At 38.5% G+C, this 72,089-nt stretch overlaps 1 protein-coding gene across 2 annotated transcripts; it reads left to right on the forward strand.

Moving 5' to 3' along the window:
• The first annotated feature begins 29,566 nt into the window (after positions 1 to 29,566).
• On the forward strand, positions 29,567 to 34,230 carry LOC104117170 (uncharacterized). 2 transcript variants are annotated; one of them, XM_009628181.3, is made up of 4 exons: positions 29,571 to 29,802; positions 31,064 to 32,399; positions 32,489 to 33,818; positions 33,908 to 34,230. In XM_009628181.3, exons 3-4 carry the CDS (start codon positions 33,504 to 33,506, stop codon positions 34,010 to 34,012), a joined length of 420 nt encoding a protein of 139 aa, XP_009626476.1. In that variant the 5' UTR covers positions 29,571 to 29,802; positions 31,064 to 32,399; positions 32,489 to 33,503; the 3' UTR covers positions 34,013 to 34,230. The 2 variants fall into 2 exon arrangements, 1 of the variants encoding a protein (XP_009626476.1); XR_011409913.1 differs by having other exon boundaries at positions 29,567 to 29,802; positions 31,064 to 31,167; positions 32,489 to 34,230.
• The last annotated feature ends 37,859 nt before the right edge of the window (positions 34,231 to 72,089 follow it).

The raw sequence follows: 72,089 nt of genomic DNA on the forward strand, positions 1-72,089 counted from the left end.
TAGATCCTCACCACATCATAAGTACCCAAAAACAAACAGATCATATCCATTACCGTACTTATCCAAACTTCTACCAAGCTGTACTATTTCTCTGAGTTCCTTCTGAATTACCCTCAAGGTGACACTTCTTATTACATAACACTACGATCCTTAACCAAAACTCACCCCGCAAGATAATAAAATAAAACCGCACCACCCTAAGGCCCATAAGCCATTGTATTCCCTCTTAGGTACCCCAAAAGTACCACAACCGAGATACACATTTTGAAGAGACCTTCTGTGAATCTAAAGTCGTTCCCTTTTACCCTTATGATACTGAAATGTAGAATCTATCATGATACAAAAATACCGCAAGTCTTGACACCATTCAATGTAAATATCAGATTCTAGCCATATGCACATCTTGAAAAAAATTCCCAATTGCCACATATAAATCTTGGACCCATTAGAACCCTTTCGAGAGTCATCTACTCTGCTCAAATCTAACTTGTACCGCCCAAACAGGCCGAACGGCCTGTGCCCCATTAGCACAATAACACCCACAGAAGTAATCCATACCTCTAAACAACCGAGTAAATTCCTACTCCATGCACGCTGCATCTCTCACAAATAACCACTCAATCATTCCATGAATCACATATACCCATAGAGCGTAATACAACCCGTATCCTAAAATTCCCTCACTCTAGTCATCCTCGATCTTAACCTCTGCAAGCCATAACTGATTCATGAGTATACCTCAAACCGAAACTAATACAACACATAACCATCAATCAGCTCGTCGATAACAGACTCCCCCACTTGGTTCAAAGTCATGGAATAAAACATCTGATAACTCGCAACACCCATACTATATTACTACCATAATACCGCAGGGAGATTCAACTAAATCCTTCATAATTTCACATAACACAAACCCTATAGTACCTCCAATCATCTACTAAGCTGGCATACATCCATGTGATAGTCAGGTCAACTATTACAACTGATCCAAACTCAAATCGCACAAATATAACCCACTGGTAGAAAGGAAAGCCTCAACACAACATTATAAAAATCACACATCCATAGATTACCTCGCAGGTTATAACCCACCTACTTAGCCTCAAACTGACATCTCTCTATACCTTTTCATAACTACAACTACTATGCAATCACTCAATTTTCCCAAGTCCGAACTCATTAATAAGACATGAGAATCGAATTTTGTTCCATAATTAAGCAACATGAAAGATCCTTCTATACACTCAGAGCTCGAGACTATACATCACATCAAGATATAAATCAAGCACCCAATAGTCCTTTGTACATCTCAACCAAACTCTTCTCGTCACATTCAATTCATCTGAATACATCCCGCAATCACATCATACTCATCATATAGCCATCCAACCACTCATCGAGCCATAAATTCCACTAATTGGGACACTACCAGACTTATAAGTCCAAAAGCACGTGCTCACACAATTGAAATCCCCGTGCTCAAGCTACAGTCAAAACCCAACCACAAGTCCTCCAAACTGGCCTATCATCAGCACACAGAAATCACATCTTAGACCTCATCTAAGGATTCAAAAGTCGTCGATGTACAGCTAATAGCGAGCGCTCTTATGCACACATGGATGCGTGGAAGGGATTCAAAGAGTTACGCTTCAAACTGAATCAATACCACACGATAAGGAAAGAAAGATGGGAAGTTTGTCCTAAATGCACTGTAGCCTCTCGAAGATAGGCATGAACGTCATCATACTGATTCGCAAGACTCTACTAGACACTTTCTCATGACTCGTAGAAGCTATGAACCTAGAGCTCTGATACCACCTGTCACGACGCAAAATCCAACTAGTTATGATGGCAACTAACAAAACCCTTCAGGTAAGCCAATTAACAACTATCCAATTTAATGAGATTTATTAAGAAAAAAATAATAATGCAACTGCTTTTATAAAAGAATTTTCCAATAACTGGTAGTACAAATCATGAGCTTCGAAGATTTAGAATTTACAAAGCTGGTATGAAATAAAGTACATTATCTGTCTGAAATATACATGAACGGATTAAAATTCTAAAGCTACCAAGATCGAGAGGCAGCTATGACTAGAACACATGTACATCTTCAAATCCAGCTCCCATCGTGCACAACAACATCAACATCAACATCCAACATCTGTACGCAAGGTGCAGAAGTGTAGTATGAGTACAACCGATCCCATATACTCAATAAGTAACAAACCTAACTTAGGTTGAAAGTAGTGACGAGCTGGGACAAGAGTTAGAGTCCAACTCCAATAACCAATAACATCTCATAACAACACAATTTAAAGCAGCACAAGTAATAACTCAATAAATAAATGCTCACCTTATATACAATTCCGGAAAATAAATATTTTCTTTTCAAGTATAACAGTAAAACACAAATCTTTTGCCGAAATCACCGAAAATATGAGTAAGTCTGAAATCTGTGATTTTTCTCAAAAACTTTAACGACACATAAGAAATTCCATTATCATATGGCATGAGGAAAAATACTTCTCTATGCCTACATATCAAGTATGCATGTCTAATGCAATGCAGCACATTGATGAACTCATGTGCTAACACTCTCAGAGTATTCAATGTCATTATCTCGCATTTCCACTCATCACGCTCAATATTCAGCACGCTTAGTCACTCGTCACTATACAGGGCATATCCAGCCCAAATATAAATGACAACTCGCGCATAGTCACTCAGTACTATATGTGGCCAATCCAGCCTAGGGAAAATCCATCCCAAGTATATATATATATATGATAACTGATAAGAAGTCACTCAGTACTGTTGTCACGACCCAAACCGATGGGCCACGACGGGCACCCGGTACCTTACTCAACCGAGTACCAACATAACGTATCTCTCGTATCATACTATTATAGGTAAATGAGTCGGAGAGGCTGTCATGAGATAAGTAGAATAAAACGTGAAATACCAACTTGGGCCTATAAGACCAAAATGATCACTCGTACACTAAACATAGGCCGACAAGGCCATACAATCCTTTACGTACATGGCATATGTCTATAAGCTTCTAAGAGTAGATAAATACCATAAAGGTCGGAATAGAGCCCCGCCATATTAAACAATACATGTCTGAATCATACTGACCAAATAAGCAACTCCGGAGCAAATAGAGTGCACCAACATCTTCCGTTGAGCTGATAGCCTACTTGGGTAACTCACAACCTGTCTATTGGGACCTGCGGGCATGAAACGCAGCGTCCCCAGGCAAAAGGGAGGTCAGTACAAATAAAGTACCGAGTATATAAGGCATGACAGTAGTATATAAAAGACTTGAAAGAAACATAGAGTAAAGAACTCAACCTGAAAATTTGAATAGCTCTGTGAATCATGAAAATTTATAATGTCATGCATGTGCATATAAATGCCATACCATGCATAGGTATACGCATACATAACATCATCAAGCCTCTGAGGGCATCCCATCATATCATCTCAGCCACTGTCGGTAAAATCATCAACGTATACCAATTGATCAGGTGGTGGTGCGTATATAACGTCGTAACATTTTCCCATATCCCATATACATATGATATATGCGTATATAACGCCTTCTGGTCATGGGTCAATGTACATGTATAAATGCATGAAATACATAAAAAATACGTTAATAAGATTTCTCGAATATCATAAAATTGATATGCCTTTCGGACAAACTTTATCAAATACGTATTTTTCTGAGACCCATGAATAGAGGATATAATAATGATTCACATGGGGAATCAAGAATATAGACACCCCTAGTATTTCTATGAATAGAGTCATTTATGAAAGTTACGTATTTTGCTCGTTTCTTTTGTATCATTTGGATCATGCCAAAAGAAAAGAAGGGATAGCCTTAACATACCAGTATGATCTCTTACTTATTACTCAACCAAGCTCAACACAACCTCTTTTATCTACAATAAGTGAAATGATATTGCTGTTAACATATAATGTCATACCATCGTATTTGGCTAGTCATATGGTTTAAGAAAAATCGGACAGCAACTCCCCTATTTTTAATACATCCCAAAGACCACTAAGGGCCATCAACAGCCCAAGAACAACTATAACCAACAATAGCAATAACAATAATATAATCCAATATGAGTTTCTCCGATTATCTTAACCAAATTGAGCGGCAAGCTCGTTTTTACTCACAACAAGATATAAATTGAATAGAAATCATATTCCATAAATTAGTTTATAACATTCAGAACATCATACTTATATGTAATATATTATTTCTAGTTAAAAACATCCACAAAATGCCTTCCAAAACAGCCCGATACGTCTAGTACCTTAATTTTTATCGTCAATCACTTGTTTTTTCATCTTTTTTTCTTAAATAATCGTAATTAACACCTAGAAAAGCTTAACAACAGCAGACACAACATTATCAAATTATTTCTTACAATTTCCAGCCACCACAAACCATCTATTTAGCCACAAAACAGTCCAACCAAAGACAACTACATCCCATGTTCTTTCAAGTGCTATCTTATGGTTTCTCACTCAAACAACACAACCAACACAAGATTAACCTTAGGCACAATCAAGAAGATGTTATACATACCTTGGACAGCATATAAAACTCGAAACCATGTCTCAACGTAGCTCACAATAGCCCTCAATCACACCACAACATCATAGAACCATTCTCTTGTAGTCCTTAACACCTTTGATGATGATTTGAGTTGATTTCCCTTGAGTTTTGTTCTTGAGAACTTGGGATATGTTAGGGAGGGTTTTGGAGAGTTGTTAGATGAAAATTGGGTGAAAATTGACCCGCAATGAGTCTGAAACACCTTTAAAAAAACGTAAGGTTGGAGGTCATCTCAATTGGATCCCAACTGAACTGCTTGTGCAGTCTCACAAAAATGTGGATATCTCTCTACTTCGATGTCGTATCAATGAACGGTTTAATGCATTGGACACTAGACTCATAGACCTACAATTTCATATATAATATATCCCAAAATACCTCATATAGAACACGAAATGTATTTCTCAAAAATCTCAGTTACAAGGAAAATCCTTGGTTGGTTTTTCCGAACGTAAATCCGATTTTTTCCCCAAACTTTATATATTATATCCAAACGTCATATAGAGTCATAACATGACTTTAAACTAATTTAAATAATAATTAACAAGTCTCATATTCATTAAGTCACCTTGGGACGCACAAGGTGTAACAATCTTCCCCCCTTAGAAACATTCATCCTCGAATATTAAACTCCCAGAAATCTATAGAAATTTTTGCGGAGTCTCCTCTGTAACGGTACTACTACCAAATTGTCACACAGAAAACCAAACAATACAAAGCCACACTGGGCCACAATCATCAATAACACAAATGGCCTCACACGACCAATAACAATAACTAACATAAGAATCAAGTACCATATACATACATAAAGGCTGTGATGTTTCATTCTGATTCTCCTCCGGAAGTGGAAACAAGTGAGAATACCTAGTCTTCATTTCTTATTCAACTTCCCGAGTCATCTCCTCCACATTATTGTTAATCCAAAGTACTTTAACCGAAGCTACATCCTTAGTTTTTAATCTCTGAACTTGTCTATCTAGTATAACAATATGAGCTTACACATATGATAGCAGCTCTGTAATCTTAACATCGTCAACTAGAATTATTTTAAAGGGATCTCCAATACACCTACGGAGCATAGACACATGAAATACTAAATGTACATATTCCAATTTGGAAGGCAAGTCTAATTCATATGCTACTTGGCCTACTCTGCATATAATCTTATAAGGTCCAATGTACCGAGGGCTAAGCTTTCCTTTCTTACCGAATCTCATTGCGCCTTTCATCGGTGATACCTTTAGGAATACCCAGTCATCTACTTGAAACTCCAAGTCTCGTCGTCGATTATTTGTATAGGACTTATGACGACTCTGTGCTGCTAATAGCCTTTCCCTTATAAGCTTAATCTTCTCAACTTCCTGTTGTACCAACTCTGGTCCTACTAACTTAGTTTCCCCAATCTTGAACCATCCTATAAGAGACCTACACTTTCATCCGTAAAGAGCTTCATATGGAGCCATTTGAATGCTGGAATGATAACTATTATTATATGTGAACTCAATAAGTGGAAGATGATCATCCCAGCTACTCCTGAAGTCCATCACACAAGACCATAGCATATCCTCCAGTGCCTGCATAGTACGTTCTGCCTGATCGTCTGTCTGGGGATGAAATGATGTACTAAGACTTACCCGAGTCCCCAATCCTTTTTGGAAGGACCTCCATAAATTAGCTATAAACTGAGCACCTATATCTGAGATAATAGATATAGGGACACTATGAAGTCGTACTATCTCCCTAATGTAAAGCCTTGCATAATCCTCTGCAGAATAAGTAGTCACGACAGACAGAAAATGGGCTAATTTTGTAAGTCTATCGACAATAACCCATATAGTATCAAACTTATGTTGGGTATGAGGTAAGCCTATGATGAAATCCATATTAATCACTTCCCATTTCCAAGTTGGAATCTCTATAGCCTGTAATAATCCATCGGGTTTATGATACTCAATCTTAACCTGCTGACAATTAGGGCATTGAGCAACAAACTCTGCTATATTCTTCTTCATTCCGTCCCACCATTATATTCCCCTAATATCATGATACATCTTCGTCTCTCCTGCATGAATAGAATAACGAGAATAGTGAACTTCTCCTATAACCTACTGACGCAACCCTACCATATTAGAACACATAATTGACCTCGATATATAAGGACTCCATCTCCTGTAATCTCAAATGGTGTATTCTCCTTTTGAGGGGATGTATCTTTTTAATGAGCTAGCACAAGATGCTCATATTGGTATTCCTTCACTTCAGTTACTAAAGAGGATGCTGCCTTGTCCTGAATAGTAACTCCGGTATCACCTGAGTCCAGTAATCGAACTGCAAAACTAGCTAGCTGATGAATCTCATGGGCTATCTCACACTTCTCTGGCTGTAAATATGATAGGCTACCCATATATCTATGGCTGTGGGTATCGACTACTACATTCGCCTTCCCCGGATGGTAAAAATAACAACGCCATAGTCTTTCAGTAGCTCCAACCATCTCCTTTGGCATAAATTCAATTCCTTTTGATTGAAGATATATTGAAGGCTCTTATGATCCGTATAGATATCAACATGAATGCCATACAAATAGTGCCTCCACATCTTTAGTGCATGAATAACCGCGACTAACTCTAAATCGTGGGTCGGGTAATTCTTCTCGTGCTTTCTTAGTTATCTTTAAACATAAGCAATTACTTTTCGTTGTCGTTCTGCCACTTGTTGCATGAATGGCTTATCTCATTGCCCACAAATACTGGAATTTTCTGTAACTCATATGATCTCAAATATCATCTTTTGATTTTTTTTCTTCCCGTTCATTAGTCACGATATGTGCCACTTTCTTATAGAGTGCATACAATGTTGTTGTGAGACTGTTATTACAAGACCAATTCTCTTATGTCACTATGCTTAAGTTGAAGCTTTCTTCCTTATTCCCTCAGCTAGTATTTCTTTGTAGTACTTAAGAAAGACCCTTTGACTTTTGTAAAGCTGCGAGCTTATTACATCGTATACCCGAAAAAATTTTTGACGTTCTTACTCGCCTATAATTATCCTTAATTACTTACCTCCGTGCCCTTGTGCTCGTAAGGTTGATTCTGAACTGACATTTTTGACTGTCTTCTCAGTGGCACCTTTTTTTCTATTTTTTTCATAACACTTATACGATACCTTTAACAACCCCAACTCCTATCTGAATATTTCTCAGGGATTACGATGTCATCATATTTGCGAGACTAAATTCCCTATGTTGGGTTTCGCTATGTTTATCTTGCACAACCTGCTGATTTGTCGGTTCCCTCTTGTTTAGCCATGGCTAGGCTCTACCTGAATCAACTACTAACTACACGGTAGTCCATTATCATATCTATATTCTGCGTAATCTCTCGTGGGTTATATCCTTTGTCTTAACTTACCCCTCACACTGGCTCCGTATGTATCTGGTGTTCATTTGCACTTACTTGTCAATAACATCTAGTGATGGAACCCTTTCTGCCTCTCCCCGTCGTCATGCTTACATAATGTTCTGGAGTCGTATCATATCCGTAGGATCTGAATAAATGCAATCTCATTCCTTTCTCATTTCTACCACATTCTTCCTTTGCTATTCCATAGTAACCTTAACCACATAACTCCGACTTAATACCATATCACAGCATCTTCCCCCCTTTAGGGGAGTACTAACATTTATTGCTATGAAGATTTACCTATAAATGGTTCACCTCTTCATATTTGGCGTCTTTTCATATCTTCATGGACTCTTACTTGCCTTGCGGTAACCCTTCTATACCAGGGATAATTTAATTTCTTACACACAAAGGTGACACCTAGTATAACTGGCACACTTAGTCTCTTAAGCTTAAATCTGCTCACAACGCTTGTTTTAGGGAAACGTCTTCCTGAATGACCTTTAAAAGTTATTCTTCTGTTGTCCATTCAATTATTGCCCGGAACACGATCTCTGAAATTCTCACGATGTCAACTATTATCAAATCCTTCGGTCTCAAATTCATGTTCAGTTTATCTTATTCACTAGCCTATACTAATTTCTATTACTCCGGGGGTCTAACTTTTCCTTCTGGTAATCACGTATGAGTCACCAACTCATTTCTCGAAATGGGGACATGACCTTATGGCTTATACTCTTTTATTGTCTCAAGGCATGTAACTTCTTGTCTTTTCCTTCACTTGACTATAGAATCTGTAGTCCTGTCATATTTTGATTTACCGTTATCATCCATTTATCACATTTTACTCATAATGCTTCATTTACTTTCTTCTTATTCTCCAGCTAATATTTCTGTCTATCACATTATTATGAAAACTTCTTCAAAACATTCTTTCACTTTTAGCCCCCTCTTGATTCAACTCACTGGCTCTTCGGGTCGCCTAACACTATCTCTTTACTAGGGACGAGAGCCATACAAAGATAAATATTTATCCCTTCTAGGATTCCAATGCCAATCTTCTAAAATTTCTAAACATTCTAGTATTCATATATGATTGTACTATTCTAGAGTGCACCATCTGGGTGTCTCACAAGGAGAACCATTTCCACGTTTGCAATATCCCTCGAAAATGTGAGCTAATGATAACAATCCATCCACAAATTTGGGTTACTCTAACCCCAGCTGGATGCTGATATCACATCCTTCTCTTAAATTATATCTCTTAGCTCCCATAGGACATAATTGAGATAGGTGTGACCAATTGTATATATCTTTGTTACTGTTGAAAGTAACTCAGAATGTTTATATTTCTCTGCCTGAATTGTAAATACAGATAATCTTCACTAATTGGGTACCTCGTACCCTTCTTCACCTTGCTTCTTTTTGCTTGTTGAAACTTGTATCTACCTTCTGATTCTCTCGTTGCTTTTTACCATAGGGGTAGATAGATATTCATACCTTACGGCTCTTTATCAAGAAGCTCACACGTCGAAGTATACACATAATCTATTGAAGGCCTTACATTTACTCATCATAAGCATGATGCAAAATCGAGTTCCTCTAACTCAAATCTTCCACAGCCACATTCAATCTCTTACCAACTATCTTTCTAGATGTAGATGTCATTGTATAGCGAATAAAATAAAATTTAGGAGTTTGAATTTCTTACAACTGAGCTCTACCACATGAACTAGACTAAGAAGAAAGAGTGACAGTCCTAAATGCCTTGTAGGCTCCTGCTTATAAGTGTGATGCACAACACACCTATAAACAAGACTCTACTAGACACGGCTTGTAGACTCCCTAGGACAGAACTGCTCTGATACCACTTATGTCATGACCCAAACCGATGGGGTACGACAGGCACCCGGTACTTTACTCAACTAAGTACCAACGTAACGTATCTCTCATATCATAATATCATAGGTAAATGAACTGGAGAGGTTGTCGTGAGATAAGTAGAATAAAACATAAAATACCAACTTGGGCCTATAAGACCAAAATAATCACTCGTATACTAAATATAGGCCGACAAGGCCATACAATCCTTTACGTACATGGCATATGTCTACAAGCCTCTAAGAGTAGATAAATACCATAAAGGTCGGGATAGGGCCCCGCCATATTAAACCATACACATTTGAATCATACTGACCAAATAAGCAACTCCGGAGCAAATAGAGCGCACCAACATCTTCCGCTGAGCTGATAGCCTACTTGGGTAACTCTCAACCTGTCTATCGGGAGCTGCGGGCATGAAACGCAGCGTCCCCAGGCAAAAGGGATGCCAGTACAAATAAAGTACCGAGTATGTAAGGCATGACAGTAGTATATAAAAGACTTGAAAGAAAAATGGAGTAAAGAACTCAACCTGAAATTCTGAATAGCTCTGTGAATCATGAAAATTTATAATGTCATGCATGTGCGTATAAATGCCATACCATGCATAGGTATATGCGTACATAACATCATCAAGCCTCTGAGGGCATCCCATCATATCATCTCAGCCACTGTGGGCAAAATCATCAACGTATACCAGCTGATCAGGTGGTGGTGCGTATATAACACTGTAACCTTTTCTCATATCCCATATACATATGATATACGCGTATATAACGCCTTTTGGTCATGGGTCAATGTACATGTATAAATGTACGAAATGTATAAGAAATACGTTAATAAGATTTCTCGAACATCATAAAATCAATATGCCTTTCGGACAAACTTTATCAAATACGTATTTTTCTGAGACCCATGAATAGAGTATATAATAATGATTCACATGGGGAATCAAGAATATAGACACCCCTAGTATTTCTATGAATAGAGTCATTTATGAAAGTTACGTATTTTGCTCATTTCGTTTGTATCATTTGGATCATACCAAAAGGAAAGAAGGGATAGCCTTAACATACCAGTATGATCTCTTCCTTATTACTCAACCAAGCTCAACACAACTTCTTTCATCTACAACAAGTGAAATGATATTGCCGTTAACATATAATTTCATACCATCGTATTTGGCTAGTCGTATGGCTTAAGAAAAATCGTACAGCAACTCCCCTATTTTTAATACATCCCAAAGACCACTAAGGGTCATCAACATCTCAACAACAACTATAACCAACAATAGCAACAACAATAATATAATCCAATATGAGTTTCTCCGATTATCTTAACAACCAAATAGAGTGGCAAGCTCGTTTTTACTCACAACAAGATATAAATTGAATCCAAATCTTATTACATAAATTAGTTTATAACCTTCATAACATCATACTTATATGTACTATATTATTTCTAGTTCAAAACATTCACAAAATGCCTTCCAAAACAGACCCATACGTCTAGTACCTTAATTTTTTATCGTCAATCACTTGTTTTTTCATCTTTTCTTCTTCAATAAACTTAATTAACACCTAGAAAAGCTTAACAACAGTATCCACAACATTATCAAATTATTTCTTACAATTTCCATCCACCACAAACCATTTATTTAGCCACAAAATAGTCCAACCAAAGACAACTACATCCCATGTTCTTTCAAGTTCTATCTTATGGTTTCTCACTCAAACAACACAACCAACACAAGATTAACCTTAGGAACAATCAAGAAGATGTTATACATACCTTGGAAATCATATACAACTCGAAATCCTATCTCAACTTACCTCACAATAGCCCTCAATCACACCACAACATCATAGAAGCATTCTCTTGTAGTCCTTAACATCTTTGATGATGATATGAGTTGATTTCCCTTGAGTTTGGTTCTTGAGAACTTGGGATATGTTAGGGAGGGTTTTGGAGAGCTGTTAGATAAATATTGGGTGAAAATTGACCCGCAATGAGTCTGAAACACCTTTAAAAAAACATAAGGTCGGAGGTCGTCTCAAGTGGGTCCCAACCGAACTGCTTGTGCAGTCTCACGAAAATATAGATATCTCTCTACTTCGACGTCGTATCAACAAACGATTTAATGCGTTGGAAACTAGACTCGTAGACCTTCAATTTCGTATATAATATGTCCCAAAAAGACCTCATATAGCATACAAAAGTTATTTCAGAAAATTCTCTGTTATAAGGCAAATCCTTAGTCAGTTTTTCCGCAACTTAAATCCGATTTTTTCCCAAACTTTATATATTATATCCAAACGTCATATATAGTCATATCATGACTTTAAACTAATTTAAATCATGATTAACAGGTCTCATATTCATTACGTCTCCTTGGGACGCACAATGTGTAACAATCTTCCTCCCTTAGAAACATCCGTCCTCAAATGTTAAACTCAGAGAAATCTATATAAATTTTGGCGGAGTCTCCTCTGTAACGGTACTACTACCAACTTGTCACACAGCAAACCCAACAATACAAAGCCACACTGGGCCACAATTATCAATAACACCAATGACCTTACACGACCAATAACAATAACTAACATAAGAATCAAGTACCATATACGTACCTAAAGGCTGTGATGTCTCAGTCTAATCCTCCTCCGGAAGTGGAAACAAGTAAGGATACCTAGTCTTCATTTCTTATCCAGCTGCCCGAGTCATCTCCTCCACATTATTATTAATCTAAAGTACTTTAACCGAAGCTATATCCTTAGTTCTTAATCTTTGAACTTGTCTATCTAGTATAGCAATGTGAGTTTACTCATATGATAGCTGCTCTGTAACCTTAACATCGTCAACTGGAATGAATTTAAAGGGATCTCCAATACACCTACGGAGTATAGACACATGAAATACAGGATGTACAGATTCCAATTTGGAAGGCAAGTCTAATTCATATGCTACGTGGCCTACTCTGCATATAATCTTATAAGGTCCAATGTACCGAGGGCTAAGCTTTCCTTTCTTACCGAATCTCATAATGCCTTTCATCGGTGATACCTTTAGGAATACCCAGTCATCTACTTGAAACTCCAAGGCTCGTCGTCGATTTTTTGCATAGGGCTTATGACGACTCTGTGCTGCTAATAGCCTTTCCCTTATAAGTTTAATCTTCTCAGTTGCCTGTTATACCAACTCTGGTCCTACTAACTTAGTTTCCCCAATCTTGAACCATCCTATAAGAGACCTACACTTTCGTCCGTAAAGAGCTTCATATGGAGCCATTTGAATGCTGGAATGATAACTATTATTATATGTGAACTAAATAAGTGAAAGATGATCATCCCAGCTACTCCTGAAGTCCATCACACAAGCCCATAGCATATCCTCCAATGTCTGAATAGTACGTTCCGCCTGATCGTCTGTCTGGGGATGAAATGATGTACTAAGACTTACCTGAGTCCCCAATCCTTTTTGGAAGGACCTCCATTAATTAGCTGTAAACTGAGCACCTCTATCTGAGATAATAGATATAGGGACACTATGAAGTTATACTATCTCCCTAATGTAAAGCCTTGCATAGTCCTCTGCTGAATAAGTAGTCTTGACAGATAGAAAATGGGCTGATTTTGTAAGTCTATCGACAATAACCCATATAGCATCGAACTTAGGTTGGGTACAAGGTAAGCCTATGATGAAATCTATATTAATCACTTCTCATTTCCAAGTCAGAATCTCTATAGCCTGTAATTATCCTTCGGGTTTCTGATGCTCGATCTTAACCTGCTGACAATTAGGGCATTGAGAAATAAACTCTGCTATATTCTTCTTCATTCTGTCCCACCGTTATATTCCCCTGATATCACGATACATCTTTGTCTCTCCTGCATGAATAGAATAACGAGAATAGTGAACTTCTCCCATAACCTACTAACGCAACCCTGCCACATTAGAACACATAATCGACCTCGATATATGAGGACTCCATCTCCTGTAATCTCAAATGGTGTATTCTCCTTTAGAGGGGATGTATCTTTGTAATGAGCTAGCATATGATCCTTATACTGGCGTTCCTTCACTTCAGTTACTAAAGAGGATGCTGCCTTGTCCTGAATAGTAACTACGGTATCACCTGAGTCCAGTAATCGAACTCCAAGACTAGCTAGTTGATGAATCTCATGGGCTATCCCATACTTCTCTGGCTATAAATATGACAGGCTACCCATATATCTACGGCTGTGGGCATCGACTACTACATTCGCCTTCCCCGAATGGTAAAAATATCAACGCCATAGTCTTTCAGTAGCTCCAACCATCTCTTTTGGCGTAAATTCAATTCCTTTTGATTGAAGATATATTGAAGGCTCTTATGATCCGTATATATATCAACATGAATGCCATACAAATAGTGCCTCCACATCTTTAGAGCATGAATCACCGCGGCTAACTCTAAATCGTTGGTCGGGTAATTCTTCTCGTGCTTTCTTAGTTATCTTTAAACATAAGCAATTACTTTTTGTGGTCGTTCTGTCACTTGTTGCATGAATACATGGCTTATCTCATTGCCCACAAATACTGGAATTTCCTATAGCTCATATGATCTCAAATATCATCTTTTGATTTTTTTTTCTTCCCGTTCATTAGTCATGATATGTGCCACTTTCTTATGGAGTGCATACAATGTTGTTGTGAGACTGTTGTTACAAGACCAATTCTTCCTTATGTCACTATGCTTAAGTTGAAGCCTTCTTCCTTATTCACTCAGCTAGTCTTTCTTTGTAGTACTTAAGAAAGACCCTTTGACTTTGGTAAAGCTTCAATCTTATTATATTGTATACCCGAAAGTATTTTTGACGTTCTTACTCGCCTATTATTATCCTTAATTACTTACCTCCGCGCCCTTGTGCTCGTAAGGTTGATTCTGAACTGACATTTTTGACTGTCTTCTCAGTGGCACCATTTTTTCTATTTTTTCGTAACACTTATACGGTACCTTTAACAATCCCAACTCCTATCTGAATATTTCTCAAGGATTACGATGTCATCATATTTGCGAGAGTGAATTCCCTATGTTGGGTTTCGCTATGTTTATCTTGCACAACCTGCTGATTTGTCGGTACCCTCTTATTTAACCATGGCTATGCTCTTCCTGAATCAACTACTAACTACATGTTAGTCCATTATCATATCTATATTCTGCGTAATCTCTCGTGGGTTATATCCTTTGTCTTAACTTACCCCTCACACTGGCTCCGTATGTATCCAGTGTTCATTTGCACTTACTTGTCAATAACATCTAGTGATGGAACCCTTTCTGCCTCTCCCCGTCGTCATGCTTACATAATGTTCTGGAGTCGTATCATATCCGTAGGATCTGAATAAATGCAATCTCATTCCTTTCTCCTGTCTACCAGACTCTTCCTTTACTATTCCATAGTAACCTTAACCACATAACTACGACTTAATACCATATCACACCATCTTCCCTCCTTTAGGGGAGTACTAACATTTATTGCTATGAAGATTTACCTATAAATGTTTCACCTCTTTATATTTGGCGTGTTTTCACATCTTCACGGACTCTTACTTTCCTTGCGGTAACCCTTCTGTACCAGGGATAATTTAATTTCTTACTCACAAAGGTGACACCTAGTATAACTGGCACACTTAGTCTCTTAAGTTTAACTCTGCTCACAACGCTTGTTTTAGGGAAACGTCTTCCTGAATGACCTTTAAAAGTTATTCTTCTGTTGTCCATTCAATTATTGCCCGGAACACGATCTCTGAAATTCTCACGATGTCAACTATTATCAAATCCTTCGGTCTCGAATTCATGTTCAGTTTATCTTATTCACTAGCCTATACTAATTTCTATTACTCCGGGGGTCTAACTTTTCCTTCTGGTAATCACGTATGAGTCACCAACTCATTTCTCGAAATGGGGACATGACCTTATGGCTTATACTCTTTTATTGTCTCAAGGCATGTAACTTCTTGTCTTTTCCTTCACTTGACTATAGAATCTGTAGTCCTGTCATATTTTGATTTACCGTTATCATCCATTTATCACATCTTACTCATAATGCTTCATTTACTTTCTTCTTATTCTCCAGCTAATATTTCTGTCTATCACATTATTATGAAAACTTCTTCAAAACATTCTTTCACTTTTAGCCCCCTCTTGATTCAACTCACTGGCTCTTCGGGTCGCCTAACACTATCTCTTTACTAGGGACGAGAGCCATACAAAGATAAATATTTATCCCTTCTAGGATTCCAATGCCAATCTTCTAAAATTTCTAAGCATTCTAGTATTCATATATGATTGTACTATTCTAGAGTGCACCATCTGGGTGTCTCACAAGGAGAACCATTTCCACGTTTGCAATATCCCTCGGAAATGTGAGCTAATGATAACAATCCATCCACAAATTTGGGTTACTCTAACCCCAGCTGGATGCTGATATCCCATCCTTCTCTTAAATTATATCTCTTAGCTCCCATAGGACATAATTGAGATAGGTGTGACCAATTGTATATATCTTTGTTACTGTTGAAAGTAACTCAGAATGTTTATATTTCTCTGCCTGAATTGTAAATACAGATAATCTTCACTAATTGGGTACCTCGTACCCTTCTTCACCTTGCTTCTTTTTGCTTGTTGAAACTTGTATCTACCTTCTGATTCTCTCATTGCTTTTTACCATAGGGGTAGATAGATATTCATACCTTACGGCTCTTTATCAAGAAGCTCATACGTCGAAGTATACACATAATCTATTGAAGGCCTTACATTTACTCATCATAAGCATGATGCAAAATCGAGTTCCTCTAACTCAAATCTTCCACAGCCACATTCAATCTCTTACCAACTATCTTTCTAGATGTAGATGTCGTTGTATAGCGAATAAAATAGAATTTAGGAGTTTGAATTTCTTACAACTGATCTCTACCATACGATCTAGACTAAGAAAAAAGAGTGACAGTCCTAAATGCCTTGTAGGCTCCTGCTTATAAGTGTGATGCACAACACACCTATAAACAAGACTCTACTAGACACGGCTTGTAGACTCCCTAGGACAGAACTGCTCTGATACCACTTATGTCATGACCCAAACCGATGGGGTACGACAGGCACCCGGTACTTTACTCAACTAAGTACCAACGTAACGTATCTCTCATATCATAATATCATAGGTAAATGAACTGGAGAGGTTGTCGTGAGATAAGTAGAATAAAACATAAAATACCAACTTGGGCCTATAAGACCAAAATAATCACTCGTATACTAAATATAGGCCGACAAGGCCATACAATCCTTTACGTACATGGCATATGTCTACAAGCCTCTAAGAGTAGATAAATACCATAAAGGTCGGGATAGGGCCCCGCCATATTAAACCATACACATTTGAATCATACTGACCAAATAAGCAACTCCGGAGCAAATAGAGCGCACCAACATCTTCCGCTGAGCTGATAGCCTACTTGGGTAACTCTCAACCTGTCTATCGGGAGCTGCGGGCATGAAACGCAGCGTCCCCAGGCAAAAGGGATGCCAGTACAAATAAAGTACCGAGTATGTAAGGCATGACAGTAGTATATAAAAGACTTGAAAGAAAAATGGAGTAAAGAACTCAACCTGAAATTCTGAATAGCTCTGTGAATCATGAAAATTTATAATGTCATGCATGTGCGTATAAATGCCATACCATGCATAGGTATATGCGTACATAACATCATCAAGCCTCTGAGGGCATCCCATCATATCATCTCAGCCACTGTGGGCAAAATCATCAACGTATACCAGCTGATCAGGTGGTGGTGCGTATATAACACTGTAACCTTTTCTCATATCCCATATACATATGATATACGCGTATATAACGCCTTTTGGTCATGGGTCAATGTACATGTATAAATGTACGAAATGTATAAGAAATACGTTAATAAGATTTCTCGAACATCATAAAATCAATATGCCTTTCGGACAAACTTTATCAAATACGTATTTTTCTGAGACCCATGAATAGAGTATATAATAATGATTCACATGGGGAATCAAGAATATAGACACCCCTAGTATTTCTATGAATAGAGTCATTTATGAAAGTTACGTATTTTGCTCATTTCGTTTGTATCATTTGGATCATACCAAAAGGAAAGAAGGGATAGCCTTAACATACCAGTATGATCTCTTCCTTATTACTCAACCAAGCTCAACACAACTTCTTTCATCTACAACAAGTGAAATGATATTGCCGTTAACATATAATTTCATACCATCGTATTTGGCTAGTCGTATGGCTTAAGAAAAATCGTACAGCAACTCCCCTATTTTTAATACATCCCAAAGACCACTAAGGGTCATCAACATCTCAACAACAACTATAACCAACAATAGCAACAACAATAATATAATCCAATATGAGTTTCTCCGATTATCTTAACAACCAAATAGAGTGGCAAGCTCGTTTTTACTCACAACAAGATATAAATTGAATCCAAATCTTATTACATAAATTAGTTTATAACCTTCATAACATCATACTTATATGTACTATATTATTTCTAGTTCAAAACATTCACAAAATGCCTTCCAAAACAGACCCATACGTCTAGTACCTTAATTTTTTATCGTCAATCACTTGTTTTTTCATCTTTTCTTCTTCAATAAACTTAATTAACACCTAGAAAAGCTTAACAACAGTATCCACAACATTATCAAATTATTTCTTACAATTTCCATCCACCACAAACCATTTATTTAGCCACAAAATAGTCCAACCAAAGACAACTACATCCCATGTTCTTTCAAGTTCTATCTTATGGTTTCTCACTCAAACAACACAACCAACACAAGATTAACCTTAGGAACAATCAAGAAGATGTTATACATACCTTGGAAATCATATACAACTCGAAATCCTATCTCAACTTACCTCACAATAGCCCTCAATCACACCACAACATCATAGAAGCATTCTCTTGTAGTCCTTAACATCTTTGATGATGATATGAGTTGATTTCCCTTGAGTTTGGTTCTTGAGAACTTGGGATATGTTAGGGAGGGTTTTGGAGAGCTGTTAGATAAATATTGGGTGAAAATTGACCCGCAATGAGTCTGAAACACCTTTAAAAAAACATAAGGTCGGAGGTCGTCTCAAGTGGGTCCCAACCGAACTGCTTGTGCAGTCTCACGAAAATATAGATATCTCTCTACTTCGACGTCGTATCAACAAACGATTTAATGCGTTGGAAACTAGACTCGTAGACCTTCAATTTCGTATATAATATGTCCCAAAAAGACCTCATATAGCATACAAAAGTTATTTCAGAAAATTCTCTGTTATAAGGCAAATCCTTAGTCAGTTTTTCCGCAACTTAAATCCGATTTTTTCCCAAACTTTATATATTATATCCAAACGTCATATATAGTCATATCATGACTTTAAACTAATTTAAATCATGATTAACAGGTCTCATATTCATTACGTCTCCTTGGGACGCACAATGTGTAACAATCTTCCTCCCTTAGAAACATCCGTCCTCAAATGTTAAACTCAGAGAAATCTATATAAATTTTGGCGGAGTCTCCTCTGTAACGGTACTACTACCAACTTGTCACACAGCAAACCCAACAATACAAAGCCACACTGGGCCACAATTATCAATAACACCAATGACCTTACACGACCAATAACAATAACTAACATAAGAATCAAGTACCATATACGTACCTAAAGGCTGTGATGTCTCAGTCTAATCCTCCTCCGGAAGTGGAAACAAGTAAGGATACCTAGTCTTCATTTCTTATCCAGCTGCCCGAGTCATCTCCTCCACATTATTATTAATCTAAAGTACTTTAACCGAAGCTATATCCTTAGTTCTTAATCTTTGAACTTGTCTATCTAGTATAGCAATGTGAGTTTACTCATATGATAGCTGCTCTGTAACCTTAACATCGTCAACTGGAATGAATTTAAAGGGATCTCCAATACACCTACGGAGTATAGACACATGAAATACAGGATGTACAGATTCCAATTTGGAAGGCAAGTCTAATTCATATGCTACGTGGCCTACTCTGCATATAATCTTATAAGGTCCAATGTACCGAGGGCTAAGCTTTCCTTTCTTACCGAATCTCATAATGCCTTTCATCGGTGATACCTTTAGGAATACCCAGTCATCTACTTGAAACTCCAAGGCTCGTCGTCGATTTTTTGCATAGGGCTTATGACGACTCTGTGCTGCTAATAGCCTTTCCCTTATAAGTTTAATCTTCTCAGTTGCCTGTTATACCAACTCTGGTCCTACTAACTTAGTTTCCCCAATCTTGAACCATCCTATAAGAGACCTACACTTTCGTCCGTAAAGAGCTTCATATGGAGCCATTTGAATGCTGGAATGATAACTATTATTATATGTGAACTAAATAAGTGAAAGATGATCATCCCAGCTACTCCTGAAGTCCATCACACAAGCCCATAGCATATCCTCCAATGTCTGAATAGTACGTTCCGCCTGATCGTCTGTCTGGGGATGAAATGATGTACTAAGACTTACCTGAGTCCCCAATCCTTTTTGGAAGGACCTCCATTAATTAGCTGTAAACTGAGCACCTCTATCTGAGATAATAGATATAGGGACACTATGAAGTTATACTATCTCCCTAATGTAAAGCCTTGCATAGTCCTCTGCTGAATAAGTAGTCTTGACAGATAGAAAATGGGCTGATTTTGTAAGTCTATCGACAATAACCCATATAGCATCGAACTTAGGTTGGGTACAAGGTAAGCCTATGATGAAATCTATATTAATCACTTCTCATTTCCAAGTCAGAATCTCTATAGCCTGTAATTATCCTTCGGGTTTCTGATGCTCGATCTTAACCTGCTGACAATTAGGGCATTGAGAAATAAACTCTGCTATATTCTTCTTCATTCTGTCCCACCGTTATATTCCCCTGATATCACGATACATCTTTGTCTCTCCTGCATGAATAGAATAACGAGAATAGTGAACTTCTCCCATAACCTACTAACGCAACCCTGCCACATTAGAACACATAATCGACCTCGATATATGAGGACTCCATCTCCTGTAATCTCAAATGGTGTATTCTCCTTTAGAGGGGATGTATCTTTGTAATGAGCTAGCATATGATCCTTATACTGGCGTTCCTTCACTTCAGTTACTAAAGAGGATGCTGCCTTGTCCTGAATAGTAACTACGGTATCACCTGAGTCCAGTAATCGAACTCCAAGACTAGCTAGTTGATGAATCTCATGGGCTATCCCATACTTCTCTGGCTATAAATATGACAGGCTACCCATATATCTACGGCTGTGGGCATCGACTACTACATTCGCCTTCCCCGAATGGTAAAAATATCAACGCCATAGTCTTTCAGTAGCTCCAACCATCTCTTTTGGCGTAAATTCAATTCCTTTTGATTGAAGATATATTGAAGGCTCTTATGATCCGTATATATATCAACATGAATGCCATACAAATAGTGCCTCCACATCTTTAGAGCATGAATCACCGCGGCTAACTCTAAATCGTTGGTCGGGTAATTCTTCTCGTGCTTTCTTAGTTATCTTTAAACATAAGCAATTACTTTTTGTGGTCGTTCTGTCACTTGTTGCATGAATACATGGCTTATCTCATTGCCCACAAATACTGGAATTTCCTATAGCTCATATGATCTCAAATATCATCTTTTGATTTTTTTTTCTTCCCGTTCATTAGTCATGATATGTGCCACTTTCTTATGGAGTGCATACAATGTTGTTGTGAGACTGTTGTTACAAGACCAATTCTTCCTTATGTCACTATGCTTAAGTTGAAGCCTTCTTCCTTATTCACTCAGCTAGTCTTTCTTTGTAGTACTTAAGAAAGACCCTTTGACTTTGGTAAAGCTTCAATCTTATTATATTGTATACCCGAAAGTATTTTTGACGTTCTTACTCGCCTATTATTATCCTTAATTACTTACCTCCGCGCCCTTGTGCTCGTAAGGTTGATTCTGAACTGACATTTTTGACTGTCTTCTCAGTGGCACCATTTTTTCTATTTTTTCGTAACACTTATACGGTACCTTTAACAATCCCAACTCCTATCTGAATATTTCTCAAGGATTACGATGTCATCATATTTGCGAGAGTGAATTCCCTATGTTGGGTTTCGCTATGTTTATCTTGCACAACCTGCTGATTTGTCGGTACCCTCTTATTTAACCATGGCTATGCTCTTCCTGAATCAACTACTAACTACATGTTAGTCCATTATCATATCTATATTCTGCGTAATCTCTCGTGGGTTATATCCTTTGTCTTAACTTACCCCTCACACTGGCTCCGTATGTATCCAGTGTTCATTTGCACTTACTTGTCAATAACATCTAGTGATGGAACCCTTTCTGCCTCTCCCCGTCGTCATGCTTACATAATGTTCTGGAGTCGTATCATATCCGTAGGATCTGAATAAATGCAATCTCATTCCTTTCTCCTGTCTACCAGACTCTTCCTTTACTATTCCATAGTAACCTTAACCACATAACTACGACTTAATACCATATCACACCATCTTCCCTCCTTTAGGGGAGTACTAACATTTATTGCTATGAAGATTTACCTATAAATGTTTCACCTCTTTATATTTGGCGTGTTTTCACATCTTCACGGACTCTTACTTTCCTTGCGGTAACCCTTCTGTACCAGGGATAATTTAATTTCTTACTCACAAAGGTGACACCTAGTATAACTGGCACACTTAGTCTCTTAAGTTTAACTCTGCTCACAACGCTTGTTTTAGGGAAACGTCTTCCTGAATGACCTTTAAAAGTTATTCTTTTGTTGTCCATTCAATTATTGCCCGGAACACGATCTCTGAAATTCTCACGATGTCAACTATTATCAAATCCTTCGGTCTCGAATTCATGTTCAGTTTATCTTATTCACTAGCCTATACTAATTTCTATTACTCCGGGGGTCTAACTTTTCCTTCTGGTAATCACGTATGAGTCACCAACTCATTTCTCGAAATGGGGACATGACCTTATGGCTTATACTCTTTTATTGTCTCAAGGCATGTAACTTCTTGTCTTTTCCTTCACTTGACTATAGAATCTGTAGTCCTGTCATATTTTGATTTACCGTTATCATCCATTTATCACATCTTACTCATAATGCTTCATTTACTTTCTTCTTATTCTCCAGCTAATATTTCTGTCTATCACATTATTATGAAAACTTCTTCAAAACATTCTTTCACTTTTAGCCCCCTCTTGATTCAACTCACTGGCTCTTCGGGTCGCCTAACACTATCTCTTTACTAGGGACGAGAGCCATACAAAGATAAATATTTATCCCTTCTAGGATTCCAATGCCAATCTTCTAAAATTTCTAAACATTCTAGTATTCATATATGATTGTACTATTCTAGAGTGCACCATCTGGGTGTCTCACAAGGAGAACCATTTCCACGTTTGCAATATCCCTCGGAAATGTGAGCTAATGATAACAATCCATCCACAAATTTGGGTTACTCTAACCCCAGCTGGATGCTGATATCCCATCCTTCTCTTAAATTATATCTCTTAGCTCCCATAGGACATAATTGAGATAGGTGTGACCAATTGTATATATCTTTGTTACTGTTGAAAGTAACTCAGAATGTTTATATTTCTCTGCCTGAATTGTAAATACAGATAATCTTCACTAATTGGGTACCTCGTACCCTTCTTCACCTTGCTTCTTTTTGCTTGTTGAAACTTGTATCTACCTTCTGATTCTCTCATTGCTTTTTACCATAGGGGTAGATAGATATTCATACCTTACGGCTCTTTATCAAGAAGCTCATACGTCGAAGTATACACATAATCTATTGAAGGCCTTACATTTACTCATCATAAGCATGATGCAAAATCGAGTTCCTCTAACTCAAATCTTCCACAGCCACATTCAATCTCTTACCAACTATCTTTCTAGATGTAGATGTCGTTGTATAGCGAATAAAATAGAATTTAGGAGTTTGAATTTCTTACAACTGATCTCTACCATACGATCTAGACTAAGAAAAAAGAGTGATGGACCTAAATGCCTTGTAGCCTCCTGCTTATAAGTGTGGTGCACAAAACACTTATAAACAAGACTATACTAGACACGACTTGTAGACTCCCTAGGACAGAACTGCTCTGATACCACTTCTGTCACGACCCAAATTGATGGGCCACAACGGGCACCCGGTACCTTACTCAACCGAGTACCAACGTAATGTATCTCTCGTATCATACTATCATAGGTAAATGAGCCGGAGAGGTTGTCGTGAGATAAGTAGAATAAAACATGAAATACCAACTTGGGCCTATAAGACCAAAATGATCACTCGTACACTAAACATAGGCCGATAAGGCCATACAATCTTTTACGTGCATGGCATATGTATACAAACCTCTAAGAGTAGATAAATACCATAAAGGTCGGGACATGGCCCCGCCATATTAAACATTACACGTCTGAATCATACTGACCAAATAAGCAACTCCGGAGCAAATGGAGCACACCAACATCTTCTGCAGAGCTGATAGCCTATCTGGGTAACTCTCAACTTGTCTATCGGGACCTGCGGGCATGAAACACAGCGTCCCCAGGTAAAAGGGACGTCAGTACAAATAAAGTACCGAGTATGTAAGGCATGACAGTAGTATATAAAAGGCTTGAAAGAACACATAGAGTAAAGAACTCAACCTGAAATTCTGAATAGCTCTGTGAATCATTAAAATTTATAATGTCATGCATGTGCGTATAAATGCCATACCATGCATAGGTATATGCGTACATAATATCATCAAGCCTCCGAGGGCATCCCATCATATTATCTCAGCCACTTTGGGCAAAATCATCAACGTATACCAGCTGATCAGGTGGTGGTGCGTATATAACGCCGTAACCCTTTCCCATATCCCATATACATATGATATACGCGTATATAACGCCTTTTGGTCATGGGTCAATGTACATGTATAAATGCATGAAATGCATAAGAAATACGTTAATAAGATTTCTCGAATATCATAAAACCAATATGCCTTTCGGACAAACTTTATCAAAAACGTATTTTTTTAAGACCCATGAATAGAGGATATAATAATAATTCACATGGGGAATGAAGAATATAGACACCCCCAGTATTTCTATGAATAGAGTCATTTATGAAAGTTATGTATTTTGCTCGTTTCGTTTGTATCATTTGGATCATGCCAAAAGGAAAGAAGGGATAGCCTTAACAAACCAGTATGATCTCTTCCTTATTACTCAACCAAGCTCAACACCACTTCTTTTATCTACAACAAGTGAAATGATATTGCCGTTAACATATAATGTCATACCATCGTATTTGGCTATTCGTTTGGCTTAAGAAAAATCGGACAGCAACTACCCTATTTTTAATACATCCCAAAGACCACTAAGGGTCATCAACAGCCCAACAACAACTATAACCAATAATAACAACAACAATAATATAATCCAATATGAGTTTCTCCGATTATCATAACAATCAAATTGAGCGGCAAGCTCGTGTTTACTCACTACAAGATATAAATTGAATCCAAATCTTATTCCATAAATTAGTTTATAACCTTCAGAACATCATACTTATATGTACTATATTATTTCTAGTTCAAAACATCCACAAAATGCCTTCCAAAACAGCCCCATACGTCTAGTACCTTAATTTTTATCGTCAATCATTTGTTTTTTCATCTTTTCTTCTTCAATAAACTTAATTAACACCTAGAAAAGCTTAACAACAGCAGACACAACATTATCAAATTATTTCTTATAATTTCCAGCCACCACAAACCATATATTTAGCCATAAAATAGTCCAACCAAAGACAACTACATCCCATGTTCTTTCAAGTACTATCTTATGGTTTCTCACTCAAATAATACAACCAACACAAGATTAACCATAGGCACAATCAAGAAGATGTTATACATACCTTGGACAGCATATACAACTCGAAACCCTATCTCAACGTAGCTCACAATAGCCCTCAATCACACCATAACATCATAAAAGCATTCTCTTGTAGTCCTTAACACCTTTGATGATGATTTGAGTTGATTTTCCTTGAGTTTGGTTCTTGAGAACTTGGGATATGTTGAAGGCCTGAAACACCTTAAAAAAATGACCCGCAATGAGTCTAAAACACCTTTAAAAAAATGTATGGTCGGAGGTCGTCTCAAGTGGGTCCCAACCAAACTGCTTGCGTAGTCTCACAAAAATGTAGATATCTCTCTACTTCGACGTCATATCAACGAACGGTTTAATGCGTTGGAAACTAGATGCGTAGAACTTCAATTTGGTATATAATATGTCCCAAAAGACCTCATATAGCACACGAAATTTATTTCTCATAAATCTTTATTACAAGGCAAATCCTTAGTCGGTTTTTCCGCAACTTAAATCCGATTTTTTCTCAAACTTTATATATTATATCCAAACGTCATATATAGTCATACCATGGCTTTAAACTAATTTAAATCATGATTAACAAGTCTCATATTCATCACGGCACCTTGGGACGCACAAGGTGTAACAACTGTATAGAGCCAATCCAGCCCAGGGAAGATCCATCCCTCAATATAAATAATTAGTCAAGATTCATGCCCAAATATAATATCAAATGCGCTCACTGTGGGTGTGCAGACTCCGAAGGGGCTCCTTCAGCCCAAGCGCTATAATAAGCCAAATTCAGCCATAAATCAATAAATCATGCTACGGCGTGCAGGGCGATCCCATAAATATATAGCCATAAGGCTCGTTGCGGTGTGCAACCCGATCCACACACACACACACACACACACACACACACACACACACACACATATATATATATATATATATATATATATATATATATATATATATATATATATATAAGGTTCATTCGAAATAGTCAAACTATAATATATAATTAGCCATAAGGCTCGTTGCGGTGTGCAACCCGATCCATATGTGTGTGTGTGTGTGTATATATATATATATATATATATATATATATATATATATATCACCGCACGACACTCATGCCCAACTCAATCACCAATCTCTTCAGTCTCACGGGCTCACAATGCTCATACTAAGCAGCCTTAATCAAAGATGCAAGATGTGACAATATACAAAGAACAACAAAGAACGACCACTATGGGTCCCAATAGTACCAGCATATAGCCTAAACATGATTTCTAGCATAAATTATAGCTCAAGTGCTCTAACACATAGAGTACATAAAAAATGTTCAGTTAAGATAGCTACATAGTTCCACGAAATTGACTAAATCAAAACTCACACGGTGCACGCCCACACACCCGTTACCTAGCATGCGCGTCACCTCAATATCAACCACATAACACATAATTCGGAGTTTCATACCTTCAACATCAAGTTTAGAAGTGTTACTTACCTTGAATAAGCCAAATCCAATACTTAGTAAGCCAGACGATACTCCAAAATGCCATCATGCGCATACCGACTCTGAACGGCTCGAAACTAGCCAAAAGCAACTCAAATACATCAAATAATGCCAAAGGAAACAAACTCAATCGATAAAGGTTGAATTTTTAATCAAAAGACAAAAATCTACCCAATAGTCCAACCCGGGCCCGCACCGACGCATTCAATTACTAGTCAAACGATACTAGTTTCACCCAAATTTGACTCTGAATCGATATTCAAAATTCAAAAGCTCACTCTATGAAACTTTAGGCAAAATTCCCCAATTTCTCTCTTGAAATCCTCAATCAAATGCCAAAAACGAAGATAGATTCATGAAATACAATAAAACTTGAGTGGAGAATACTTACCCCAATCCATATGGTGAAAATTGCTTCAAAAATCGTCTCAATCCGAGCTCCATAGCTCCAAATATGCAAAAATATTTGAAACCTTTGAAATAGAGTAGTTTATACACTGTTCCAGGGGTACCCTTCGCGATCTCGATCACAAACTTTGCGATCGCGATTACAAAATTTTGCAGGACAATTTTTACCCTATGCGATCGCGGTCATTTCCCCGTAATCGCGATGAACAAACTTCCATTTAACCCTTCCCAACTTTTCTCAGATAGCCTATAGTGTATTAGCCATAACTTTTTATACAAAATTCTAAATAACAAACAGTTAGATTTTCTGAAAACTAGACACAATGATCTACAACTTTCTTTTTTTGGATCATCTCCAAATTCCTTAGAGATTGCAAGTTATAGGCTTCAAAAGTTGGGTCAGTGTAGCAGAGAGTTTTCTTCTATGCGATCGCGTGAAGGCTTCCGCGATCGCGATTAACAGCTACATGTTTCCTATTTTTCTCTTCGCTATCACAGCCAAATCCATGCTATCACAATGTACATCCCTGTAGCCAAAAACCAGCAACTAAAAATAGCCTAGAAATAGCCCGAAACCACCCCGAAACTCACCCGAGTCCCACAAAACTCCGTCCGAACATACCAATAATTCACATAACATAACACAGACCTACTCGAAGCCTCAAATCACGTGTAAAAATATCAAAATCACGAATTGCACCTCCTTTCAAACTTGAATGAACTTTGAACTTCCGACTTCCAAAACGCGCGCTGAAACACATCAAATCAACACGGAATGAACCCAAATTTTGCACACAAGTCTCAAATCACATAACGAAGCTATTTCAATTACCGAAACCACAATCCAAATCCGATATCCTCAAAGTTCACCCCCAGTCAAACTTATGAACTTTCTAAACCTTCAAATTACTAACTTTCGCCGAATTATGCCGAAACTTTCTAGAGACATCCAAATGCTAATCCGGGCATATGCCCAAGTCTAAAATTATCATCCGGACCTAACAGAACCATCAAAACTCCGATCCGAAGTCAAATACTCAAAAGTCAAACTTGGTCAACTCTTCCAACTTAAAGCGTCCTAGTTAAGAATCATTCTTCCAAACTAATTTTGAATCACCCAAAACCTGAAAGCGATGATACACACAAGTCATACTACATCATACGAAGTTACTCATGCCCTCGAACCACCGAGCAAAGTGCAAATGCTCAAAATGACCGGTCGGGTCGTTACACCATCATTGTTGGATAGCCTAAATCAACTAAATAATATTTACCTACACCATGTAAAAAAGAGTTAATTAAGATGAATAAAAATAAAATATACATGTTAATATAACACAAGGCATAGTATTAGTGTTGCTTACGTGACGAAGAATGAGAAAAGTCAAGGTTTTGCCTTCTAAATACATGATCAAATATTGTAGCATCATGTAGAGTACCTTCCTAACCAGCCCATACAAATGTGAAGCACGTGTCTCTATCACATACATCCATTATGTTTTGTGAAGTGAAGCCTTTTCTACCGGTGTATTTGATTTGATTTTAAGGGATAATTTGTAAAATATAAATTTATAGCGAGGATAATTTTGTCTTGAATAATTTAATTTTTTGCTTCTGCTTTTTGGAAGAAGTTAGAATTTTCTGTCTCTTTCCAAAAATAGAAAAACTGCTTTTGTTGTTTTCCAAAAGTACTTTTTTATTTTGACTAAATATCTTAAAAAAAAAAAAAAAAAAGTACTTCTGGCCTCCTTTGGCCAAACGCACTCTTAGTCACAGAGTTGAGTGGGCTCTAAAGATAAAGGGCATGGAATATGAATATATAGAAGAAGATCGAGATAACAAGAGCTCTCTACCTCTTCAATCCAATCCTGTTCATAAAAACGTCCCTGTTCTCATTCACAATGGAAAACCCATTGTTGAGTCTATGGTCGAGCTTTAGCTCGTTTGTGGGCTAAGTTCCTTGAAGATAAGGTAAATACCTATCTGCATAATTTAGTAAACGTTTATTTGAGACTAAAGTTGTTTTGAATATTGTTTTATTCCATATATGATGGTTTAGTCATGTCATGTGCCAATGTTCATATCTACATATCCATAAGTGTGAAACCATTATAGTAGATGTGTTAAAAGGGGCAAGACAGAATTAAAATCGAGTATATCACTCACAATTGGGAACTCAGGCCCCAACTCAGTCACCAACCTCTCCAGTCTCTCGAACTCTCAATGTCATTAAAAATCAGCCCAAAATAATGATGTGATGTATCAATGGTAACAGAGACTGAGATATGATATGCATACGAATGCGTATGACTGAGTATGTAAACGCAATGTAAGCAGATAACTCAACAACGGAAATGACCTCAGTGGGTCTCAACAGAATATGCATGTAGCCTAGACATGGTTTATAACATGGATCACAACTCAATAGCTCAAGTACTTAGAAATTCCATGGTTACAGGTAAGGTCAGGTAATTACACAGTACCACAACAATAGCGGAGTCACAATTCACACGGTGCACGCCCACACGTCCGTTACCTAGCATGTGTGTCACCTCAACACCAAACACATAACACGTAATTTAGGGTTTTATACCCTCAACACTAAGTTTAGAAGTGTTACTTATCTCGAACGAGATAAAGGTCGAATCTTTAATCAAAAGCCTAAAATCGACCCAAATGCTCAACTCAGGCCAGCGCCTCAGAACTTGATCAAACTTACAAAATCCAACAACTCATTCAATTACGAGTCCAACCACACTAGTTTCACTCAAATCCGACTTCGAATCGATGTTCAAAAACCCATGATTTTGCTCTATGAAACTTTAGTCAAAAACCCCCAATTTCTCTTTAAAATCCATAACCCAATTATCAAAAATGAAGATAAAATCACGAAATGTAATCACAAGTGAGTCAAGAACGCTTACCCTAAGTCACATGGTGAAAATTGCTTCAAATATCGTCTCAATCCGAGCCCCCATACTCAAAATGTGATAAAAGAACCAAAACCTCGAAATATATAGAATCTGCCCAGCAAATTTGCATTTGTGAACCAGTTTTCGCTTCCGCGGACTCGCACATGCGGCCCAGCCTCCGCTTTCTGTTTTTGTGTTCATCTTTTAGTGTAGTGTGTTGCATATTTTTCTGCTTTTGCTCCTGTTCTGTTTTTTTTTTTTTTTTGTTCTTCTTTTCTGTTTAAATGTTATTAAGTTGTACTTTTGTTTGTTGATTACAGGCTATTAAACATGGTTACGATTGACTTGATCTTTTACTATGGTGGTAACTGGATGAGGGAGCCACAACTTGTATATTCAAGAAAGCTTATTCACACTTGGAAAGGTTATGATGTTGATCTCTTATCTTTTATAGATATGGTTAATGAATACATGAACAAGTTAGGGTATGTTGGAGTTCAACAATTGATAGTGATTGGCCCTTCTGTGAAATATTATGAAATATTAGGAGATGAGGGTAATAGGACATTATTACTACTTGTGAATGACCAGTTTAATGTTATTAACCTGTTTTCTGTAGAGGACAATGAATTATCTGTTGATGTTCAAAATATAGTGCAACACACTGAGTCATACTTAGTAGTAGATGAAGCAGCTAGTGATTGCAACTCAAATGGTAGTAATTCTACCAGTGAAGATGACACAGATGATAGTGACTGTAATAGTGAAGATGCTTCAGGTTATGATTCTGATAGGTTGTATTAGCAAAAGAAAGAAAGAGGGTAATTGCTGATAGGTTGGTTGATTACAAGGACATAGACATGTCCATGACATTCAAAGATATACCTGAAGCTAGGAAATTCATGAACTTGTATGCCCTTGCCAATGGTTATGATTAAACACTAATTAAAAGTGACACAATAAGGGTCAGATATGTGTGCGAGGATGATCAATTCCCTTTTTTGTCTGCCTAATTTCCAAAGATAAGAGGAATATAGGTGTTAAGGTCAAGACACTAGAAGCTAAACATGAGTGTAATCATGCTTTTGATAACCAGAGGGTTGATGCTACCACCATTGCACATTATTTCAAGAGGAAGTTGCAGGAATCCCCAAAATATAAGATTAAAGAGATGAAAGCAGATATAAAAACAACTTTTAACATCAATGTTTCATTTTCAAAGTGCAAGAGATCCAAAAAATGATATTGGAGAATCTGGAAGGTAGCTTTATACTGATGAATATAACAAACTTGATGCCTATGCCAATGCCTGGAGGCCGAGTAATGTAGGAAGTGATATCATTATTAATATTTCAAAAGATGCCGTTGCTGAAGGAAGATTTTTGAGGATGTATATTTGCTTTGAAGCAATGAAGAAGGGGTTTAAGGGAGGGTTAAGACCTTTCATTGGCTTGGATGGGACCTTTTTAAAAGGAAAAGCCAAAGGTCAACTCTTAGTAGCTGTAGCTCAAGATGCTATGAACCACTTTTATCCACTTGCTTGGGCTGTTGTAGACAAGGAAACAAAAGTCACCTTGAATTGGTTCTTGAGTTTGCTTCAGAAGTCTTTAGACCTCAACAATAGAGGGAGTCAAATTTATATCAGACATGCAAATGGTACAAAAATTTATTACTTTACTTGTTTTCTGCCACTTTTTAAATGTGTTGACTGACTTCTTTTTTCTCTGTTTGGCTTTCTCATGTAGGGTCTACTTGATGCAGTCCAATCTATCTTACCTGAGTCCCACCATAGATATTGCGTGAGACACATAGTATCCAATTGGAGCAAAAAAGGACATGGGTCTGGAGAAATGACAAAGCTGGTTTGGTGGTGTGCATGGAGCAGTTATCATGAGGAGGAATTAAATGATCATTTGAAGACATTGGGAGAGATGTCTGAGAAAGGGGTGAAGGATTTACTGCACTATCCAGTCAAATGTTGGTGCATGGCTTACTTTGATACAATGTGCAAGAACCAGAAGGTAGAAAATAACCTAACTGAGTCCTTCAACACTTGGATCTTGGATGCTAGATACCAGCCAATAATTGGGATGCTTGAGGAAATACGAATAAAGGTGATGAATATGTTGAGTAAAAATGAATCTGATGTAATGACATGGCCTACTTAATGGAGTCCACAAGCAATGAAGTTATACAATGAATACTTGCGGATTACTCACAAGTGTACAGTTGATTTCAATGGTAAGTATGTGTATGATGTGAGTGAAGGGAGTGACAAGTTCATAGTCAGCTTGGAAACACAAAAATGCACTTGTAGGACATGAGACCTTACTGGAATCCCATGTCCTCATCCCCATCAGAGCAATATTATACAAGGGCAACCCATTGGATGAAATTCACTGGTGGTACAATAAGGAAGCTTATCTCCAAACTTATAGACACAAGTTACAACCAGTTCCATGGCAAAAGTTCTGGAAAATTGACCCATCACAGGCAATGGATCCACCCTTATTAGTGAAGTTGGCTGGCAGACCTAAATTAAAGAGAATTAGAGATAAAAATGAGGCAGTAAAGAGCGGCAAGGAGAATGGTCTACTCCTAGGAAAGGCAGGGTTATGTCATGTTCAACCTGTGGAGAACCTGGCGACAATGCTAGGGGTTGTAATAGTTAGTAGCCATTTTATTTATTAATTGTTATATAACTCTAATTATTTATCTTCTTATCAGTTGTCAAAGAATGCAGAATATGGACAGTCATCTATGGGTGAACAACAGAAGAAGAAAAAGCAGTCAAACAAGGGAAGACAACTAATGAAGAGGCAAAGAACATTTCCTGATGAAGATGAAGGCGAAGAAGTTCCCAGATCCCCAACTGCAGCAACAATCGGAGAACTACCATTGTCAGCACCACAGTCCAGTCAAATTAGTCAAGCAAGTGAAGCTAGACAATTTATTTTTATGCCAACACCAAAGGTGCATATGCAGCAGTCCAACAACAATGAAGATCCTGATTTTGAGATTCCAGGCTTTGAATTTGAAGAAGACCCAGCTATAAGGCCTAGAAGTGTTTCAGAGGTAAATTCTAGACTCCAACAGAGGCAGAAAGAACTAATATCAAGTGGAAAAAGAATAATTAACTTTGTTGGTGATTCTGCTACATCTAGCAAGCAGTTGGAGAAACAAAAAATGGACAAGCTAAACGCAAGAAAGGGCAATGGAAAAGCACAACAGTGAAGCTGTTTATTTTTGGTGTTACCTGGAAGCTATAATGAATGATGGTGGCAGTAGGATTAGTAAAAGCTTTAGTTTTTGTTCTTAGTTGTTCATGGGGCATTAGGATGTCTTGTTATAATATGGCATCCCTTTGTCTAATGTAATGCACACTTTGATAGTTGGTTTATGTGTTGGTAACAACTTATATGTATCGTTGATCGTACTTGTGTTTGGTTAATATATCTTACTATGCATGGTTCTTGCCTTCTTGGTATGGATTTGGTATTTAGCTAGCATTAGCACCATGCTTTCTTCAACTGGTAATAATGTATAGTCATGGTTGTCTAGCACTAGCTTACAGTTTTTAAGTACCCAGCGTCATTTATGTTGTGTATTCTTTGGCAAAAGTGATCACTGGTTGTTTGAGATTTCCCTTTATGAATTCTATTACTTCTCCATCCATGTAATTGTCAGCGTACCATCCATGTAATTGCTACGTACTGAAATACTATATTTATTATTATTTCTCCATTTTCAGGCGTAGATGCACTGTTCATATTGTTAAAGGCCTAGTAAAGGTGATAACTAAACCATAGAAACATAACACCATTATAATTAAGTTCACATCATTATATTACATTCACCAGATCCAAAGTACACATTACATTCACAAACATACAAACTAAAATTAAAACAGTTAAACCTACATTAAACACAATGATTTAGTTCATCAACTATTACACATAGATATTAGCTTCATCAGCCCAGAATTAAGGACACGACAAACATAATACTACAACGATTCACCAACTATTACACATAGATATTGTGAAAAGTCACTTTATCATCGAAGGGGAAATTTACTTCATCATCAATGCCGCAACAAATCCAACAAAAAGAGCCCATGAAATCATAAGAAAAATTCTCATCTTCATCAACTTCTCTTCAAATGTTATAGCTTTGTTCATCTCCAACATGTTAATAGCCTCCAATGCAACATCTTTTTCCTTCAAATTGTCTCGTTCAATCTTAACGGCATCCAACGACAACTTTAAATCTCTTATTACAATTAAAGCTTTATCCGGGTATACTTCGTCTTCCCATTCCCAATAGCCACATGAAATAAACTGTCGACCACAATCCAAACAACTTACTGTTAGTAACATTAAAGGAATACTAAAAATATTAAGTTTAATAAGAGTGAAAATGTAACGACCCGACCGGTTGTTTTGAGCTCTATCGCGTAGTTCGGTGGTTTGAGGCCTAGAGTAGTTTCACCTCAGGTATTATGACTTGTACGTGTGGTCGGAATTTAATTTCGGAAAGTTCGGGATTGATTTGGAAAAAAAATTCTAATTTCAAAAGCTTTAAGTTGGAAGTTGGCTAAGAATTGAATTTTGAGTAAACGACCTCAGAATCGGAATTTGAAGGTTCCAACAGGTTCATATGATGATTGTGGTCTTAGGAGCGTGTCCGGATATTGATTTGGAGGCCCATGGGTCATTTTAGCGTCAATTGGCGAAAGTTAGAAAAGTGGATGATTTTTGGAGAGATTTTCACGCGGGTGATTGGAGTAAGTGATTCTTACCTAGTTTTGGTTAATTTTCACGATTATGTCCTTAATTTCATCATTAAATTAGTGATTTGGGGTTGGGCAATTTGGCAAAAATGGTGGAAGTTCTTAGACTGAAAATTTGGAAATTTAAAGGCGATTTGAGTAATTTTTGGTATGGGTGACCTCGATATCGAATGAGTGTTCGTAATTTGTGACTTTTACCCAATTCTAAGATGTGGGCCCGGGTTTTTGGGGTGATTTTTTAATTCTTTACTAAAGTCGTAGTTTCATTATTTAAATTAGTTTCTTGTAGTCGTATTATAGTATGAAATTGCTTTTTGCAAGATTTGGGCTACTCGGAGTTGGAAAGTCGAAGGAAAGGCATTTTTATCGATTGATTGAGTGAGATTCGAGGTAAGTGACTTGTCTAACCTTGTGTGGGGGAAATCCCCTTAGAATTTGGTACTGTTGTAAGAATTTGTGATATGTGAGCGTCGTGTATACGAGGTGACGAGTGCGTACATGGGCTAAATGTGGAAATTCTGATTTTTGCTAAGTAGATTTCTTTTAAATTCCTTAAGTGAGTTGCCTTAGCATGTGTAGCTGTCATGTTTAGCCTAGTATCGCATGTCTACGTGTCTTTACCTTCACTTGAAATTCGTGCAACATGCTTAGTTGAATTACTTGTTTCCTTGATTATTGTATTCAGTCTTTAACTGTAGGATTCTATCACGACCCAAAATTCAACTAGTCATGATGACACCTAACCCAACCCGCTAGGTAAGCCAACTTTCAATTATCCAATTCCAATAACAATTATTAAAGCAATTTAAGTGAATAAAGATCTTAATCTTATACATCCCCCAAGAACTGGTAGTACAAATCATGAGCTTCTAAGAATAGAGTATACAAAGCGAAAATGAAATAATTACATAGTCTGTTTGAATAATACATAAGCAGAGATTTATTAATCTAAGACTACCATAAAAAAGAGACAGCTACAACAGGAACGCTGGTACATCTTCAAATCCCGCAACCATCGAGCACATCAACAATAACAACCAAGATCTGCACGCAACATGCAGAAGTGTAGTATCAGTACAACCGACCCCATGTACTGAGTAAGTAACAAACCTAGCCTTAGGTCGAAAGTAGTGACGAGGTTGTACCAAGGTTAGAGTCCAACTTCCATAACCAACAATAGTTCATAACAATATTAAACAAGTAATACCAGAAGTAACTCAAAGAATAAATGCTTATCTAAATCATGACTTCTGAAAATAGTTCTGCCTTTCAAGTACATAAATGAAAACCCAAATTGTTTACCGAAATTATCAAAAATATGAATAAATTCGAAAACAGTAATTTTTCCAAAATCCTTTTAATAATAAATAAAATGTCTCATTTTCTTTCTAGATAACCAGTGTAAAACAAATGCATCACTATACCCATCTGTCAATATGTGTGAGAAATCATGAATAATGTGATACCGTACAACATGAAAAAAACACATCTCTATGCATGTATGTCATGTGTGCATGTCAATGCAATGTATCTCAGAGATTGTACTCATGTACTCACACTCTCAGAGTACTAAATCTCACTGTCTCGCATTCTCTCTCACTATGCTCAGCACACTCAATCACTCAGCGCTATATAATACATATTGCGGCGTGCATCCCGATCCATATTTATATTCGACTACGCTCACTGGGGATGTGTACAGACTCATGAGGGGCTCCTACAGCCCAAGCGCTATAAGCACGGACAACTCACGTATTGCACGGATAACTCACGTGCTATAATATCATATTTGGATCCTCACGGACAATTCACGTGCTGCACGAACAACTCATATGGTATAATAATATCTGGATCCGCACGGACAACTCACGTGCTGCACGGCCAACTCACGTGCAATAGTATAATATATATAAAGCCAACATGGCCTGCTGCGGCGTGCAGCCCGATCCCAAAAATATCCTCACAATCAGGCCCTCGACCTCCCTCAATCATGGATTCGGGTAATTTAACCAATATTGAGTTAAGAATACTTACCCCATTGTTTCCCTTGAAAAACTCCCGAAAATTGCCTCTTCTCGAGCTCAAATCCGTCAAAAACTGAAAATTCGTCCCATTTTCATAACTTAAACTCTCTGTCCAGACCTCTCTTCTTCGCGAACGCGGGGGACCTGTCGCGAACTCGACTGCCCGCAAATTTAACCCTTCGCGAACGCGACCGTGGCTTCGTGAACGCGAAACTTTGCAAATCTTACCCTTCACGAATGCAACCACGACTTCGTGAATGCGAAACTTTACCAGCTCAGACCTTCGCGAACGCGAACTCTACCTCGCGAATACATGTAACAAAGACCCGGGGGTCCCCAATAGCCTCACTCTTCTTCGCAAACGCGACACCTCTCATGCGTTCGCGATGCACACACTGACCATACCTTCGCGTTAGCGTCCTCCCCTTTGCGAATGCGAAGAACAAAACCTCACACTCAGAAAACACTCTTTGCGAATGCGAGGGCCCACTCGCGAACGCGAAAATTAGAAAAATGCAGCAGCAGACATCAACAATCTCACCAAGGCCAAAAATGATCCGTTAACCATCCAAAACTCACCTGAGCCCCTTGGTACCTCAACCAAATACACCAACAAGTCCTAAAATATCATACGGACTTAGTCGAACCCTCAAATCACCTTGAACAACGCTAAAACCATTAATTACACTCCAATTCAAGCCTAATAAACTTTAAAATTTTTAGTTTCTACAAACGACGCCGGAACCTATCACTTCACGTCTGATTGACCTCAAATTTTGCACACAAGTCATAAATAACATAACCGAGGTATTCAAATTTTCAAAATCGGATTCCGACCCCGATATCAAAAAGTCAACCCCCCGGTCAAGCTTCCCAAAAATTCAACTTTCGGCATTTCAAGCCTAATTCCACCATGGACCTCCAAATAATTTTTCGGACACACTCCTAAGTCCAAAATCACCATACGGAGCTATTGGAATCATCATAATTAAATTCTGAGGTTGTTTACACAAAGTCGACATCCAGTCACTATTTTAACTTAAGCTTTAAACCTTGGAACTAAGTGTTCCAATTCATTTCAAAACCTCACCGGACCGAAACCAATTACCCCGACAAGTCACACAACAACTATAAAGTATAATTTGAGCAAAAAATGGGGAACCGGGGTTGTAATACTCAAAACGACCGGCCGGGTCGTTATAGATTCCTTGTCGTGAATTCGTTGTTCCATAATTTATGAGTTGCATATTTACTTTTGGGATTACGAGGCAGTACCTCGGGAGATCCCCCTGTCATGTATTTACTTTTGGGACTACGAGGCGGTACCTTGGGAGATCCCTGTAGCGAATGTACTTTAGGGACTACGAGGTGGTACCTCAGGAGATCCCCTGTTGCATATTTACTTTTGGGACTATGAGGCGGTACCTCGGGAGATTCTCTATTGCGTATTTATTTTTGGGACTACGAGGCGGTACCTTGGGAGATCCCCCCGTTGTGTATTTATATTTGGGACTATGAGGTGATACCTCGGGAGTGCTCATATTGTTTACCTCTATTTGATGTGCTGTTACCTTTCTGTAATTTCTCGTTGTTCATTTCTTTGTCATTTCATGGTATTATTATATTTTTTACCTCATTTCCTTTTATTTCAGTAGGGCCCTGACCTGACCTCGTCACTAGTCTACCGAGGTTAGGCTTGGCACTTACTAGGTACCATTGTGTGTACTCATACTACACTTCTGCATATCTTTTTGTGCAGATCCAGGTTCTTCCTACCAGGCCAGATACCAGTGAGCTGGACCGTACGTGGAGACTTCAATGTATATCTGGCAACGTCTGCAGACCTTGGAGTCCCCCTCCATCACTATTATGTTGTTTTCCTTTTTCTCTTTAGACTCTGATGGATAGAGACACTTAGTATTTTCTCTTAGAAGCTTGTGACTTATTTCTACTAGGTTTTGGGAGTTGTAATTATTCGACTCATAGTTTCTAATTACATATCATGTGTTGAAATTTGAGTTCAGTTTTATATTCGGTTATTCCGCAAATTGTTAGGCTTACCTAGTCTTAAAGACTAGGTACCATCACGGCATCCTATAGAGGAATATTGGGGTGGTGACAAGTTGGTATTAGAGCTCTAGGTTCATAGGTGTTATGATTTAAAAACAGGTTTAGTAGAGTCTCGCGGATCGGTATGGAAACGTCTGTACTTATTTTCAGGAGGCTATGGAACTGTTCGAAAAAGCGTCACTTCCTTGATTTCCTCATCATGCGATTTGATTCCTTTGGGGCCTATGCCTTTATTTCTGTAACACCCCGAAAAATTTTGAAGTACTTAAGCGCTATTAAGAAAGTTGATGTGCGCTAATTATATTATTTTGTATGCAGACGAGGGCTATCAATATGATGGATATCAATTTGATATGAATTTTAGTGTACAAATCATATTATAAGTGAGGTGGGGTCTAAGGTGAGCCCTAAGTCTAAGTCAAGTTGGAAATTTCATGATAGACTAAAGTTTCAAATGGGTACGCACAAGACCAAACTTTGGACGAGCATATCTACATATATATATATATATATAAGGATTTATGTGATGGATGACCTATCAAACTAAAGATCGTAGAGTCTAGTTTTTAACGCTTCAAGCTGTTTGTCATTTGGACACGCCTACAAGAAGTTATGACCAAATTACTAAAGGCTAGCAGAATAAAATTCTGCGGCCAATTTTGCTATCGCAAAATCATTCTGCGGGCCGCAAAAGTGGTTATGCGACCGCAAAATGGTCGCAGACCTGTCCAGTTAAGCCCATTTTTGGGCATCAGTTTTGCGGTGCATTGTGCGGTCCATTATGCGACCGCAGACCTGAGTTCGAAGAGTTAATTTTTCTATTTTCATAACCCGGCCCCATTTTGATAAATAGCTTTTGGGGCTTATTTTGGGGTGTTTTCTGAGGGTTTTAGAGAGAGGTAAGAGAATTTTAGAGAGATAAGAAGGGAACCTAACATTCTAATCATCCAGTCTTGCAAAAATCTTCAATAATCAAGTAAGCCAATCACAAGATCTTCATCTAAGATGTAAGATTCAAACCCCTAGTCTTCAATTTCGAGTTTGGGGTAAAAGATTGGTGATTAGGAGTATGATTCTTGGGTGTAAGAGTATTATGTATATATGATTGTACCAATAAGGTTTGTGTAAAGATTTTTAAGCTTAAATAAGTAAATATTGGGTTGAGGAGTGAAGGAAATCTAGTAGAAGAACATTGTAGTTAAATTTGCACACCTAGTGTTTGATAAAATACTCAAATGAGCTAAAACCATGAATACCTTCCTAATTTATGCTCAATTTTGTTATGTCTCAAAATAGATTGGGATTGCTATAATTTTTAGAACGTTGTAGTAATTTAAGAAAGCTCAATGCGAGGTACGTTGGCTAAACTTCTTTCCTAGAATTTAATTACATGATGTTCTTGTAAGTCCCGAGTTATTCTTTATAAATCAACTATCCCGAATAAACTTTGTGTTGAAAGGTATATGTTCAAAATGTGTTCTGGATGCTCTTATCATATGATGTTATCCTTCGGGAATGTGTTCAAAGTATGAGCTGGGTATAAAAATATTATGACTCCAAGTAGTATTTCAAGTGAAGGCTATTATGCCAAATTGTGTAAGAAGTCTCAATGTACTTAAGACTCTTAATTGCTCATAGGTGTACTAAAAGTCATGATTATAGATTCTTTATTGTCGATAATCTATAAAGATACTTGAAAGTGAAAGTAGTGAGTTAGGGATATAAAGTCTGAACACCGTGCCAAGAATGAAAGTTACACTTATGGCCAATAGCGCCAACGAAATGAAATGGTGTGTGAAATATTATGAAATGAGCCTTGATTCAACTATTCCAAATTGACTCTAAAAATAGAATTATCCAAAAGCTTATGTACACAAGTCATGTCCAAATGTGGTTGTTCGAACTAATGCTATGCTTGGTAGGTATTTCCAATATGTTTTGAGCTTTTACATAATCATGAGTTGAAATGGTGTATTGCCCTTTTGGGAAAAAGTATTTCAAGAATAAATGGTGTGTTACTCGTTTATGATATTAACTTGTGCTTCGATTGCTAATTATTTTACTCCATTTGTTGGAAAGAAATCCATTGTGTTTAGAGTCTTCATTGCCAATGAACCTAAAGTTGTGATTTCCGAAATATTGTAATATGTTGATATTTATGATGATGATCCATGAAAGAAAAGATATGAATGTGTGGAATATGAAATACAGCCATTGTGCCATCAATGAAGAATCATATGTATGGCCAAGAGAGCCAATAAGATAATAATATTGTAAGTGGTTGAAAGTACGGATTGAGTGATATATAGTGTTAAATGGTTATGAGATGTATGTATTTGTACTTTTGTTTCCAATGTGTTATAATCCCCTACGTTCTTGCGAGTAAAGACTATGATATTTCTAAATGTTCTAAATGCTCTTAATGTTCTATGATCACCCATGGCAAGTACAAGTAAGTGATAGTATGAACATGAAATGTGGTCGTTACCTAAATGAGAATTATGAAGTGTTGTATGTCCTAATGGTTTCAACTATAGTTGTATGCTTCTGAAATAATATATGTAAATGACTTCAATTGTTAAGTCCCCAAGAGTTATGAACCTAGATAATGACCTCAAGATGTCAAGGGAGTGAATAATGAGATGGAAGGGAGATGTCCTTTGTTAAATGATGATGAACCTTAAGAAAAGGAATTGGGCCAATGTGCCATTGAAATCGACTTATTGATTTACCATGCATGTGCTAATGTAATGAGTTGTGTTTCTCCATAATGAGCATGAACATGAAGTATTCCAATGATATGAGAAATTACAACCTTAAATGTAATGACAAACTATGTCGCTTTGAGTTTATATATGGTATTGTGATTGGGATTACACCTCCACCCACATACATTGGGGGTGAGGCGGCAAGGCTGCTTTGTGTAGAGTTTTAGTATTGTGGAATACACCTCCATCTGCATATATTGGGGTGAGGCGGTAGGACCGCTTTGTGTAGGGATTGCGGTATTGTCATACACCTCCACCCGCATATATTGGGGTGAGGCGGCATGACCGCTTTGTGTAGGGATTGTGATACACCTCCACCTGCATATATTGGGGTGAGGTGACAAGACCGCTTTGTGTAGGGATTGTGGTATTGTGATACACATCCACCTGCATATATTGGGGTGAGGCGGCATGACTACTTTGTGTAGGGATTGCGGTATTGTGATATACCTCCACCCGCATATATTGGGGTGAGGCGGCAGGGCCACTTTGTGTAGGGATTATGGTATGGTGATACATATACACTCGCATATATTGGGGTGAGGCGGCAGGGCCGCTTTGTGTAGAGATTGTGGTATCGTGATACACCTCTACCAGCATATATTGGGGTGAGGTGGCAGGGCCGCTTTGTGTGAAGGTGGTTATAGAGGATCCCCGACTTAATATCTATAAATTTGAATGGAAGATCTTAATAAATTTGCTCGATGTTAACGGCTATCTAAGCCCTTTTACTGTTACCATGATTCATCATATTCATGTTTTATTTCCAAGCCCTTGAATATGTGTATTTGTATTGTATAAGTGAACACTGTAAATGGTCTATGAAACACACAGGTGTATTGTATAAGTGAGACTGTGAACGGTCTATAAGACATATAGGTGTATAATATGATATGTGAATACTAAGGACGGTCTATGAAATGTATATGTGAAGAATAAGAGAGGAAGGTGCCATTTTTATTGGCCTTGTTTGCACATGCTGTTACAATTACATTATATTATGTATTCCACGTATAGTTCATATGGCGCAATTGATCCTAAAAGAAAGTTAGAATGATGGAAGTATAATAAGACTTGAAATGTGATTCTATTGGATGTTTCATAGTTTCTTGATGTACTTTATTTGCCTTTTATTTGAGTTACCATATTTTCATATGTTGTTTTGACTACCTTACATATGAGTACTATTCCACACGTACCCACGTCCCTTTTGCCGGAGGCGCTGCATCTTTTAATGGATGCATGTATACTTCTACAGGATGATATGGACCTTTGATAGGGATCTTCTTCACTACTCGGCTTATGGTGAGCCTGCCACAGTTCTAGTGGGTGTTTGGGTCTAGTTCATTTTATATTTATAGGTATCTATTTTCATAGAAGCTCCATGTACACTGTGGGTCATGTAATTAAATATTTGAGTTTTGTCATGTATTTATGTTCACAATTATTTATGAGGACACACACCCATCATGAGAAAGATTGTTGGCCATTGAGCTAAATGTATTCAATCTAAAAGTCATGATCTAATGATGTTTTGGTAAATCATAAATGAGTAATGATGAGAGGTTAATGTAAATTAGGCTTGCTCGAGTGGGTTTACTCGGTTGAGTACCGGTCGCGCTCCTCGAGTTCGGGGCGTGACAATTTCCTTCCTACTCAACCTCATGCGACGTGAAGTGCTTTTTATCAATTGGGCACCGAAGTGTTGTAGTGGTACTACAGATATGGTGCAAGATGTTTTTCCTTATGTGTTTGAGTGGGCTATTATCGTCGCCTTGCAGAAGGATGTTCTGTTGTTTCAGTTCGGTATCTGTACTTCCTACGATTTTGAGGCTATACACGGATTGCTATGATGTTCATGCGTTATTATCGCACAGTGTTGGTATAATGGTAGGGTTCTTGTCTATGTGTCGAGGTAGTGAATGAATTGAAAGAAGGATTTCTCGGTGCATATTGTAGAGGTTTGACATTCAATTCCAGCGGAGGAAAGGCAATCGGGCCATGGATGTTCAGGTCTTGGTTGATGAAGTGACGAGACTTAATGTTTTCGGGCGTGGTGGAATTCTCAATTGTGATGTGGTGTCGTCGTCCTTGTTAGAACGCATTAAGGTTTTCCAGTGTTATGGCCTTCTTCAATTTGCCTTCGGGTTAGGACACTGGGGAGCGGCGGCTAAGAAATGGGTGTCACAGATAGCGAGTGTAGCTGTTTCAAAATCGAATTGGTGTTTCTAGTGTTGATGGCTTGAGAACGAAGATATTCTAGGAGGTTGGGAGTGGGTAGCGATTTACAATTCAAGTGCTACATGTATGGATTTGATTTGAACATTTGGGGCAACAAAGTATGAGGGAGGACATGGCGGGAGGTGTCGAATTACTAGCAGGTCAAGAATGGAAAGTAGAGGTTGAGCAGTTACTTAAAGAAGATAGTTTAACCGAATTGAGAGTGGCAGAGTAGCATGTGGATTATGTGTTAGGGTAGCCATGTGCCTTGAGAAAGTTCAGAGCGATTTGAGACTCATGGTGGAAAGTGACTAGGTCTACGGACCTTATTTGAAATAGTGGCTACTGTACTGAGGAACATTGAATATGGAAGAAATGAGTTTTCTTGAAATGAAGAGGGGTGTGAAAACTTGATTGTCATGGGATGCAACATGACTTCGAGTTTGGGATGTATTGTCGGACTTTCAGTTGATGTCAATGGGGAATGAACAAACTGGTACAGCTGGTGGATGAGCACGGGCTCAGGAGGGTTTACTGATTTTGTGGTAGTTGTACCCAGTGCAACATCGTTGGGAGATGTCGCTATGGAATTCCACATGTGGGTTATCTCCTGTAAGCAGGTTAGCGGTTGCGGGATGTTGATGAAGCTTCTGCGAAGAATACTACTTGCTACCCGGTAAGAAGTCGAATATGTTATTGTGACTGATGATTCACAGTGTTCATGAAAATCTTAACAAAAGACTTCGAGAAATTTGGCAGGTTAATGGTACGGGATGATAGTAAATGAGAAGGAGGAATCATTGTGGGCTCTACATTATGTGATGGTAGTTTAAAGCTTAGTGGGGGAGCCCCACCGTCTACGAGTGGATCGCGTGGTTGTCTGCTTGTGCGATTTCTGGTTATCGATGCGTTGGTGGATTATTTATGACTAAGAAAAGGAACCAACACGGGTAATTCAACAAAGAACTTGATGAATGTGTGCTATACTTCACCTTATCAATTGAGGTGCAGGTTTCGGGAAGACCCATAGTTTATGCTTCTTATGGATGTAATGTACAAGGAAAGGAATTCAGCCGGTTGCCTCTTTGAGGGGGTGTTCATGTGCTAGCATAGAGTTGAAGTTTGGTATATTTACGATCAGGTCAGAGTGGGTGACTCTCAACAACAGTCCTAGTGGGTTCCAGAATTAAATTGTAGTGCCTAAGGATTTCGGGCCTATTGTGCGGTTAAGGATCGAGTCTCGCGATTCGAGTCACTCGGGATGGGTGCAGATTGAGTTCATTATGTTGTGAATAGAGCTATTATATTTCTAAGTCGGGTCAAGGGTAAATTGAAAGAATTTGGATCGGTTAGTAATGGCTGGGCCGACATGATTGTGGCAACGATCAGTTCCTTCGGCGTGTGAAGTCATACATGTGGTTGTGGTTGTACGTGCGGGCTTGACAGCCACCATAACTTGATTGATTTAGGAGGTATTTGATTCAAATGGCCTTGTTGTGTAAATTTAGGAAGAGTCATGGCGGTTCATACTATGGCTTGAGGTGGTATTTTCTGCGATTTGGGAATTCAGTTGCGTGTTGCATGGGCTCTTCGGAAATGAGATACGTGGAAGGTTTCAAGCCAATGAAGTGTTATTCTACTGGTAGTTCAAGGATTATGATGAATTCATGTACTCTCGCGTAATGGAATTATAGGTGCAGTGAGCAGCATGGGAATTTGAAAGTTGAGGACCAAGGTTGCAATTCAGTGTTGACAAGAGTGTCACGAGCTCGGATGAGCCAGGAAGAATTTGATGTTCAGAGTAAGCTGACATTTTCTTGGTGTCGCAAGGGAATGATGTTCTGTGGATGGAGCATTTTGTATTGATTTGCAGATTCTTGATCTGCTTTATAGAATTTGTATAGTTAGTGGTACGAATGTGCGGACTTGGCTACCTGGGCGGAAGGTTGTGGGAGCATACCCCACGGGGAAATGGTATGAGTGTGACATGCTAGCCACTTGATTGTTAAGGATCGAAACCAAGTACAAAGATTTTTGGTACTATCGTTAATGTGAGAATTTATGCCTAGAAGGCGCTCTATTCCTTTGTTTGTGAACTGTGGGGGTTGTGCCGAATTGAGACGGCTTGATTATTCGCACATGTGTTGAGATCCCGTGTATCTTATGGTATCATATGAGCAGGATGGATCTCGAGATGTAGATCATTTATCACACATTAGTCGTGCTTGGGTTTTGTGGCATATTACACTATCCGTCTCCCTAGAGTTGTATTTATTTTATTTGTTTTTGCACTTGGCGTGCTTATAGCCGATATTCGGTATTCCATAGGTAGAAACATTATGGCTTGATGGGTATGTCCTTATTTATTGTTATGAGTGGATCGGGTGGCATGCCGCCACGGGTGCGTTATTTGGATCGGGTTGCACATCGCAACGGTATCATATTTGGATCGGGTTGCACGCCGCAATGGTGTTATGTTGAGTACGGTTCCCTGTGCCTGTTCCTACATATTTTGTTTCTCATCCTCTGAGAAGGGTTCATAACATCGATTTGACCGTTTTATTCGTTACGCGGGCTGGGTAATTCTTTTCTTGAGTTCATTCCTCCTTATGTGTCATATTGGAGTTGTAGCTTGTCGGCGCATTGATGGCTTCATGTGAGATCTGAGTCAGTGATTGAGGTGGATTATTGCCTGAGCACCTTGTACTAGGTGAGACGAGATTATTAGACCTAAAATTTGTGCAATCAGATGTATATAAGGTACATTAAAGGGAAAATATCATTATTCAGTTCAGAATGATGTAATGGTTCTTGTCAGGAGGAGAGAGTCCATGAATTATTGATTCGGCAGGTGGTTATGAGTTTCTACACGTCTCTTTCGTCGTGGCAGTATTGCGAGAGTTGAAACATGATTTATATACATAATGGAATGTATTTGCGGGCATCAGATTTGTGAAATTTCAGCTATTTTGGTCGGAGGATGTTATTATGGGTATGTGAATTATGCAGGGCATGGTGTGAATTCAGAAAAAGGTTTATGAACATGTTTTGGTACAGTATGTGGTGATTGGTACGATGTTCATATGTTCGAATCAGGTCTTGTAGAGAAATTTAGCTGCTGGAATTTGGTTCTAAGGCTTATTGACTAAATAGAAAGGAGGACCTTCAGTCCGACTCGAGCTAATGTGCCCAACTGGGTTATGGTGGCACAGGTAGGTGCACATGGTTTTGCACAGTGATTTTGGACCTCTCTGGAGCAGTTCTTAGCACGTTCGAGGACAAACGTATGTTTGAGTGGGGGAGAATGTAACGACCCGGCCGGTCATTTTGAGCTCTAGCGCGTCGTTCGGCGGTTTTAAGCCTTGAGTAGATTCACTTCAGGTATTTATGACTTATATGTGTGGTCGGAAGCTTTAAGTTAAAAGAATTGGCTAAGATTTGACTTTTGAGTAATAGACCTCAAAATCGAGATTTGAAGGTTCCAACATGTTCGTATGATGATTGTGGTCTTAGGAGCATGTCCAGATGTTGATTTGGAGGCCTGTAGGTCATTTTGGCGACAATTGGCGAAAGTTGGAAAATTGGACGATTTTTGAAATATTTGACCGGGAGTGAACTTTTTGATATCGGGGTCGAATTCCGATTCCGATTCCGAAAGTTGGAATAGGTCCGTATTGTCAATTAAGAATTGTGTACAAAATTTGAGGTCAATCAGACTTGATTTGATAGGTTTCGGCATCAGATGTAGAAGTTTGAAGTTTTAAAGTTCATTAGGCTTGAATCGATATGCAATTCGTGTTGTAAGCATTGTTTGATGTGATTTAAAGACTCGACTAAGTCCGTGTGATATTTTAGGACTGGTTGGTATATTTGGTTGAGGTCTCGGGGGCGTCGGGTTGATTCTGGATGATTAACAAATCAAAAGTTGAAGATGTGAAATTGCTGAAGATTGGGTTGTGCTGGTGTAACCGCACCTGCGGAGCTTTGATCGCATGTGCAAGCTCGCATGTGCGGGCTGTGTTGCACAGATGCAGAGGAATGGACTGGGGACCGTGGAGTGCAGATATTGCACGAATTCCGCAGGTGCGGATCTTAGAGGGTCGCAAAAGCGGAAGCAGGGGTGATGAAGCTGGTCTGCAAAAGCAAGTTCGTTTGCGCAGATGCGCGTCCGCAGAAGCGGGGACTTGACCGCAGATGCAAAGGATGGACCGTAAATGAGGTGCGACAAAAGCGGCTAATGTGGTCGCATATGCGAAAAGCCGGGACAGATTATATTCCAAACACGAGGGTTTGATTTTATAACACAAAATTGATTTTTAGAGTTCAATGTGAGGCGATTCTTGGAGAAATTTTCACGCGGGTGATTGGGCTAAGTGATTCTTACCTAATTTTGGTTAATTTTCACGATCATGTCATTAATTTCATCGTTAAATTAGTGATATGGGGTTGAGAAATTTAGGGGGAAATGGTAGAAGTTCTTAGACAGAAATTTTGGGAATTTAAAGGCGACTTGAGGTCGGATTTGAGTAATTTTTTTATGGGAGAACTCGATATCGAATGGGTGTTCGTAATTTGTGACTTTTATCAGATTCCGAGACGTGGGCTCGGGTCGACCTTTTGGGGTGATTTTTTAATTCTTTGCTAAAGTCATAGTTTTATTATTTAAATTAGTTTCTTGTAGTCATATGTATAGTATGAAATTGCTTTTGGCTAAATTTAGACCGTTCGGAGTCAGAAAGTCAAGGGAAATGCATTCTTATCGATTGATTGAGCGAGATTCGAGGTAAGTGACTTGTCTAACCTTGTGTGGGAGAAATTCCCTTAGGATTTGGTACTGTTGTAACAATTTATGATATGTAAGCGCCGTGTAAGCAAGGTGACGAGTGCGTACAATGGCTAATTGTGGAAATTCCGGTTCTTGCTGAGTAGATTTCTTTTAAATTCCTTAACGGAGTTGCCTTAGCATGTGCAGCTGTCATGTTTAGCCTAGTATCATATGTTTACGTGTCTTAACCTTTACTTGAAATTCGTGCAACATGCTTTGTTGAATTACTTGTTTCCTTGATTATTATATTCGATATTTAACTGTAGGATTCCTTGCCGTGAATTTGTTGTTCCGTAATTTATTAGTTGTATATTTACTTTTGGGACTACGAGGCGGTACCTCGGGAGTTCCCCCTGTCGTGTATTTACTTTTGGGACTACGAGGCGGTACCTCAGGAGATCCCCTATTGCGTATTTACTTTTGGGACTACGAGACGGAACCTGGGGAGATCAACTGTTGCTTATTTACTTTTGGGACTACGAGGCGACACCTCGGGAAATCCCCTATTGGGTATTTATTTTTAGGACTATGAGGCAGTACCTCGAGAGATCCCCCCGTTATGTATTTATATTTGGGACTACGAGGCGGTACCTTGGGAGCGCCCCTATTATTTACCTATATTTGTTGTGCCGTTACCTTTCTGTAATTTCTCGTTGTTCATTTCTCTGTCATTTCATGGTATTATTATATTTTCTGCTTCATTTCCTTGTATTCGAGTAAGTCCCTAACCTGACCTCTTCACTACTCTACCGAGGTTAGACTTGGTATTTACTGGGTACCGTTGTGGTGTACTCGTACTACACTTCTGTACATATTTTTTTGCAGATCCAGGTTCTTCCTATTAGGCGAGATACTAGTGAGCTAGACCGTACATGGAGACTTCAAGGTATATCTGCTAGCGTCCGCAGACCTCAGAGTCCCCCTCCATTCTAATTATATTATTTTTCTTATTCTCTTTTTACTCTGATGGATAGAGACACTTAGTATTTTCTCTTAGAAGCTTGTGACTTATTTCTACCGGGTTTTGAGAGTTATAATTATTTGAATCGCAATTTCTAATTACATATCATGTGTTGAGATTTGAGTTCAGTTTTATATTCAGTTATTCCGTAAATTATTAGGCTTACCTAGTCTTAGAGACTAGGTTCCATCACGACATCCTATGGAGGGTAATTATGGCCGTGACAGAAAAATCAGTACAACTAACAATAAAGTGACATACATTTGTCCCAGGACATATATAAAATCTCCTTCCCGGGTTAGAAGGAGTGCTGGAAGTAAAGTGGTTGGCAACCAAACCACAACGACACCTTCTTTGTGATGAACAACTATTTTGCGACATTTGACAACCTAAGCGCACTCAACTTAGGAAGCAAACTAGAGAAAAGATGAGAGGGAAAGGAAATTTATTGAGCTATCAATTAATTTTTATAATGCAATCTTACAAGAAACCAAGCACAATCAACGAAAATATGGAAAAAACATTGCACCTTTGCAGCATTCACAGAGAAACTTTGGCAGCAAAACCCTAGGACATGGCACTTCTCGGTTTTTCTCTAATGAAAAAGGTGTATTTTGAGTGTTCCAGTATAAGATTATGGGTCTCTTTGGTTAAACGGGTTATGGGTCGATGGGTCGAAACTTTTTAATTTTAAAAATGGGTCATGCCAACATGTCTGATGGCTTTTCGTTTAATGAGGGATATTTTTATAAAGTTGGGTAACGGTGAGGCTAGATGTTGCCCTATAGTATAACGGAGGGTACATGTGAACAATATACCAAAGTAGAGGGCTATATTTGGACCTTTTTCCTTGTTTAAATGAAAGAGAATAAAAGTTTGGGCTATGTTGTTTTTAATTTTAAAAATGGGTCATGCCAACATGTTTGATGGCTCTTCGTTTAATGAGGGGTATTTTTATAAAGTTTGATAACGGTGAGGCTAGATGTTGCCCTATAGTATAACGGAGAGTACATGTCAACAATATACCAAAGTAGAGGGCTATATTTGGACCTTTTCCCTTGTTTAAATGAAAGAGAATAAAAGTTTGTGCTATGTTGTGTTTTTATCCGAAACGGGCCAAAATATCGGATCAAATCTGTGGCCCAATGGCACTGACCCGATCCGGATGAGGCAAGCCAAGACCTGGTTCAAAACGGCATAGTTTCATGATGAAACTACGTCATTTCATTAAGTGAGGGGAGATTAAATCTCATCCATTCATCTCATGCAGATACGAAGACCCTCATTCACTCTCCATCCCCAATATTTAAAGCCTCTAATCCCCAATTTTTCCCTTGTTTTCCCCTTATTTCCTTCTCTCTTCTCCTCTCTCTCACCCTCTCTCTAAAGAGTCGTCGCTCCGCCACTGCCACCACTGTGCGCTGCCACCGGTGGTGGTCCAAACCACCCCATCTTTGTACCATACAATCCATTCAACCTCCTCTTTCTAAATCTCAACCCTAAAACCTTTAATTCTTCCTCAAACTCCATAAACTTTCGATCTAGAAAATCTTAGTCGTCACTTTTTTGCCCTTATTCTTGAAGCTCCGGCCACCACCACCCTACAACACATACATAAATGGATAGAGATCCACGATATTTGCACTTCCCCTTTAGTCTCACCTTCGAAACCCGACCACCCCCGCTGCCACTACCTCACCATCGCTGAGCCTCTGTTCCAGCATGAACACGACCCCATAGCCTCTCTTTCTCTTTGACAGAGTGCTGGACTCAACTATGTTTCGCCAGAGTTTGTTTTTAGGCATTTGTCATCGAGAAAAAGAGGCGTGGAGGTCGATTTGGTGTCTAGTTGCATTGTACTATGGTTTGAAGCTCGAGCGTTTAGGTAAAATCCTAATGCTTCCTCCAAATTTTTGATTCTTTGTTATCCTCTCATTTGTTTGTAGTTCTGTTATAGTTTACTTCTGTTTAGTGATTCATTTTAGTTAGCGCTCTGTATGATTTTTGATTTCGTCTTAGTTTAACTTAAGCGATTCTAGTTCTCTTGGTTAGTTATTAGTTAAAACATTGTTTAGTCTAGTTATTACGTAAGCATGCTATTTCTTTTGTTAGTTAATAACTAAGTTCTAGTAACTTCTTTGTAGTTTGAATTACATAGGTTGGTACTGTTTTAGTTTAAAGCTGATGGTAGATGAGTTTAATCATGAAATAAAGTACTTTTTTAGTAGCTACTAGTAGGGTGGCTGAAAGGACCCTTTTTCTCCTTGCTTCTGTCGCAACAGGTTTTAGGCTGTCCTTTCACCTTTTGGGCAGTCCTTGGGTAGTGTTTTGACACACAAAGTCAGTCTTTTTGGACAGACTTTTGGTGAACTAAAATAAAGTGGCTTTCTTTACCTATTTAAGGGCTGCTCTTTCCTAGCTTTACACATACACTCGATCACGCTTTGACATCTTACACTCTAAGTAAACACAAAATTTGAGAGAAAAAGATTGCTGAGCATATAATAAGTAAACTAAAGAACATAGAGCTTCTTTGGAGGGATAACTTTGAGGGCAAAAATCCTCTAAAAAGTTGAGTCTTTCAAGGTTCTTTGGTTTTCTTTTGAGGTTCTTGTCTATTCAACTGTGGCTGGTTTTTTCTCGGGTCATTGTCATGGTTTCGGGCTGGTGAATTGTTGTTCATTTCTTGCTGGGATTGCTGTCCATTTTTCCTTTCGTATAATGTTCACAAGCATAGGAAATATTGTTTTGCTCACTAACTAATAAGAGAATCATGAATTAATCTTGAAAGAAAGGATGGGACTTGAACGTAACAATTGGGTAACAGTTGAGTTATGACGATTTTGATAGCTTTTAGATTAGTAAATCTACTAATTGAAATTAAACGGGATTGCACCTTTCAACGTTTTCCCCCATGGTATTAGTACTTCATAAGAAAATATCATATTTTGAATGAAAAACCTAATCACTTCAAATTAATTTAAATGATAGGTAACTATTAGGCGCGCTTTAAATTTTTCATTCACGGACTCGCCTGCATTGCATGATGTTTAATTCAATAATCTCATATCATATCCAATAGTTGTAATTAATTCTACTTTAATTAATCCCATGTTATAGCCGCGGATTCGCTTGCGTAGCGCAGTAGATGAAATTTAATAAATTTCAAAATTAATTTCCTTAAATGTAGTAATTCTTTCAAAAGTAATAACATGCTTCGTCATGATTGCGGATTCACTTGCGTAGCGCGGTTATGACAAAAATTAATTAACTTCATCTCGATCACGCATTCACTTGTGTAGTGTGATTACGACATCTTATTATCCAAAACATCCTTTGATAATTCTAATAATGAAGCAACAAAAGCGGATATAGGAAAAACATGAAAATCAAACAAACACAGTTTGTCCAAAATTAATTTAAGCCAAATGTAGTCAATAAAAGCGACTGTGCTAGATCCATGGGACTCGGGGAATACTTTACACCTTCTCCTCGGTCACTAGAATTCCTTATCCAGACTTTATTTTTGCAGACCAATAATAAAAGAGTCAATTCTCTTTTGATTAGGGATTCAAATAAAAGGTGACTTGGAATACCCAAAATTCAATTTCATGTGGCGACTCTGTAAATAAAATAATCCCTACTCAAATTTATCACTTTAATTGGAAAAACTCTTTAACCCACAATTACACATAACATATATATCTTTTGGGGTAAAAGGGGTATGACAGCTCTGGTGACTCTGCTTGGGATATCAGAATTCGAGCTTGTACATTTACTTTATTTGGCTTTATTAAATTTGTACATACTTTGATTTCTTTGGGCCTAATGTGCTGCTTGTCTGCTTTTTATCATTTTGATATTGTTGAATTTTACATATAAATTGACCCTTTCTGAGTCTTCTTGAAATTAAAATTGGGCATTTGTTGACATAGACCGCTTTCTTTGAGATAGCCGAGGTGCTTGCTACGCGGTGAAGGATTTTAGTCACACATGTTTAAGTGGGGAGCACCATCAGCTAAGCCGGAAAGTAATGCTACCGGTACGGTGACCCTCCTCAACTCAAGTTGTCCGCTCGAGTAAGCCAGTCTATATACCTTCTCCACTAGGATTTAAACCTAGAAGAACAAATCTCATGCTGGATATCCCTAGTAGGCTAGCTTTATTTGGATCACGTGCATTTGACTTAGCAGCGCTCGATATAGGGGTCGGGTTCTATTTTAGGACAGGTACCTTATTGAGACCATATGATATTCATGTTATGTGCTACCTGTTACGTTATTTGGGAGGCTTGCATATTGACTGACTTTAGGGTGGATCGGTTGAATGAACATAGATAAATAAAAAAATATGCTCCCGATTTTTGTACAAATGTAAAAACAAATGATGTGGTCTAGTACATATGGTCTTAAAGATTAATTTTCATAAAAATCAAAAAGAAAAAAAAATAATCGGTTTCAATCAAACTACGCGGGTCTGATTCTCACTACCCGGTGAGATACGTAGGTAACCTCTATCGGGTTCGGCCCCAATTTTTTTTAAAAAAGAGTAATATATATATATATATATATATATATATATATATATATATATATATATATATATATATATGCGCGTGTGCATAAAAAATTTCGAATTTGTTTTAGCTATTTTTGTTCACCTTTTACCATTTTACCCTTATGTCCAGCTACTTTTGCCGAGACAGCCTTAAACCTTGCTCGAAAGTTCTTAAAGTCTTGTTTTGTTTTTGTAAAAAACAGTGATCTCGTCCATTTTTGTTTACCTAGTACCATTTTGTCCCTATATTCTGTTGTTCTTGCTGAGACAACATTTAAACCTTCTACGGAAGTACCGAAGGGCTGTTTTTGCAAAAATAATCATCTCATCTAGTTTTGTCCACTTTTATCTTGTGTCTGTCCGTATTTGCCGAGACAACCTTTAAACCTCCCTCGGGAGTACCAAATGGCCGTTTTCATAAAAATAACTATTTTAATCTATTTTTGTATACTTTTTATTATTTTGTCCCTATGTTCGGGTGTTTTGTCGGGACTTCCCCAAAACCTTTTTTGAAAGTGACAAAGGGCCGTTTTCGTAAGAAAGGTCTTGTAGTCTAGTTTTGTCTCTTGTACGAACTACGTGCACTTGATTCTTGACCTTATGAAATATACTTAGGCAACCCTTCTATGGTTCGGTGCTTCGTTCAAATTGGTCAAGTCTTACTATTTTGGTCACAGTTGACTGATCTTTCGAAATTGTATCATCTCCTAACGAGAGTGTCTGCTCTATTTCAGCAAACACTCACTTCAAAACATAGGTAGAGTCGGTTACTTAAGTCCCATATTGCAATTTCTAACTTTCACGATTCAAATCCCAAGGTATCCCCGATTTTTTATTATCTAAGTTTGGTTAGGCCCTAACCTCATGTTCTTCCACTTAGGTGCGATATGGATACAATGAGAAGAAGATATGAAATAAATTCAAAAGATGGCGAGCCCCCATAGATTTGGCTTGTGCATAAAATACCCTAGTTATTTAGAGAATATTGGAAAAATATGGGTGTTTATGAGCAGGAAAAGATAAAGGACCATCTGGGTCACTTTGTGAATATTATAGAGATCAACCCAAGGAGGGACTTAATCGAGGTATTGGTGTATTTCTGGGATCCTAATAAAAATATATTCCATTTTATTGGCTTTGAAAGGACTCCCACTTTAGAGGAGTTAGCTGGATACACAAGGTTAGGCAATGTGCTTCATAAGAAGAGACCTTTGGCCCCCAGGGATGTCACTGGCAGTAAGTTCCTTGAGCAGATGACAATCAGCCAAAATAAAATAGCAAGTGTGTAATGAGGGCATGCTCAATTGGATTTCTTGTACGACAGGTATGGGTGTCCAAGAGGATATTCAAAGTGCAGAAAAGAACTTGATAATTAAATTGGATACACATCTTGGTAAAGACATGGGCGGAGAGCATTCCTAGGAACAATGGTTTTTCCGAGGTATGACAAAAATATTGATATTCGATTATCTTGCATAATCACCACTTTATTGCGTGGAAAGGATGTCACTATTATTCCTATGGTATTGTTAGATATTTACCGTGCCCTGACCAAGTGTCAAGAAGGAAAATATTTCTTTGAGGGATGTAACATCATACTCCAAATATGATTTTTAGAGCACTTTCTCCGTCATCCAATACGAGTAAATTTTAGCGTCCATTGGAGCAACAATGAGCATGAATATATGTTTAAAGATATGACCAATGATAATAGATTCCGCAAGGGCATCGAAGCATGGAGAGGTCATCTTCAAAAGTTGACTGCTACTGAAATCATATAGAAATAACACTGGTTCTCACCAAAAAGGTCATATACATGTCTTACCACTATTTGTGTTTGATTTTGATGGGTCTTTGAGGTTTTGAGCCGTATGTGCCTACGCGAGCCCTACGGAAATTAGGTCAAAAATAAATAGTGCCTACAGTGGAGCACATGCAAAGATTCATCTAGGAGGTAATATTAGAGGATCCTGTTCGTGAGGCTTATGCTCAGCAGGTTTGGGATGAAAATAAGGTGCTTGACTTTCACAATATGGTAGAAGATTGGGATCAAGGAGAGTTATACCCTGCATATTTTGAGTGGTTCTATGACTAAGATGCTTTTGGATCCAGGCAAGAGACAGTTCTAAAGAGCACAAAAGATTAGGAGTTTGAAATTAGAACAAGAGTGGGGCAAGTCAAGGAGGAAATAACAAGAGACTATGAATCAGCCTTTTACCATTTTACCCTTATGTCCAGCTACTTTTGCCGAGACAGCCTTAAACCTTGCTCGAAAGTTCTTAAAGTCTTGTTTTGTTTTTGTAAAAAACAGTGATCTCGTCCATTTTTGTTTACCTAGTACCATTTTGTCCCTATATTCTGTTGTTCTTGCTGAGACAACATTTAAACCTTCTACGGAAGTACCGAAGGGCTGTTTTTGCAAAAATAATCATCTCATCTAGTTTTGTCCACTTTTATCTTGTGTCTGTCCGTATTTGCCGAGACAACCTTTAAACCTCCCTCGGGAGTACCAAATGGCCGTTTTCATAAAAATAACTATTTTAATCTATTTTTGTATACTTTTTATTATTTTGTCCCTATGTTCGGGTGTTTTGTCGGGACTTCCCCAAAACCTTTTTTGAAAGTGACAAAGGGCCGTTTTCGTAAGAAAGGTCTTGTAGTCTAGTTTTGTCTCTTGTACGAACTACGTGCACTTGATTCTTGACCTTATGAAATATACTTAGGCAACCCTTCTATGGTTCGGTGCTTCGTTCAAATTGGTCAAGTCTTACTATTTTGGTCACAGTTGACTGATCTTTCGAAATTGTATCATCTCCTAACGAGAGTGTCCGCTCTATTTCAGCAAACACTCACTTCAAAATATAGGTAGAGTCGGTTACTTAAGTCCCATATTGCAATTTCTAACTTTCACGAGTCAAATCCCAAGGTATCCCCGATTTTTTATTATCTAAGTTTGCTTAGGCCCTAACCTCATGTTCTTCCACTTAGGTGCGATATGGATACAATGAGAAGAAGATATGAAATAAATTCAAAAGATGGCGAGCCCCCATAGATTTGGCTTGTGCATAAAATACCCTAGTTATTTAGAGAATATTGGAAAAATATGGGTGTTTATGAGCAGGAAAAGATAAAGGACCATCTGGGTCACTTTGTGAATATTATAGAGATCAACCCAAGGAGGGACTTAATCGAGGTATTGGTGTATTTCTGGGATCCTAATAAAAATATATTCCATTTTATTGGCTTTGAAAGGACTCCCACTTTAGAGGAGTTAGCTGGATACACAAGGTTAGGCAATGTGCTTCATAAGAAGAGACCTTTGGCCCCCAGGGATGTCACTGGCAGTAAGTTCCTTGAGCAGATGACAATCAGCCAAAATAAAATAGCAAGTGTGTAATGAGGGCATGCTCAATTGGATTTCTTGTACGACAGGTATGGGTGTCCAAGAGGATATTCAAAGTACAGAAAAGAACTTGATAATTAAATTGGATACACATCTTGGTAAAGACATGGGCGGAGAGCATTCCTAGGAACAATGGTTTTTCCGAGGCATGACAAAAATATTGATATTCGATTATCTTGCATAATCACCACTTTATTGCGTGGAAAGGATGTCACTATTATTCCTATGGTATTGTTAGATATTTACCGTGCCCTGACCAAGTGTCAAGAAGGAAAATATTTCTTTGAGGGATGTAACATCATACTCCAAATATGATTTTTAGAGCACTTTCTCCGTCATCCAATACGAGTAAATTTTAGCGTCCATTGGAGCAACAATGAGCATGAATATATGTTTAAAGATATGACCAATGATAATAGATTCCGCAAGGGCATCGAAGCATGGAGAGGTCATCTTCAAAAGTTGACTGCTACTGAAATCATATAGAAATAACACTGGTTCTCACCAAAAAGGTCATATACATGTCTTACCACTATTTGTGTTTGATTTTGATGGGTCTTTGAGGTTTTGAGCCGTATGTGCCTACGCGAGCCCTACGGAAATTAGGTCAAAAATAAATAGTGCCTACAGTGGAGCACATGCAAAGATTCATCTAGGAGGTAATATTAGAGGATCCTGTTCGTGAGGCTTATGCTCAGCAGGTTTGGGATGAAAATAAGGTGCTTGACTTTCACACTATGGTAGAAGATTGGGATCAAGGAGAGTTATACCCTGCATATTTTGAGTGGTTCTATGACTAAGATGCTTTTGGATCCAGGCAAGAGACAGTTCTAAAGAGCACAAAAGATTAGGAGTTTGAAATTAGAACAAGAGTGGGGCAAGTCAAGGAGGAAATAACAAGAGACTATGAATCAATCATCTGGACACTACGTAGGGATATAAGTATCGTCAGCGTGAATAAGAATTTGCAGTACACTATGTTTGATAAGGAGAAAACTAGATTAACACATGAGGTTCAAGTTCTTCAAACACAGCTTCGGCAAGCGAGAATAAGGGTCACTACCCAGCACTAGGTGGCTATTCCAAAGAATGAAGAAATGCATTATAATGTTATCATCCATGATCTAAGGGCTCGGGCTAGGGCTGTAGAATCAAGTAAGAACCATCTAGAGAATGAGATAGCAAGGGTCCAGAACCTACTGAATGTAGCATTACAACGCGAGGCGGATGTATCAGACATAGAAAATAACTATGAGCAATAGATCCACTTCTTAAGTCAGAGCCAGGAGCATGTTAGAAGGAGGGTCTATGAAGTGGCTACTTATACCGCCCAAGGGTATGTGACTTATCAGGGTTTGACTCGAGAGCAATTTGCTACGGTAGTGCCCAACTTCGCATGCCATATTGCCACAGACTTGAAGCACATATACCATGATATGGGAGTTCAGCCACATGAATAAGTACCTTGACTAGAGTGATGCCGGTGGATTCTCTTGCATAGATATGAGTCATCTTTTATTTGGCAATCCACTTTGATTGCTCCTTTGTCTCTATAAGAGTATTTTGGTATTTTTTTAGTCTTGTTGTTTTGCCTTTCTAAAAACATTTGTTTGGGTCAAGTCCGGTCTTATTTAAATGTTTGTCTTTTCAAGTTGTATCTTTATGTAATTTTTATTTTTGAGTCTTGTGTCAAAAATAAATTAAAAAACAATGAAAAGATTTTCTTTTAGAAACAAGTTGAAAATGAACAAAAAAGACTTTGTTTTCGTAAATTAAAAAAAAGATATTTATTTTTTTGTAAATAAAAAAACACAAAATAAATGGGGTCATGTCCCTGAGCTACGCAATGATCTAATTCATGCGACGACAAGATACGTAGGCAACCACCAAAAGGTTTAATCGAAATATTTCTCAATAATTCCAAAATAGAGGTTGAAGATAATTGTGGTGAAACTGGCAACACATCATTACTTTACCAGATCTAAGGGAAAGGTACCAATGGCTAACTATGATGAAATCGAGTAGGTCAGTGATGAACCCAGGGTCAGTCAGTTGAGCAAGAGTCGGAGGAAGTAAGAAGATTGAAATAACAACTATCTGATGTGTATCAAGCTTGGGTCTCCGGTCAGCCACCGCTTCAAGGTCCCTCGGAGGGAACCTCCACTATACCCCTGGCTACTCAACCACTGCTCCCTGTAACGAGCAATCACATTTTACCACTAGGGTATGTCTCAAACTACAGCTTCCTTGCCGCCCCTGGTACTTCTAATGTGCGACCTCCAGCCACACAAGTCAGGAACACCCCTCTCGTTGTGTCTAGCGTGCCGGTATATACAATCTCACCACCACCACCTGCGACGAGGCCAAAAAATGAGCCACCATATCATGCTTGTGATGAACAATGATGCTCTCCAAATATGATTTTTAGGGTCTCGACTCCATACAATCAGACTCCTCATTACAAGTCACCAGTGGAAACTAAAAAGGATGCCAAGACGGCGGAAGCGATGGCCAGGAAAATGAAAAGTCTTGAGCACAATATAAATAACATACAAGTACTAGATGGTCACAAAAGTGTCTCATTCAGTGATCTATGCATGTACCTTCACATTCATTTACAACCAGGGTTATGACCCCAAAATTTGAGAAGTATGATAGATACGGCGACCCTATCGCCCACTTAAAGAGGTACTGCAACCAGATGAGGGATGCGGGTGAAAAGGAAGAGTTGTTGATGGCTTATTTTGGGGAAAGTCTTGTGGGGTAATCCTTCGAATGGTTCATTGACCAAGACATCTCTCACTGGCATATTTAGGACGACATGGCCTACGTCTTTGTCAAACAATGTCAATACAACATTGATATTGTGCAGATCACAATTCCCTCTCCAATATGAAGAAGAAACTGATTGAGAGCTTCAAGGTGTATGCCGTTAGGTGGGTAGAGTAAGCATCTGGAGATAAGCCAACCACGGATGACCATGAGTTAATCACTGTCTTCCTTCGTGATCGGTATCTTGATTATTTTCAAAATATGATGTCCACAATAGGTACACCTTTTGGTGAAGCAATCAAGATAGGAGAAATGGTTGAGAATGGCCTCAAGACTGGCCGAATTATAAGTCAAGCGTCTTTTAAAGTAGCCTCCCAAGAATCCAGAATAGGTCGGACAACCTTGCTAACCGAAAGTAGAAAGATGAGGAGGCCATGATGGCATCACGGGCAAAAAGAGGCCAAATAGCAGCATCTCAACAATATGAGCAGTCTCATAAGTTTTTATATGGTTCCCCACATCACTCCTATCCACCCCCGGATTCTAAATACTTAGTTGCTCCGCAACACGTAACATTCAATTATCAGCCTTATGCCAAACCATTCAATCGCCAATTGATGCGAGCCCCAACTCTAAGAGACCTATCACGAGCCTCATTTCCCTTCGTAGGATGTCATGATGACACCTAGTCCCTAAGACTAGGTAAGCCTAACACTTACTGCATTAATAGAAGAATTCAACCATCAACTGATAAATATGAAATATAAATTTTTATACACAACTTACAAATTCTAAACCCGGTAATACATGTAGTAAGCTGTATTGAGTTTTCTTGAAAATCTCAAAATACAACTGTCCGGAATAGAATTAAACAGTACAAGTAAAGTATCAGAAGGTGACTCTGAGGCCTGCGAATACGACAACAGGTTTACCTTGAGTCTCCACGGCAATGCTCGACCTGCCAGCTAATAATCAACAATAACCGTGGCACCTCGATCTGCACAAAATAATGTGTAGAAGCGTAGTATGAGTACACCACAGCGGTACCAGTAAGTATCAAGACAAACCTCGGTGTAGTAGTAACGAGGGACAGTTAAGACACCTACCGGACTAAATAACCTGAATAAGAGTGAATGTGAACTAACAGAGAAAAACAATAATAATATACAACTAAGCAGGGTAAGGAATACCAAACAATACTTGCAACGAGGAACCAATAACAACAATATTTAACAGGAAGCAACCAGGTAAGAATGCCGTAGAGTAAGCTGGACAGAATCTAAGTCCGGTGAAATCAAAATAAAGGAAAAACCAGCAACAACTCAATAAGAACAACCGCTGTCACACCAGATTTGTTCAAGCATTTCCGCGAGGTACTGAACCTCATAATCACAGCTCACGCATCCTAATTCTTGAACCTTAATCACTTGGCATCTTGTATGTACATTAAAACTCATATCCGCACGTACGACTCACATGCCAATAGAATATTCCTCACATAGAAGACAAGTAGACAAGAGTACGTACAATAGTTAATGACGTCAGGATTCACCTTTTGAAACCGATATGGGTGATTTAACTACGTGTACGCTTGTGCAAGTATTCTACCACAATTCCAGTCAATAATTATGAGTAGAGAAAATGAATAGCACATAATAAATGATCACCATGAAATGTATAGTGTAATAAAAGCAGCAACGAAGTTTGAAGAAGCGACTAGCACAACAAGATTAGATACATAGAACTGAGTAAAAATTGCATCATGAAAGAAAACAATTAGTAATATGCTAAGAAAACAACAATCAAAGACAAGTGTACAGAAAAGGGGAAATGACAACAAGAGCCCTCCCGAGGTACAACCTCATAGTCTCAAATCATAAAATGAATCACAACATTCCTTATATCACCGCGAGAGCCTTTAAGTTTTAGTTTTGAAAATGATTTTCCTGAAATAGCATCCCGCGCTTTAGCCCACCTTATCACACCGTATGGCTTCTAGTAGTTCCCTTACTAGCCACGCGTATCAAGCCCACCTTATCTCACCGCATGCGTTTTAACACCCAGACCTTATACCACTGCATGCGTATCAATAATAACAACAACACGAAAGAAAGCTCGTGCAAACACAATAACAACCGCACGACAGAAACCTCGTGCAAACACAATAACAACCACACGGCAGAAACCTCGTGCAAACAGCATAGCAATTCTTTCAACAAAACAAGTATATCAAATACATAACAACTCAAGTAAACGATTTTCACAAAATGTGCCCATATGCCACAACATTTCCTCAAAACAGTTTTAATATCATAACCACGTATAGCCCCCGGCTCAACAACACTAAATACAACATCCACAATAACAATAACACGATAATACGACAAGTAAATCAACACAAGAATATCAGAACACAAAGAAATGAAAGAACGAACTCACAAAGAAAGGCACGACAGGGAAAAAATAGTCTCAACAAGAATAGTAAAACAAGGGAGAGGTAATGTGTAACAATGATTCCACGAAAGGTCAATTCGACAACAAGAGAGATAGCATGAATCAATGACCCCAAATATAAATACGTCAACAATGAAAGGGATAACAAACTTCCATTAAGGCTAAGCAATTTCAGAAGAGATAATAATGATTTCGATTAAGATTAAGCAATTACGGAAAAATAATAATGATTTCAATTAAGGTTAAGCAATTATGGAAATGATATCATGACAATAAAAGAGGCAACAAGTTAAGTTAAGGCACATAAGAGTTTAATCGCCAATAATGGTAAAACATGAAGCAATTAATTCCAAATAAAATAAGTAAGGGTAAATTTAGTAAATGGGGAATTTAACATGATAAAACAACTTCACATTTAATGGACATAAGAACCTAAGAGCCCTAAACGGTAAAATTTCCACAAATAAGCACGCACTCGTCACCTTGCATACACGGCCTTCACGTGATACAATTAGCACCAAAAACCCAAATTCTATGGGGGAATTTCCCCCACACAAAGTTAGGCAAAATACTTACCTCAAAGAAGCTAGACCGTTACTCTAAAATGACCTTCTCGAAAGAACAAACCTCCGGACGGTTCAAATCTAGCCAAAATAACTTCAAATCATAAATAAAACTCATAGGAAATAATTCCGGATAATAAAGTTTCAATCTTTAACAAGAACTAAAAGTCAAACTCCCGGGGTCCGCGTCTTGAAACCTGACCAAAATTATAAAATCCGAACACCCATTCGATAACGAGTCCAACCATACTAGAATTACCAAAAAATTCAGATATCAATTCGTCCTTCAAATCATCATTTTACATTTTGAAAGATTTCTTCAAAAAATCCCATTTTTCCTCAACTCAAAACACTAATTTAATGATAAAAATAAAGATGAAATCATGAAGTATAATCGATTCCGAGAGAAGAACACTTACCCCAATGATTTCCTTGAAAACCCCATGAGAAATCTCTCAAAACCAAGTTCTACAACTCAAGATATGATAAACATTGCTAAACCCTCGATTTGGAAAATATATTCTGGTGCCCATGTATTTGCACATCGTGATCGCGTAAATATACATGCGATCGCGAAGAAGAAATAATGACTTCCCCAAAAATGCACTACGCGATCGCAAATGGCTCCTTGCGATCACGAAGAAGAAAAGAACATTGCCCCACGAAAAGGTACTACGCGAACGCGGAAGGCCAAATGTGAACGCGAAGAGAAAGTCACTCACACGCATGTGATCGCAGATTGACCATGCAAACGCAAAGAAGATGGCATCAGTATGGCAAGTCAACAAATACACTACGCGATCGCGGCTAACACTACGCGATCACGAAAGAGGTTATCAGACACTAGAACATCAGTATTCCAAAACATAATAAAATGGCATGTAGCCCATTCGAAACACGCCCAGGGCCCCCGGTCCCCATTGAAACATACCAACAAGTTCCATAACCTAACACGGACCAGCTCGAGATCTAAAATCACATCAAATAATGTTGAAACTACGAATCACACCACGAATCGAACTTATGAACTTTAAAATCTTCCAACTTCTAAAACTCACGCCGAAACATATCAAATCAACCTGGAATGACGTCAAATTTTGCATGCAAGTTTCAAATGACACAGCGGAGCTAATCCAACTCTCAGAATCACATTCCGAACCCGATAACACCAAGGTCAACTCTCAGTCAAACCTCTCTACCTTCCAACATTTAAATTTTCCAATTTTCGTCGAAATACTTCAAATTATCCTACGGACCTCCAAATCCAAATCCGAATGCACAACTAAGTCTAAAATTACCATAAGAAGCTATTGGAATTATCAAAACACTATTTTGGAGTCATCTACACAATAGTCAAAACTTCGGTCAATTCTTGTCGCTTAAGCTTCTAAAATAAGAAACCTTCTTCCAAATTGACCTCGAATCATCCGAAAACCGAACTCGACCACACACCCAAGTCATAACACATAATACGAAGCTGCTCGAGACCTTAAGCTACCAAATGGGATTCTAATTCTCAAAAAAAATGATCGGGTCATTACATCCTTCCCCTTCTTAAACAAACGTTCATCCTCGAACGTGTTAAGAACCATTCTGAGGTCATCAAATTATTGAGTGAACTACCATACATACACCCACGGGTGATCCCACATCACCCCAATCCACATAGGCCCGACGACACCATCCCAACTAAAAATTATCCCTTCCACCCATATTGGTAAATCTTAGAATCAAATTTCTCACCATCCAATCATTTCCAAAACACCCGATTCCTAAATTAACACACAATATAAGCCTCAACCAGATGCAAAAACTTATGCCTACACCCACAAGATACAACCACAGGATGTAACACATCACACATATGCCCTTAACAACAACTCTAGCCACAATAGCTGCCCATAATCAAATCCAGCACCGACAAGTATCCTCATAACCGCTAGAACTCTGTTTCAAACCTTTATAACATTGACAACGAAGCAAAAAACATGAAGACCTCATAACTATTTACGCAAATCAAAAAGTCACATCTAGCACCACCTGGGAACACACCTCGCAAGCTAAAACTCAATAAGCACAACATGAATATGACTGAATATACAAGGAAACACATGAAGGAACTACCAAATAAGCCCGACAGGCATAACTCCCTATCAGTACCATACCACGAATAAATTTCACAAGGGAGAATCAAAACATATGAACTAATTATAGGGATCTCATCCTGGTATAACTTTCACTGCGGCACATAGCCCGATTCAATATATTGACCATATGAAAATGTGAGGACTCCATCCTCAACTCGGAATCACAAATAGTATACACATCATACCAACCAAAACCTTCCATTAACTCAATTCCACCAACAAAGCCACAACATATACTGATCTTCCACACCGGTAGAGCATCTAAATCTCAAGTCGTAACCTATCACACAGAAATCACATCAAAACTACCAAAATGAGTAACAGAAAGTCACTTGTAGTCTCATAGCTCTCCATAATGCATTAAAACAACACAATAGACACATACTACAACCACAGATTCTCCCAACAGGGGTAAACACATAAACAGAGTACAAAATCACGAAATTCACCCGTACGTGAAGCAAAATATGAGGACTCGCCTTTATAAGAAGAACCGAAATGAAATATGAATGATGCTCCTCTATAACAAATCAAACCCATGCTTGTTCGATATCATCTGGTGTAGCGGCCTCAGCCCTACCGTAGAAATACATCAACGGGCTGGGCCTCCCCCTCTTGTGCGCCCTCTACTCGCCTGTCATGCACCTCAAGCTGGCGGTGCAGGGATATCAGCAACTGAAACAGAACTCATATCTTGAATACTCCGCTGTGACATATCTGTCTAGAGACTGGGACAATCTCTCACCATGTGGCTGGTATCTCTACCCTCAAGCAACCTCTCTGCTGACGTGCCTATGGAAGCTCTCTGTCACGGGTACCCTGAGACCCATGGGCAACTAAAATATCGTGCGAAGCTTAATGTGCAAACTGAACTGGCTGCCCCACAAAACCTCTACTATGTCGTATCCTGCCTCCAAAATCGGGACCAATATATCCTCCCGGTCTACGAGTCCTCTTAGCCTCTCTGTCCTCTCTCTCCTGACCCTGCATTCCCTCTCTTTCCTAGTCCCGCATTTCCTCTAATCGGTGAGCGATCTCTACTATATGTTGAAATGAAACATCCGACTCTAACTCCCGAGCCATGTTGAACCAGATATCATGACTGAGCCCCTCAATGAACATGCGAACTCGCTCTCTAACTATAGAAACCCAAGTAGGCGCATTTCTCGACAATTCATTGAATATAACAACATACTCTGACACTGGCATAGTGCCCTGACGCACCTGCTCAAACTCCACGCGCCACGCCTCCCGAAGGGTCTGCGAAACAAACTCTCTCAAGAACACCTCTGAAAACTGAGTCCATGAAAGTGAAGTTGCATCGGCTGGACTACCTAGGTCAAACGCTCTCCACTACTGTGTGGAGAATACAGTAGAACTCCCCTAGGAACCCATGCGCATCCTCTGAAGCCAAACCACTTAAAGTAGGAGGGTAATACTTCTTGAACCTCTCAAATCTAAGCTATTATTCCTCAGATGCAGCTTCCCTAACCACGGGATGAACGTGGATAGTAGGTTGTGTCGGCATGACACCTAGAACCTGACCAACATGGAGTCACTTCTCCGGAGTACGTGCGGCGGAAGTCTGAGCTCCTCCCCCTATTTGTGAAGTAGCTGGTGCATTTGGAAACAACCTCACCTTAGCCAATGTACCAAACTTGCTCAGGAACTATGTTAAAGTCTCCTGAAATCCTGGGGTCACAACAGGCACCTCTGGTGCCTGTCCCCCAATGGAAGCTTCTACCAGCTCCTCAACAGCTGCTTTGATAGGTGATCTAGTTATAGCACGTGCTCCTCCCCGGCCTCTGCACCGGCCCCTAGCAATACCGGTTCTGGGGGCATCATCTTCAGTAACTATAACTCGTATCCTCACCATTTGTGAGAGAATAGAATGGAAAAGGTTCAAACTTCGAGATCAATAAACTCACACGATAGGAATTAAGGATGTGAAACTGTCCTAATAGTTCTGTAGCCTCTCGAAGATAAGTACAGACGTCTTCGTACCGATCCGCAAGACTCTAGTAAACTCACATATGACTCATAGGACCTATGAACCTAGAGTTCTAATACCAACTTGTCACGACCCCAGTTTCCCTCCGTAGGATACCATGTCAACACCTAGTCCCTAAGACTAGGTAAGCCTAACACTTACTGAATTGATAGAAGAATTCAACCATCAGCTGATAAACATGAAATAGAAATCATAACTTTTTTCCAGAGATTGCTAGGGAACTCAGCTACTTAGTTACCTTGTATTGATGTTGATATAGCTAGACATGTCCCTTGCTTATCATTTCAACAATAGCAAGAATTACTAATACATGTTACCAGAGAGGAAATCACAAAGGTGATCAAAGATCTTCCAACTGATAAGGCACTTGGGATTGATGGATTCCAAGTTGAATTCTTTCAGAAGTACTGGGAGGTGATTGGTGATGAAGCAACCCGGGCAATACATCAATTCTTTGAGAATGGGAAACTCTTAAAAGAAATAAACTACACAACCATCACCCTAGTGCTTAAACTCCCAAGTCTTAGCTATGTCAAGGACTTTATACCTATTGCATGTTGCTCTACTATCCACAAGATCATTACAAAGCTCCTTACCAACAGGCTCAAGAAGGCAGTAAATTACTTGGTTAGTAAGTTCCAATCTGCTTTTATTGAAGGTAGGAGCATTCTGGACAATATGATAGTAGCTCATGAACTAGTAAAAGGATACTCAAGGAAAGGGGTGTCTCCTAGATGCATTATCAAGGTGGACATTAGAAAAGCTTATGATTCAGTTGAATGGAGATTCTTGAAAATGATATTACTTGAGTTTGGCATTCCTTTTAGAATAGTGAATTTGATCATGACTTGTGTCACTACAGTTAGTTATACATTGCTGATAAATGGAGGACTGACTTCAAAGTTTTAAGCAAAGAAGGGACTAAGACAAGGAGATCCTATGTCTCCATATCTCTTTTTCTTAGCAATGGAGTACTTAAACAGATCTCTAAAACAATTGAGACATAACCCAAATTTTAACTTCCACCCCAAGTGTGCTAATCGAGAATTGATATACATCTGCTTCGCGGATGATCTGTTGATGTGCTGTAGAGAAGATACGATCTCAATTCAACTGATTCTACAAGCTTTCCAACATTTCTCTGAAGTCTCAGTGCTATAAGAAAATCTGGATAAAAGCTCCATATATTTGGCAAGAGTATCACAAGAATTTAAAGAAGAAATCACTAAGGAATGGCATTTACTTTGGGTGAATTACCTTTCAAATACATGGGGGTGCCACTGTCTTCTAAAAATCTAACCATACATCAATGTATGCCCTTGGTGGACAAAATTATTGCAAGGGCCAGATGTTGGACAACAAAGTTCTTGTCATACAGTGGGAGAGTGCAACTGATTAAGAGTGTACTATTTGAGATGCAAACTTATTGGGCCCAGGTCTTCTTGTTGCCAAAAAGGATTCTAACCATGGTTACCAACATTTGCAAAACCTTCCTATGGACATGAAGTACTGATCAATCTAGGAAAGCTCTTGTGGTATGAGATAAATTATGCCTGCCCAGGTCTGCTGGGGGACTCAACATTATTAACATCTTCAAGTGGAATAAAGCTGCTTTGTGCAAACTCCTATGGGCAGTAGCATTGAAATAGGACAGGTTATGGATACAATGGATACATGGTATCTACATCAAGACAGAAGATCTAATGCTAATGAAGACACCAAAGCAAGCTAGCTGGTTGGTTAAAAAGATTTTTGAAGCAAGGAAATGGTTAGCTGAAGCAGGAGATCCTATCACAATGCTAGATGGAATGGTTGACAAGGGCAGATTCAGCATCAAGAAAGCTTACAGATCTCTTACGCCTCAGTATGAAAAGGTCTCATGGAAAAGTTTGGTGCTAGTTAAAGGCTTACTACCTAGGCACCAATTCATACTATGGTTAGCTGTCCAAAAACGACTAGCCATAGTAGACAGACTAAAGAGATGTAGGGTGTAGGTTTCTCAGAACTGTGTGCTATGTGAGACTGACTCCATTGAAGATCTTCAGCATCTGTTCTTCTCGTGTCCATATTCAAACAACATGTGGAGGATTCTAACAAGATGGGTAGGGATAACAAGACCAATAGGCAACTAGGATGAAGAGGTAATATGGTACTCCAGGAAAGTTAACAACTGCAGACCAACGGTGGTATCCTGGGATTCTTATTTGCAGCAACAGGCTACCAGATCTGGGTAGAAAGAAATAGGTGCAGGTTTACCAACCAGAAACTGGGAAGCAAACAGCTCATCAGAGAGATCATAATACAACTACATATGAAAGGGCAGAAGATACTCAAGTGGAAGAAAGAGTTAGAACAGTTAAATAGCTACCATGTATAGATCAAATGGAATTAGTAAGTATAGTTCAAGTGAAATTAGTGAATAGATAGTGAAATAGCAGATCCAATTGTAATTGAGGAATGACTCTATAGTCCAGGCGAGTCATCTTGTACATATTGAGTTACTTGGTTAAATAAAGTTTTGCAGTTTAACCAAAAACATAACATGAAATAGAAAACTTTATACACAACTTACTATTCACAAAATCGATAGTACAACTCATAAAATCTACTGAGTTTGCTAGAAAATCCCTAAATACAACTGTTCGGAATAGAATTAAACAGTACAAGTAAAGTATCATAAGGTGATTTCGAGGCATACGAACGCGGTGATGGGTTTACCTTGAGGCTCCACAGCAATGCTCGACCAGCCACCTAATAATCAACAATAGCTGTGGCACCTGGATCTGTACAAAAAAAAAAAGGCAGAAGGGTAGTATGAGTACACTACATCGGTACCCAATAAGTATCAAGACTAACCTTGGTGGAGTTGTGACGGGGAACAATCAAGACACCTACCGAACTAAACAACCTGAACAAGAGTGAATGTGAACTAACAGAGAAAAACAATAAGAATATACTACTAAGTAGGATAAGGAATACCAAACAATACTTGCAACGAGACACCAATAACAATAATATTTAACAAGAAGCAGTCGAGTAATAATACCGTAGAGTAAGCTGGACAAAGAAAAAAATAGCAACAACTCAATAAGAACAACCGCTGTCACACCAGATTTGTTCAAGCATTTTCACGAGGTACCGAACCTCATAATCACAGCTCACGGGTTCCAATCTTGAACCCTAATTACTTGGCATCTTGTGTCCATAATACAACTCATATCCGCAAGGACGACTCACATGCCAATAGAATATTCCTCTCACAGAAGGCAAGTAGACAAGAGTATGTATAATGGTTAATGACGTCAGAATTCACTTTTAAAACTGATATGGGTAATTTAACTACGTGTATGCTTGTGCAAGTGTTCTACCACAATTCTAGTCAACCATTAGGAATAGAGACAATGAATGGAACACAAAAAATGATCACCACGAAATGTACAGTGTAATAAAAGCAGCAATGAAGTTTGAAGCAGCGACCAGCACAACAAGATTAGCTACATAGAACTGAGTAAAATGTGCATCACGGAGGAAAACAATTAGTAGTTTGCTAAGAAAAACAACAATCAAAGACAAGTGCACAGAACAGGGGAAACGACAACATGATTCCTCCCGAGGTAGTGTCTCGTAGTCTCAAATAGTAAAACGAATCACCACTTTCCTTATATCACCGCGGGAGCCTTTATATTTAATTTTGAAAATTATTTTTCCGAATTAGCATCTCGTGTTTTAGCCTACCTTATCACACCGCATGGCTTCTAGCAGTTCCCTTACTAGCCATG

The sequence above is a fragment of the Nicotiana tomentosiformis genome, chromosome 7 (genome assembly GCF_000390325.3).
Source record: "Nicotiana tomentosiformis chromosome 7, ASM39032v3, whole genome shotgun sequence".
NCBI lineage: Eukaryota > Viridiplantae > Streptophyta > Magnoliopsida > Solanales > Solanaceae > Nicotiana > Nicotiana tomentosiformis.

What these genes read in the sequence shown, in the direction of transcription:
- LOC104117170 (XM_009628181.3), top strand. Translation starts at nt 33,504, where the DNA reads ATGGGTGAACAACAGAAGAAGAAAAAGCAGTCAAACAAGGGAAGACAA. An exon ending in GGCCTAGAAGTGTTTCAGAG is followed by an intron (nt 33,819 to 33,907) that starts GTAAATTCTAGA and finishes TGCTACATCTAG; the next exon opens with CAAGCAGTTGGAGAAACAAA.